General features: G+C 42.7%; 4 protein-coding genes across 4 annotated transcripts; 2 read left to right on the plus strand and 2 right to left on the minus strand.

Annotated features, from left to right (window-relative positions):
- The first annotated feature begins 8583 nt into the window (after positions 1-8583).
- Positions 8584-20766, plus strand: yipf5 (Yip1 domain family, member 5). Its single transcript, XM_080749660.1, has 6 exons — positions 8584-8664; positions 10180-10300; positions 11890-12065; positions 16038-16183; positions 16888-17069; positions 18623-20766. The coding sequence occupies exons 2-6, from the start codon at positions 10188-10190 to the stop codon at positions 18783-18785; spliced, it is 780 nt and encodes a 259-aa protein (XP_080605786.1). The 5' UTR covers positions 8584-8664; positions 10180-10187; the 3' UTR covers positions 18786-20766.
- Positions 20767-33617: 12851 nt separating this feature from the next.
- On the minus strand, positions 33618-33830 carry LOC308304220 (protein transport protein Sec61 subunit gamma-like; the record flags this gene model as incomplete). Its single annotated transcript, XM_080748784.1, has 1 exon — positions 33618-33830. The coding sequence occupies one exon, from the start codon at positions 33828-33830 to the stop codon at positions 33618-33620; it is 213 nt and encodes a 70-aa protein (XP_080604910.1).
- A 247-nt stretch (positions 33831-34077) lies between these two features.
- Positions 34078-34290, minus strand: LOC308304249 (protein transport protein Sec61 subunit gamma-like; the record flags this gene model as incomplete). The annotated part of the gene is made up of 1 exon (XM_080748816.1): positions 34078-34290. One exon carries the CDS (start codon positions 34288-34290, stop codon positions 34078-34080), a length of 213 nt encoding a protein of 70 aa, XP_080604942.1.
- A 1821-nt stretch (positions 34291-36111) lies between these two features.
- Positions 36112-36339, plus strand: LOC308304163 (protein transport protein Sec61 subunit gamma-like; the record flags this gene model as incomplete). The annotated part of the gene is made up of 1 exon (XM_080748722.1): positions 36112-36339. The coding sequence occupies one exon, from the start codon at positions 36112-36114 to the stop codon at positions 36337-36339; it is 228 nt and encodes a 75-aa protein (XP_080604848.1).
- Between the last annotated feature and the right edge of the window lie 35750 nt (positions 36340-72089).

Genomic DNA, 72089 nt, shown 5'->3' on the forward strand with positions numbered 1-72089 from the left:
TTCAGCTTTCAGGAAGTAACCAACAATACACAGGGAAGGCAAATTTGCACATTAAAACCCCAGGCCGTGGTCTGTAATGTTAACTCCATAGACACATACAAAACAGAAAAAGTACAAAACTATGGCACCACCTCTTTAACTAGTTCTCTACTGCTTTTTTCACATTATATAAGTACATCATCCCAAGCCTAGACTAGAGCAGTGGTCTAGTCTAGGTCTTTTCAGGCTGCGACCCCCAAAATAATCATATTTTAACTGCGGACCCCCCCCCCCCCCCCCCCCCATCCCTGACGAGTACTAAGAGTTGTGGCATTACATTTTGTATAACACAGTTCTATTGTGAAAATAGCAGATCTACATGCTTTTTTGTCAGAGGTATTAAAAAGTCCTTAAATTGTCACTTTAGAAATGTGCAGATGCCCTCTATACAATTAAACTTTATGTTGGTTTGTTCACTTTTGAGTGAGAAAGCAAAAAAAATACAAATAATTTGGGGACCCCCCTGGGCGTCCCGACCCACAGGTTGAGAACCACTGGACTAGAGTAAAGTTGGGTTTGGTCCACCACAGAATGTGCTACTAAGAAACATAAGCCCACTTAGCTCAGTCCAGGAGAATAACAGCTCTATGAAATTCAGTCATTAAGCATGTTGTGAAAAGGAGGATTTGTTCGGTGTAGGCATTTAAAAAAAGACAAATATGGCTTGTTGAAGTTGTTCCCTCAGTTAATAAAATGTATTATTCACTGCAGATCTTTTGATGATCCACACTGTGTCCTGTTGTAGTCTGTTTATATTAGCCGATGTAGCGCTTAATCACTCAGGTTTTTATTATTCATTCTTTCTCTCTCGCACCAGCCAGAGGCCATTGACCCATTCAAAATGATCTCGATATAATAAGAGAAAGAATAATTGAAAGCTTGTCAATTATTCATAAGGACAGAGTTGTGTATGTGTATTATGTGATATATCCAATATTGGATTTCATGTAAGATCTGAGTAAAATAATGATAACCCTGAAGCCATGTGGATATAGTACCTAAAAACAAGCCAATATTGATTGGCATACTAAATTGAAGTCCTTGAAATGGCGTGCTCTGTTTAACAGCATTTCCTTTTAATTGGTGAATTAATTTTACTGTGCGACATGAACACAGATTAAATGAAAATATAGTTGACTTTACAATGAACTTCTTCATAATGACTTCCTTAAAGGAGTAGTTCACCCACAAAGTGACTTGTTTTCTATTTGATCAAAATGACACAACAGAGATCAAGCTTTCATTTTTAAAGCAAAACACATCACAGAACTTCACAGGTTCTGGTAGAACCTTAAATCAGGAGAGTTTCCAATTAACTGCCGTAAATCTCTAAGAGTAAGATTTCATCAAAGGTATGAGAGAGCTCATTTGAAATATATGCTAATTGCTAAATCATTTGAACTGGTCAAATTATATGGTAAATGTTGTATTTATATAGCGCCTTTATCCAAGGCGCTTTACAATGATGCATTATAGTCACACACACATTCATACACCGATGGCGGAGGAAACCATGCAAGGCACCAACCTGCTCATCGGGAGACAGAGTAGTTAGGGGTTCAGCGTCTTGTTCAAGGACACTTCGACAGTAACTCTTGGGGTAGTCCCAAGCGTCCGATCTATCCTGTCCTGAGCCACTGTCGCCCCGATATGGGGACTTATAATATCAGCTATAAGCTTGTTGCCCCATCCAGAGTAATCTTCTTCATGTATATAAGTTGGCTCCACTATAGGATATATAAGAATGAGAAAACCAAATGGTCCCTTGTGCATCCTTCACTGGTTTATCGTATATAAGATTGTTGGAAACAAAGGGACAAAGCCGTTTTACATTACAATGAAGATGAATATATATTTAAAAGTGAGAGGTGCCTTTTATGATAATTTCATTAAACGTCACATGAAAACATACATACTGTACATACACACATAGCCAGATGTAGGAGCGGTTAGCACCGCTCAATTATTCAAAATACTTAAATCATTGGGTACAAAGGAAAGCCTGATACTCAGCTTGGCTAGTGATTCCGGGGCTATGGGAAAGACCAAAATCCAAACAAAGCAATTATAGATCTGAATATGAATAGGCCTTTAACCTTTGATAAGGCTCCAGATAGCCTTTAGATGACCTTAATCTCTCAAGACAGAATGGGTTCCCAGATTGCACAGATCAGTTATTGATCCCTCGGGGGGAATTCAGTTCAGTTGCCAAAGGCAGTACAGTTAATAGAAACACTCAAAGACAGGACAGATACAGAAGAAATGTGGAGATATAGATACTATATAAATAATGATAAAGGTACAAAAAAAAGGAGATGCAAAAAAAGGGTCAACATAATCGGACCAGGAAAGGAGTGCCAGACACAAGGTTACTACAGAACAGAAGACACAACATACCGTATCAGGCACGTGCACACATAGACATCAAAGTGACCTTGAGCCCCTGCCCTTTTATCTGTCTGTAAAAAAAGTGCCCTCTCCAGACCATGAATGCTGTTTTCACTATGGAGAAAAATATGCAAATTCCCTCTTTCCATGCCATACGGGAAGGCAGCATTCAAGAAAATTGCCATGTCCAAACTCTCCTGAACTTGAATGCAGCATCTTATGTTGAAAGAATTGCCCTCTCTGTGTATAAATGTCTGTGTATCAGTTTCAGTACAATATCGTCATCAGAATGGATAGGGCAGGCACGAAGGCTCAACATGGACATTAACGTCCTTATTCTGGGCATGTCTTAATAGACGGGTTTCTTGTTTACAAACATTGAGACTAAATGCACACCTGACTGTATCATGTAATCAATTCTGTCCTATCCCCAAACCTGTTGTTTTGGGAGCGCTGGTTTCATTGGCTAATTTCGGTACGGACCCTGCGCACGCATCTAGTTTTATCAGTGTAACGTGGACCAGAAACCCGTCTATGGGGAAACATTTGGCAAAAATAGCTGATCTACAACCTTGTAGGTCAGCTTTTTTACCCCCTCATCGACGATGAGATTTAGTGTAGAGGGGGAAGAAAATGGCCAAATACAGACCCCTAGGGTACTCCGGTCAACAAAGTGGTTAATGCATGTTTTACAGCCATAGCCGATCAGGTCAGTGCAGCCTGTGCAGGGGACATTGCTTGCGGAGGCTCAAGTACAGGTGTTATATAAATCCAAGAGAATCAAGGAGGTCTGTTTTCTTTTAAACAAGTTACACTTCACTACAACCATTAAAATGCTCAGAGACCTATAAATGGGGACAAACCACAGGCCTTGATCAGTGTGTGTGTGTGTGTGTGTGTGTGTGTGTGTGTGTGTGTGTGTGTGTGCGTGTGTGTGTGTGTGTGTGTGCGTGCGTGCGTTCGTGCGTGTGTGTGTGTGCCGTGTTCATATTAATCAAATAAGATCAACCAGTGATCATCATAACAGATGGATCCACTCACAGCATGTGACAGTGGTTGTGTCTTGTGTCACCCAAATCAATAAACACACACACGCACGCACACACACACACACGCAAGCGTGCGTGTGCCACGCACGCCACGCACGCCACTTCTGAAAAATGCACATGCACCCTGCAGGCTCGGTAATCACAGTAAATCTCCTCTCCCCCATACATATACTCTCTCTGCACAGAATGAGTGATTGTTCCGGCCCATTGCCTCCTGATGAAAGAGATAACTTTTGGACTTGCTCGGGAGAACTGAGAAATTCCTGTTGAATCATCTTTTACCGCTGTCTCCATTTGTCACTATTAGGGCCCTGGCTTTCTCAAACCGTGGGCCTGCTCTCCCAGGAGCGGCTTTAGTGGCCTATCTTGATGATAACATACCGTATAAGCTGTAGAGGAATCGTTTTTTTGTGAACTTGAGGCCCCTACAGTAAGAGACCTCATTCGTCATTTAGGCTTAAAAGAAGTTTTAGAACTTTTTGTGTTTAAACTTGCACTGCATGCTACAATTGATTTCTGAATAAAGCGACATTTTTGCGACAGGGAAAAAAGGTCACGTCATGGATTGTTTTGTGCTTGTTTATCAAATATGACAGCGCTATAGGCAAGTGTATTTGTGTAGAAAGTTTCAGCAATTCAGCCATTCAAAATGCTATGCACAAAATGTCAAGGGCTTTAAGACAAAGTGCAAAACAAACTTAAAGTGACATCTGAGTATAATAAACCAGTAAGACTCCCTATTCGGGAGATAAGCGACCGCCAGGTCGCATAGACAAACTTTAGAAGGCAATGGTAGCTAATCAGGAGGGAATATGGGAAATGGGACAGATCCATGTTGATGACATGACTTTAGAGATACTGTGTACCACTTTGCATGATTTTAGGGCAAACTCTGTAGGAGCAGTGTCCAAAAACTTGTTTTGCAAGAATCGGCCTCATGGTGGCACTAGAAGAGGGCCATGTGAGAGATGAGGGGTGGAGGTTGTGGTTTGGCAGCCAAGGAGTGCAAAGTGTGGCATGGATAGGGGCAACGGTGGCGGAGATATGAGATAATGCTACTCATTTTATTTGTTGTAGATGTTGTCCACTTAAACTCTCTATTTTCAGTAAAACTGACGTCAGAGTTACAACCGTACTTGGAGTTGGACCACTACACTGTTTTCTGCACCACATCACATTTCTTCACCAAAAAGTGAGTTTGTACTTGGGTTGCTCACGATACTGTGTTTCGCCTACAACTGAGTCACGTTGACCCGAAGGACCACCGCCTAATTTATATTTATATCGAGCTGCATGGATGTGTGACACAGTGTTTCTCAACCACTGTGCCTGGGGACCTTTGGTGTGCCCCTGAGAAGGGTCAAGTGTGCCCCTTGAAACTGCTTGAAAGCCAGTATTGTATTTATCATTTTAAAAATGATTTAAGCTAGTGAAAACAGCCGATCTACAAGCACGTGCGAGGCGTTGTGTGCTTATAGATCTGCTGTTTTCACTACTGTTGTGCGACAGTCTTATGAAGCAGGGCTTTACTTTGCGAAGAAACGTACAAATTTGAAACTTTTAGATACAAGGTTTCTTCCCAACAGTGGCGATATTTACACCCCCGTATTATGTTGGTGTGCCCATGGATTCTTGGGACATGAAAAGTGTGCCCATGCAGGAAAAAGGTTGAGAAACACTGGACTGTGACAAGTAGAAATGCTTCCTAACACAGGAGGATTCTAACGGTTGGTTTCAATGAAGATTTCCTCACGTCACTAATGGGTTTCAGAGGTCTTGATGCCTCACCGAGCAACATTTCTGGGGGGAACACAGTGATATCACAGAGAGTACTGAAGATCAGATCAGTGTCTGTCTCTCTGGAGTCAGGGAGAGAACAGAGTGAGTTTATAGTGGAGTGCAGAGATCAGGCCTGTACACAGTCAGTCCTGCACAGCAGTATTTCTCAAACTTTTTCATGTCACAGACCCTCAAATTGATACCCAATCCAATCAGTGGTGGAAAAAGTACTCACATGTTAGTAAAAGTATCAATACTGTAATTGTGGGCTCGCCTGAAAGGCGAGAACACTATCGTCGTTGTCGGGTGGAAACCTCGTATCTCCAAGTTTCAATTTGTACGTTCTTTCGCAAAGTAAAGCCCTGCTTCCTCATACAAGGCCGTCGCACAAAAGTAGTGAAAACAGCCAATCTACAAGCACACAACGCCTCGCGCTGCGAGGCGTTGTGTGCTTGTCGATCGGCTGTTTTCACTAGTTTAAATCATTTTTAAAATGATAAAAGCAAAACGAACGGTTTAGGACAAACAAGGTTTTCACCCGACCGACAACGACGCTATGTTATCTTCATCATTTATTTATCTATCAAGTGCCGCCTGACAGTACAAAGGCAGTGCCCTTAGCCAATGAGGTGCAATTGGAAATTGGCGGGAAAACATCTGGGAGTGGTGATAGCTGGAGTATTGGTTGAGCTTCACATGACAGTTTAGCGCGCTGCAGAATATAGTCACTTTGGCAACCACACTTGCAATTGAGGTGCCAATGAGCCAAAGGGGAGATTATTTATTTACGAGCAAGCCCACACTGTTTCGTAGGAACAGTATTTCTAGTGTAGAAATACTCTGTTACAAGTAGAAGTCCTGTATTCAAAATGTACTTGAGTAAAAGTACAGAAGTATTGGTATCAAAATGTAGGCTACTTAAAGTATCAAAAGTAGAAATTTGCAGAATGTCCCATTCCAAGTTTTCAACTAAAAATCGTATGGAAATAGCAGATCTACAAGCTCACAATGTGTCGCATCGCAACACATTGTGAGTGTGTAGATTGTTTATTTTCAAAGGTCAGAAATGTATATAGGCTGAAGTGGTTAATGTATGTATGTATGTTTTGTAATAATAATCAAAATCTACAAAGTAACTAAGTTTTCAAATAAATGTAGAGGAGTAAAAGTACAATATTTGGATCCGAGATGTAGTGGAGTAAAAGTAAAAGTATGGGAAATGGGAAATACTCAGGTAAAGTACAAACATAACAATTTTACTTAACTAAAATAATACTTAAATAAATGTAGGCCTACAATTTATTTATATAGCACATATAAAATAATCATAATATATAAGGCTAAAATACAGAAAAACTACAGCAAAACACGCAGTGAAATAAGAAAACAAAAAACAACAGGAGTAGACTGAAAACTACAGGACGCAGCCGCATCGGCAGTGCAACAGAAAAACTGAACAAAACAAGAACCACAGAAAACTCTGAAATGGAATTGAAAGCCAGGGCGTAAAAGGTGTGTCTTAAGACGAGATTTAAAAACCTTGATGGTGGGGGCCAGTCTGATTTGGGGTGGGGAGCGTGTTCCATAAAATGGGACCTATACGACAGAGAAAGGCTAGGGTGTGGTCCCTGAGTAGGTAGGGTTGATGAAAAGTGGTCTAAGCAGCGTAATATGCCACTGGACCATTTATTTATTTGTTAGGCTCCATTAGTTTCTACCAAGGTAGGACTATAACAGTAGGCTATTATAATAACTTTGAGAGTTTTTTATACAGTCTATGGCAGTGGTTCCCAATCTTTTTACCTCAAGACCCAAAAGAGAAATGATATGTTTGCCCGGGACCCAAACTAATGAAAATAGCAGATCTACAAGCTCACAATGCGTCGCTTTGTGCTGCGTTGTGAGCTTGTAGATTGGCTAATTACACTACTTCTTAAACATTTGTTTTCTAATTCATGGAATTTCTTTGATTTTTATTTTATTTCTTCATGACAATTTTTTTACCGTCTATGGAATACTAAAAAATGTTTTGTTTCAAAATAATTATATTTAAAAACAAAATGCAGCAAACCAAAAAGAAAGGGACCCATAAATATGTGTCCGTGACCCACAAATGGGTCCCCACCTAGTGTTTGGGAAACAGTGGTCTATGGTCGGTCGGTGTACTGTACTACTGCAGTGCACACTCACTTGCCCTAGCCCTAGTGCATTGGTTCTCAAAGTGGATTCCAGGGACTCTGTGGGTTCATTTAGGGTTTAGGCCCTAATGGGTTCCATTTATACACTGCAGAGACAGTGAGACCTTGAAATCAGAAAGTTTGAGAAACACTGGCCTAGTGTAGGGGTGGGCGATATGGAAAAATACAATATCGCGATATGTTTCCAAGTGGTATCACGATACACGATCTTATCACTTTCATGTTGGTTTTTATGGTTATTTTTCAAGTTACCTAACAGTACAACAACGTATAAGGTCATTACAACTAAAAGAAAAAGGAGTAACAGACCATTTAGACCAGTTATCCTTTTTTTGGGAGGTCTAAATTGACCCTTAAAAGTATGTAACTCTTATGCTGCATTCACACTACAGATATATAGTTGAACGTTTTGCTTGCTTGGTCAATGTTATCTCAATGGAAACCAGCTTTAAAGATACAGGACACACACAAGACAAAGCTTTGAAAGCTTTAAAGCTGGTTTCCATTGAGATAACATTGACCAAGCAAGCAAAACGTTCAACTATATATCTGCAGTGTGAATGAGGCATGACGGTATACAAATGAAACCAAATGGACCCTTACGGTTACGGGTCCATTTGGTTTCATTTGTATAGGCCTACTGTCAGAGTTAAGGGGAGACTTTGAAATTGTAATGTTTGAGAACTACAAATTTAGACTAAAATGCAGGTTTAATTTAAACCTGCATTTTAGTCTAAATTTGTAATACAGAGATTCATTGCAGAATTCATTTAAACCGTTTAAATGAATTCTGCAATGAATCTCTGTATTACAATTCAACAGGATTCATTCATAGGGTTAGGCTCCCTCATTGTATCACGATATATACGATATCATATCTCTGAAAAGGCATAGGCTATCGTGGAGACATTGTATCGTCTAAACGATGTAACCATATCGCCCACCCCTAGCCTAGTGTATTCTTTGTTGGAGTATTTGTTTTCAAATTCATTGGCATAACTGTTGTAGTACCGCACCGTAACAGAGGGTGGTGCCAACTGTTGAGGTTTTTATATATTGGAGGAAACCCCTGGTCATTTTTGTCCCTATCTGGCACCCGTCTGCAACGTAGCGTCCAGGAAGCGTAGCATTTTTCTCCTGACACGTAGCAGCGTTGGAGCAGCAGCACTGACTGACTGCAGCCTCTCTGGACACAGCTAAAAACACCACAGGTGAGAGCTGCCATTAAACTGCGCATAAATGTGAGTGAAACAATAATAGCTGTTGAATGTTAACTGTGTTTTTGAGGCGTGCGCGTCGTTATGTAACGTTACACAGCCTCCTCAGCAAGCTTCTTCTATCGCTAGCAACTGTTAGCCTCCCTCTCATCAGCTGTGCATTTATGTAAACAACCCTTGGCCTTTAGCTGTGTTAACGTCTGTACAATCTGGCTTACCATCGTCAAAGAAAGGTTCCTCTTCCTTCTCGCGTAGCATAGAGTCTTCTGCTCTTTGAGAGACTACGTCTATTATAATGGAGAGTTAGCCGTTTAGTACTCTGGCACCGCGGTGTTGTTTATATTGGATCTGAACGCTACTAATTTGAACATTGAGTAGTTGGCGGATGAAGGGGTGATTTTAGGGCTGAGGAAAATGCAATGAATGTTGAATGCATTGTTTATGCATGCATTGTAGATTTGATTGATTGATTGAAGAACGGACAGACAGACAGACAGACAGACAGACAGACAGACAGACAGACGGATAGAACACAGTACGTTTCATAGCATATCATCAATAACAAAAGGGTAAAAAGCATTCAAAAAGAAGGGGGGGAAAAGAAAAGGAAGATATTTACATTTAATGACATTTATTTCACATCGTGCACACTTTGGCATGTTATAGATGAAAGCAATACTAGTAAATTAACTCGTTTAATAATGTGCACCAGCAATGACTATTTAACGTAAAATTCATTTACTGCATTGCATTTACTGTAGGCCTTGAATGATTGATATGCCACACTGTACATTGCATGTATGTATTGTACAGCCACAGAAGCAGAACACATTGATGGAATACTTTATTAACCAGTTTGTAAACAGTACAGGTAGTACATAGTCAAAGATTAAGGATAACACAAACAACAACCCCAATAAGTAATTGCTGCGACTTATGGTCACCTTGTGATGTGTCATGATAGCACAAACTCCCCTTGAAAGTTCTGACAGAAAACAGCCTATATTTAGTTAGTATCTTCTCCATAGACTACATTCTCTTGATTGGATGGCATTTGCACAGCGCCACTAAACAAACAGTAACACATCTTCAATAAGTGCATAAGTACACTTTGCCAGTTGTGTTGCAGTTGATGCATGGACATAAACAAATCTGTCTCTATTTATTCACACATTGATGTGTGTGTTGAGTGCTGTGAAATGTGTGAATGCCATCCCATCATGTACAGAATGTGCAAATAATATCAGGGAAGAGCGGTGATATTTGACTTTATGTTTTCTGACATAATTAACAAAACTTGGAAATGCATTGAGTGTTTTATGGTTTATGGTTGTATATCAAAAATACACAGCCGTTCCACCCTTACCTGAAGCAGACCTACCACGGGCTCAAACATACCCCAAACTGTCCCTGGCTTGAGCAGAGTTTACCATTCATCTCAAAATAAAACAACTGCCATTATCTTGTTTCCTGGGTGCTGATAACTGTCCCGCTACTGTTTGTCTGCAGAGCCAGAGATGTCGGGGTTTGACAACTTCAACACTGATTTCTACCAGTCCAGCTACAGTGTGGATGACCAGGGCCAGGCTGCTTATGGCTACAGCAACACAGGGGAAGACCAATACAAACAGTAAGATAAGATTACACATGCATTTATGTACGTTATATTAAATAAGCACTTTCAATCTGCCATCCTTCATTTGGACATGTCATTACAGGCAAAACATTTCTAAAATGGCAGCTCTACAAGCTCATAACGCATTGCATTGTGACGTGTTGTGAGCTTATAGGTCGTCTATTTTGTTATTTTTGCGCAATCACCAATGCCCATCGTACAGCTTAACCACTTGGTTAAGTCATTGTTGTAAGCTGATTGCCTGGGTCAGGACTGATTGCCTGGGTTGGTGCGCTGTTTCACGATACCTTGCCATTCTTGGTCCACCTCAGTTTTGAATGGACATAATTTGAAAAGGTCTTAAAACATAATTCTTACACCGTAGTGCTACTTGCGGGCTACTGATAGTTGAACAAAAATAAGAGAAAATGATATTGGTACATCACTGACAAGAAATTAACATTTTAAAATTAGATTTCTTAGGTGTGCCATGTGATCCTTGTGAGCCCGGGAGCCCGAATGCGAACACAATTTAAAAAAAATTACTAATTTTAATGTGATTGTTTTATTATGTGACTGAAGCTTCAGAGACCATATACATGAGAATGGGAAAAGGGTGATTTAAAATGGCTCTAGGGCTGGGCAATACAGACAAAATCAAATATCACTATCATCTTTCTTTTTTCAAAAGATTCCAAAAATACTGAAAATAGCTATTAGCAGATCTAAAACTCACAAGATGTGGTTTGAGCTTATACGTGAACTGTTTGCTTTCTCAATCTTGACAAGTTATTCAAACAAGTAAAGTATCCGGTCTTATATATAAATGTCAATATTGTCCAGCCCTAAAAGGCTCCCTTTGTATGGTGTTTCCATGTGACATCATAAATGTGCACAAATGGACAAAGTGAAATAAGAAAAACTGCTCTCCTCTTAACCATTTGAACCCCAGAATGCCTATCCTGAGGAGAACATTTGCTAAAAATAGCAGATCTACAAGCTCAAATAGGGGTGGGTGATATGGAAAAATACAATATCGCGATATTTTTCCAAGTGGTATCACGATACACGATCTTATCACGATTCTTTTTCATGTTGGTTTTTATGGTTATTTTTCCAAGTTACCTAACAGTACAACCACGTATAAGGTCATTAAAACTAAAAGAAAAAGGAGTAACAGACCATTTAGACCAGTTATCCTTTTTTGGGAGGTCTAAATTGACCCTTAAAAGTATGTAACTCTTGACAGTATACAAATGAAACCAAATTTGGTTTCATTTGTATACTGTCAGAGTTAAGGGGAGACTTTGAAATTGTAATGTTTGAGAACTACAAATTTAGACTAAAATGCAGGTTTAAATGAATTCTGCAATGAATCTCTGTATTACAGTTCAAAATTCATAAGGCTCCCTCATTGTATCACGGTATATACGATATCTCTGAAAAGGCATATCGTGGAGACATTGTATCGTCTAAACGATATTTATCACCATATCGCCTACCCCTAAGCTCAAAACTCTATTTTGGTGAGAACCACTGCTGTTTAGACCAGAGTGTTTTGAAGTGTTTAAAACAGTGTTGAACACGATGCCGTGCTCCTCTAGGCCCCACGGTCAGTATGACTACTCCCAGCCCATGGGCTACTCGGGCGCGGGGGGAGTAATGCAGCCCCAGCAGCCCTACACAGGACAGATCTTCCAGCCCCAGCAGGCCTTCACTCCGTCCCCGTCACAGTCCATGTACGGCAGCGGCTTCGACGACGAGCCACCGCTCCTGGAAGGTGAGCCCCCCTTACCCAGATCATTACTGTTTTGTTGTCGTTTTTTCCTTTAGCTCAGGGTTCCCCAATTAGTTTTCCCCAAGGGCCGAATTATGTCTAGGGTACCAAGCCGAGGGCCACAACATTGCAGGGGGCGACGGTGGCGTTCCTGCTACTCCAGCGACAGTGTAGATATCGTCATTGTCGGGTGAAAATGTCCAAAACAGTTCGTTTTGAATTTATAATTTTTTTAATTATTTAAACTAGTGAAAACAGCCAATCTACAAGCACACAACGCCTCGCGGTGCGAGGCGTTGTGTGCTTGTAGATCTGCTGTTTTCACTACTTTTGTGCGACGGCCTTGTATGATTTGCGAAAGAACGTACACATTTGGAGATACGAGATTTCCACCCGACAATGACGATATACTAGTGTTGTTGCTGCTCTTATATCACCATTATTACTGGGGTTGGTGGGGGCCAGACAGTAGCCCCCCCCGCCTATTGGGGAACCCTGCTTTAGCTGATATTTTGTCAAAAAGTTAAACATTCTATTTGAGAACATTTAACTAGAACTAGTCCTGTGCCCGGGGGTGTGCGATGAGGGATTGAATGTAGGAGTCTCATAAGTAATGTTGGAGAACCCAGACCGGTGCAGAATATAAACTTTATTACAGGCTCATGGCCCACAGGGTAGAACACAATACATTACACAAACAAGATAAAAAATAAAAATAAACAAGAAACAGTACAGTACATTTACCCAGCCCCTCCGGAGCTAAAGAGGCACTCATGCCAGTGTCCTCTAATGGTAGAAGTGTACCTGACAGAGCTACATCCAGGGTCTGCCATCAGTCCAATTAATCCATTCAAGGAGCGATCCAGTCTGCACATGAATTTATAAGTCAGGTTTCTCAACAGAGCCATGAAGGTGGTGAGACCCAAAGTAACAAAGAGCTCACTGGCCCTTGTGCTCCTGGGTTTCTTTAGCAGAATGCGAAGGCAGTCATTGTAGGCTACTTGCAGCTTCGGTAAGCTCTCTTTCTTATACTTCACCCACAGAGGGGCTGTATAGAGAGGGGTGCAGTAAGCTCTAAACAGGTTAACCTTAACATCAGTAGTACAGTGGTGAAATTTACGAACCAACATATTAGTTTGTACATAGAGCATTCTCCTCTGTCTAGACATATCCTCATCATCCTCTAAGGTGTCTGTAATAATGTGCCCAAGATATTTGGTACTTTTCGACACACACATTGTTTGACCAGACAAGTAAAAAGCAGGGAACTTGATTTCCAAGTCCTCCTTAGTTCTACAGATCAGGACCATGCTCTTCTTAGCATTATACTTAATATCAAAGTCGATACCATAATTAGTACAGATATTGAGCAGCTGTTGGAACCCACTGCTACTAGGGGAAAGTATAGTCAGGTCTGCCTGTATAGTCAGAAAGTATAGTCAGGTCTGCCTGTATAGTCAGAAAGTATAGTCAGGTCTGCCACTGCTACTAGGGGAAAGTATAGTCAGGTCGTCCATCCATGTCCATCCATGTCCAGTTGTGCAATATCCGTTGTATCCGTCTGGCTGGCTGGCACTCTTTTATGCCCATATATGGTGTTCTGTGTCCAGGCCAGTCTGTGATGTCATGTCCAAATTTGGGCACTGTAGTGATGTCAGTCAGTGATGTCAGTTGGGCTTTGTTTCGGCATGCATGCGGATGTTACCATGGTGGTAACACTGTTTAGTATCAGTGATGTCAGCAGCATGCAGACAGACGGCGGACAGACATTCAGTAAATTAATAGTTAGATGTATTTTATTTAAACACTTAAAGGCCCGATTCCAAGATTGTCAAAAATAGCCAGTCTACAAGCTCATAACGCGACGCATTGTGAGCTTGTAGATCGGCTATTTTTGAACATTTATGAAAAAGTTTAACCAAGACTGGCATGCCCACAATTTAGGGACGGAAAGGTTGAAAGTTGAAAATGGTAAATATTTTTTTTTAATAATAATCAGACCCATCGGCTGCATAACTGCCGATACCGAAAAAATAAATAAGCCAAATAACCAAAACCTCTTAAGCCCTAAACTTAGTATATAGCTATTTTGGGTTAATGTGATTCAATTGAGTGGATAGGAGGAAATGAAATATTTAGGGGGAAAAAAAGAAAGAAAAAAAAACTGATGACGCAGTACCTTGGCAACTGTTTGCTCACCACAAGACAACGTTAACTCATTTATTTGACCATTATTTTGGATGCTGAATTTGTGAAAATGGCCAACTGCTGTTATTATATTGTAATACGTATTGCAAAACATCATTAAATGTAGCCCTAGCGTCCTCAGTGTTTATTTTGCCCCGGAGCTCCCTCAAGGACCACTGGGGTCCCCGGACCATACATTGAGATCCACTGGTGTAGAGAGGAGAATGTTAAAAGTAGCCCTCAATTAGACTTTAGACAGTTTGTCCTCTGGCGGCTTGCAGGGTTTAAAACAATAGAGATGCAATCAAGTAGATCGCTATCATGAACAAGCTTTCAACAGCCTCCAATCCCTTCAAATCCTGCACTAAAGAGACTGTGTAGTGTGTACTTGATTCAACAATTTCAGCAGGACCTATCTAATCAGTCATTCAGTAAGGGTAAGGAAAGGTCTTGAAAATGGCTATGTTGACGGCAACTTCGGCAAGTGAGTGAGGGGACTTTTGAGCGAATAGCTGTTGGTTGTGATTAGCAGTGGCCATTGTTTACATGGAACATTCTCGCTGTGTGCTCCTAAGACAAGACATTGTAAAGCCTGCATTTTGTAACACAGTCTCTAGTGTGTCATACCTGGGGCAATACATTTTCCAATTCCTGCGATGACTTATTTTTCCCTGTTTGAATCAGGTGTGTGTTGCACACACTGGGTCATAGACATAGAAAGGCAGACGCCTCCTTCGGCTCTTGGGCGTATGCATCGAGGAACTAAGGGAATTAGCATCACTTCCGCGTGCAATGCTTCCGCATGCATTGCCTCCGCATGCGTCACACGTACGGAAGTTGGTAAGCCAATCAGAGGCATGTGGTGGGCGGGTCTTTCCGGACGCAGCCTGTAAGAACAGCCGAGCCGCGCAACATCAGGAAAGACGCGCCGTGATTGGCCAGTAGTCGCTTTGACTGGCAGCGATCCCTCAGTTTTTCCAGGAAGTCCGGACTACAGTTGTTACACATCGCTCCAATGAACTGCAGAGGCGGATGAGGTATCTAGTGTTTCATATCTTATGCACTGGGTGATGTTCCTACTGATATAAGTTAACAAACTCTCATGTAGGAGATGGGGCATACCATTGGAAGGGCCAGGCAGCACTTTGGGCTGCTTTCTTGTGTGCAGAGGCATTGATAAGGCTCTCTTTCAACGGTCACGGAAGTTGAGACAAAACAAAAAGGAGTGCATTGTTCTGTTCGTAATGTGAGCCATGCCGAAAGTATAATACCATGTGCGTGTACTGTGTAGAGCAGGGGTCTTAAACGTTTTCAGGCCAAGGACCCCTTTGTTGAGAAAGAGATGAAGTAGGGACCCCCGCCCTACTACCTTTTCATAGATTCCAGTTCCACATAGTTTCATCGTTTGACAGCACTATCGTCGGTGTATTTTGGATTCATGTCAATTTGTGTTTTCAGATATTTAACCACTTGAACCGTCAATACTTAATAAACTTGACCTACATCTACAAGCCCATCTGTAAGACCTACATCTGCAAGCTTGTATATCTGCTATTTTTGGCTAAAGTTCTCAGAATATGGACACTAGGGTGCAAGTGGTTCATGCAAAAAAAGGTGAAAAAAAAGGTTTCAACCACCCAAAGATTTGGAGGACCCCCTGTTGAAGACCCCTGGTGTAGAGGTACAGCGCGAATATGTTTGCATCCCTTTCATGGTCTCTGTTCTTTCCGTCCCTGACAAACACCAGGTAAATTGCTCCACCCTGTTTTGTGTGTTTTTTTGCAACAGAACTGGGGATCAACTTTGACCATATCTGGCAGAAGACCCTGACGGTGCTGCATCCCATGAAAGTAGCCGACGGCAACATCATGAACGAGACAGACCTGGCTGGACCCATGGTGTTCTGTCTGGCCTTCGGAGCCACGTTACTCCTGGTAAAACAACACAAACACATAACATACACATCTTGAGTTATTTGTCCCTCCCTGTGCATAATGTGTACTGACTGTGGAGCCCGACTTATGCCAGATTTTGGGTCCTCCTAAAAATTATATTGAATAAAGTTTCTGTTCGCAAACATTTAACTTGTTAAAAATGCTTGTAGATCAGCTGTTGTATTTATGAACATCGGGACACTTTGGATGCATAATTGCAGATTCCGATGTCTTCACAAGAGTCAAACAATGGCTTATGTATCAGCCAATCCGATATAAATCGGTGTGGCTGTAACGATGTCTTTATGCCTCTATCTCATCATTTAAAACTGCCCTGAAAAACCACTTACAGGCGGCAACCGTTCGAAAACCTAAACCTAGCCTAACCTCCCCCTCCCCTGACCCTTCTTTTGTAAATACTTTTTTTGTTCTTTTGTTTAAAAGTGTTTCCTTTTTTTGCTGAAGACATCTACTGCATAGTACTGTGTTATATATCTGTATGTCATTCAATGTTATACGAGTTAAAGAGAAGGATCTCAACGGAAATAATCTTTACCTGAGTTTCCTTTTAGTTGACCTTGTATCAGTGAACTGTACTGTCATGAAACCGTACCCTTTCCTATGCAAAACTTCTAATAATTACCTCAATCAATCAATCAAAAAAAATCAGGCTCATGGTATGTGTTTTGTGTCCCACTCCCCAGACGGGTAAGATCCAGTTTGGTTACGTGTACGGTATCAGTGCCATCGGCTGCCTGGCCATGTACCTCCTCCTCAACCTGATGAGTATGACGGGCGTGTCGTTTGGCTGCGTGGCCAGCGTCCTGGGATACTGCCTCCTGCCCATGATCGTCCTGTCCACCTGCGGAGTCCTCCTCTCTTTACAGTGAGTTATCCTTTGGTGCAGTGGTTCTCAAAGTGGGTTCCTTTAGGGGGTCTAAATTGACCCATACAAGTCTGTAACTCTGACAGTGTACACAATGGAACCAAATGAACCTGTTGGGGTCCATTTTTACACTGTCAGAGATTCAAGATTCAATAACTTTATTGCCATGTCAACAAGTTGATAGGAATTTGTCTTGGTTCACTCTCAACATAAAACAAAAAACAAGGACAGTGCACATACTGTATACATTACAGACACCCATAAACACACAAGAGTAAACAACAGGAAACAATCCCCAGCAGCAGTTTAAAGTGCTATATACATACAGTATATTACCACATAAGTGCATAACGAGTCAGTGCCAGTTCAGGTGTCTAATAGCTAAGGGGTAGGTGCTGTCTCTGAAGCGAGATGTTTTGCTTATAATGCTTCTGTATCTCCTGCCTGATGGGAGGAGATTGAAGAGGTAGTGAGCGGGATGAGAGTTGTCTGCTATGATTTTATTAGCCTTCCTAATTATTCTTGTGGAGAAGAGTGATGAGAGTGAGGGGAGGCTACGTCCTATGATCTTTGATGCTCGGCGTACTACCCTCTCTAGCTGAGTTAAAGGGATATTACACTTTCAAAAAACTTTTGGTCATTGTATGGTCTAATCAGGCTTGTATGAACACCCTGAACAGTTTTTAATTTGCTTCATTCAGTATTTAGATATTTGATGTAAATGTTACCAGCTCCAACACGCCCAGGCCCTCTCCACATACACACTCATTGTAACTTCAAACTCCATTTTAACCATGATAGATTCATTAAAAACACACATTATTTTTTCTGGTGACTCACAATACCCTCCTAATACGTGAGCAGCCCATGTTTTTTCAATAACTTTTTTCATTTATTTTCAATAAAATATTATTGTATTTAATGTTTTCCATTTTCCCAAAGAATTATTAAAAATAAAAGAAAAAGGTTATTGAAAAAACACGGTCTGCTCACGTATTAGGAGGGTATTATGAGTCACCAGAAAAAATAATGGGTGTTTTTAATGAATCTATCATGGTTAAAATGGAGTTTGAAGTTACAATGGGTGTGTATGTGGAGAGGGCCTGGGCGTGTTGGAGCTGGTAACATTTACATCAAATATCTAAATACTGAATGAAGCAAATTAAAAACTGTTCAGGGTGTTCATACAAGCCTGATTAGACCATACAATGACCAAAAGTTTTTTGAAAGTGTAATATCCCTTTAAGGGGATACTTGAAATGTGAAAGTTTGACTGCTTTCGTGGATTGGGAATGCTTGCACAGTGTAGCATAAACGTTTCAAAAGTCAAAATAGTGTGTGTGTCAGCATTTGGATTCTTCTCATTCTGTTAGAATGTATATCGTCTTCTGTTCAAACTTGTGTTAACTGTTCCTCCGATAACTCCCCTATCCTTATCATCCTTAGCACTTTGTAACTCCTGTTTTTTAAGTGCTATTCAAATTAAGTAGTTGTTGTTATAACACAGTATTATTATAACACATTTTCCTTTTCTCCCCCTCTCCTTCCAACAGAGGCCTGTTTGGAATAATATTGGCCTCCGCGATCATCAGTTGGTGCAGCTTCTCGGCCTCGAAGATCTTCATCTCGGCGCTGGCCATGGAGGGACAGCAGCTGCTGGTGGCCTACCCCTGCGCTCTCCTCTACGGCGTCTTCGCTCTCATCTCTGTCTTTTAGACCATCCCCCCTCTCCAGCGGAACCGTCGTTACCACCACCATCTCCTCGCATTTTCTGTAACGTCAGTCCGCTTTAGGGCCTGGTCTTGATTAGTGTAATTATTGTTTTGTTTACGACAGTGATGGCAGAATACGAACTGGTAACCAGGCTTTATCGTTATCATTATTATTGTTATTATTAGGATTTTTTTTTTTTAAAGTTTCTGTTTCCATTCCGAGTCGTCAACACGCACCGTGGCGTGCTTCGCTCCCTCCGCCTTGCTCGCTTCACGGTCTTAAAGGAGAGGACTACCACACACACACACAAAAAAAGGAAACATGGTTAAAACTGACTCCCGAGGCATGTTGATTGTGTAGTCCTATGACGTTAAGGCCATGAAAGGGAATGGAAACGAAGGAGCCAGGAGACGGTTTGTTATCGGATGAAGACCGTGGGACCCCAACAGGACCAGGAAAGCCCCCCCACCCCCAAGTAAAAAACAACAGTTCCACTAACGTGGGTCTCAAAACCTTTTATTTTCAAGGACACCCATAACTGTTGAGAGCATACAAATGCCTTTAACGGGTCCATTTGGTTCCATTTGTACGCTCTCAGGGTTACAGATGCAAGGAGCTAAATCGGCGGAGGTTTTGGACAAGGTTGATGCCTCCCTAAGCCCGTATCAGAGTGTACGGTGGAGAGCTATCCACCGGTGGAGAGCTTTCCACCTCAAGTCAGAAAATAAGTGTAGGACATCATAGTCACGGGGCCCACGGTGAAGTCCTTTACCGTCTAGACCGGTTCAGGTTGACCAATCAGTGAACGGGGTGTAGAGCCTGTCTGTCTGATAGTAAAAACAGAGAGATGTGTTGGGACTTGCGGTGTAAAGCTCTCCACCGCGAGGAATGACGTAACGTTGTAGTTTCATGACTCAAAAAGACTCGAAAAGACTACACCGCGGTGTAAAGCCTTCCACCGCCCAGGCGACTATGATGTCGGCTCTAGGCTTGCGATGCAATAGGGAGAGGGAGAGTGGGAGACCTCTTGTGTCAAGCGCGTCTCTGCAGAAAGCACAGTGGTACGTAGCGGGTGACGTGAAAATAAAAAGAATAAACACTTTGGTATTTTACCCCTTTTTTCCTGCATAGTACCGGTAGGCGTTTTATTGGTCTGTCATTCTATGTTAAGGTTACTATTACCATTGGTTTAAGGGATTTAAATTACGCCACTTTGGCAGAATAACATTTATTTTCAGATAAATGATACAATCGCTCAGAGGTATTGTAAGAGTTTTGTCACTCACACAAGTACAGGTTCCCTGCCATGAAGGGGGGGCCAAAAGCTCCCAATCCCCGAGGGGGCCTCAACCTTGTCCAAAACCTCAACCGATTTAACTCCTTGCGTTACAGATCTGTAAAGCCTCTATCAGAGTCCAGGGTGAAGAGCTATTCACTTCACTGCGGTGTAGTTTCTAGCTATCACCTAAAAATACATAACAAAGCCTAGGTGATAGCTAGGAATCTACAACGAGGTGAAGTGAATAGCTCTTCACCCTGGACTCTGTTAGAGCCTTAAGGGTCCATTTTAGAACCCCACCCTCAAGGAACATTGAGGGGTCCCTGGACCACACTCTTTGAGAACCACTATACACAAACTGATCCAGTAAGAGAACAATGCCGACAAAGAGCACAAACGTTTTTTTGAAGGAAAAGCAGAAACCACCTCTTCAAGACTGAAGAAAACTTTTTTTTTTTCTTTCTTTTTTTTTTTTTCTTTTTTTTTTTTTTTTCATTCCACCCCACAATGCCAATTGCAAATTTTAAAATGTCTTTCACGAAAGACTGGATACACCGTCTACCAGTTGGTAGACATGTTCCCGTCAATATTTGCTCTACATACATCCTGAACTGTGTATTTAGAATTACTTTACATAGGTTCCTCTCTTTGCTCATAATATTTGTTTTTATGTGAAGACATGCACATTAAAAGTTCTCAATCGTTCCCGAGGTGCTCTGCCTTGTGAGTATGAAGAGGTTCCCTGTGTTTGCCTCTACAAGGCCAAGAAGGCGCTCGAGCAAAGCCATTCTGGTAGGACTGGATGTTAACTCATACCCTGCCAAACCCGAGGAACCCGAGAATTTCGCGATGTCCCTCCCTGCCACGCCCGAGGAACCCGAGAATTTCCGCCATTTTGGGAAAAAAAAAAAAAAAAAATTCCAAAAAATGTTTTGGGACCCCAAAAACGTTAGTAGGCATGATAGCGATCGCGAAATTGCTTGTTTAACCCCCATACAACCCCCATACAACTCAGGTAGCAGACCTCCAAGCTCACAACAGTGTAAAACATAATGGCTGCTATCTCATGAATGCCTGAACGGATTTCCATTCGGATTTTTTTGTTTGAAAGCTGTGAGCAATGTGGACACACGTGGTGCATTATCTAGGCATGGGTGTGCATGATCCGTGCACTATGAATTACATGGAAGTCTATGGAGACGAATGGCAGTTAAAGAGTACGAAGGTATTGTTAAATGGCAGCATATGAGTTAAGGTCGGGTCTATAATGTATCACAATTGCATTATAATTTGCTTAAAGCCAAGGTATCATAAGACGTGTTCAAAACCATGCATAACAACCTATAACGAGCTTTATGAAGAATTTTAAGTGCTGTTCTTAATGTATTTTAAGCTCTGGACCAGCACAATATAGTCATTAGGGATGGGACGATAAGCGATATTATCGTTTATCGTGATAAAACACTTTAATTCATCGTGAAATCGTCCTCCGTCATGCACTGGGATCGATTCACCTTTTATTTGCAGAGCTACATATCCAGTACCCCTGAGACCCTCAATAATTTGTAAAAGGTACTTATAATATACGTACTTGATACAGTCTTTTTTTTCACTCTTATCAAATGTCTTTGCCAAAAAATAGCCGATCTATAAGCTCACGTGTCAATCTGCTATTTTTTTTGGAAAATGTTCCGCCCCAGGATAATGGATTTTTCTTTGGTCACAATAATCGTGATATGAAATTTTCCCTAATACCTGTAGTTACAAGGTAATACTTTACTTGAAGGTTGTGTCTATAACATAGGGTAGACTAGCATGTGTCCAGGAGTTATAATGTACTGTTTTTGTTTGCGTTTCACCTCACTAAAAAGTCTCCATGGTGTTCAGCACAGTGCAGTGCGCTTGAGGTGACTCATTCAATATGCCAGAACAGACTATATGGATCTTTTAGCATAATCACAGTGCATATGCCTCATTTTAAAGCCAAAAGTTAGAGTTTAAAGACAGGGTGAAATCAAAAACATGTTTTACACACTTTTAGAGCATATCTGTAGTGATAATATGGCCATACCTAACACTAGATGCCAAAAAAATAGAAAATAAACAATTTTTGTGTATATTTATATCAAAGGTCCCTAAATAGGCCATTCGTAATTACTTCCTTTGAACAGAAATTCAAAAAGTGATGACATAGACAGGTCCGCTTGCATATAAATGAACCTTTGATTACATTCACCTGTTTGTTTCCCATTGCTGGCTCCCATTACTCCCATTACTCAGATTTTAAATCCCATCGCCTGAAGGGCTGGTCCCCTCGGATTGGTTCAGAAACACACAGGCTTCCTTTTCAAACTGAAACTTCAAAATAAAATACCCAAAATAGTCATTTCATTGGGTCTTTAATATAATAATAATAAAAAGCTTGCCGTCGGGTCCATCCATTTCAAATGGACTGACGAGACCTGTGGCAGTTGGAGCAGATCCTACCCATGCCCGAGGGACAAGTCGATATTTTGGACCAGACCCGTCGGTGTCGGGCAGACCTGTGCTACCTCTATGATGCATTAAAATCACATTTATAATGCACTTATTAGGCTTCATAACAGTCATCCTAAATGTTAACAATTATGCGTAAGAACTTATAGCAAAGACGCTATAAACTGACTAAGTTATGGTAGCTATAATGTGCTTTTCCGCTGAGCTTAGAATACATAATAACCGGCTTTTATACTTCATTTTATACGTTATGCATTAGTAAAAACACTCATAACGAGTGTTATAATGCCTTAGAAGCACAATTTTATGTATTATAAATGTGGTTATGATGCATTATAAGCATTTTAGGGAAAGGAAGGAAACAGCTTTTATTACCCACTTAAAGGAGTAGTTCACCCCCAACATGAGTTGTTTTGTCGCATTCCTAATACAATCATTTCATTACTATGAATTCACCCCCATTGATTCCGGATGGGGACCCAAATGCTCCATGGCAGGAGTAATCAATAGAAAAAAAGTCATTTTGGGGGTGAACTACTCCTTTAAACTTGGCGTCCCTATTCTGGGCATGTCAGAATAGGCATGTCATTATAATAGGTTAATGTTGGAGAAAAATACAGGTGTACGATTGGTGGAAAATGCGCAGTGAGATTGTATATTGGCTATTTCCGGGCGAAGAGATTTAATTTACAGCACAGTGAACAAAAGAGAGGGCCGAGGATGGAACCCTGGGGGACCCAATTCAATGCAGTATTTAAGGTCTAAGTGCTAACATGTTTTCTAATGCACACGTGAAAGTCTTGAGCAAACTGCTGCAACATACCATGTGGGCAGTTCTGAGAGAGAAGATTCCCCATGTTGCAGTTTCAACCTGATGCTGATTCTGAACACGCGGTCTAAATCCTGAGTTTTCTGAAGAAAGGAAAATCTAATATTTATTCAGAAATTACAAAAAAATGTTTGTTGCTATAATGCACAACAACAGCCCCAAAAGGGGTTCCTGCTTTGAAAGGTATTGTTACATAAAGGGGTTCACGGTTTTAAATGATTACTTCTAAGCGTTCAGCTGAGACTTTAGCCATGGCATTGAGCTCTTTTTATTTTTATGAATTATATTTAATTTAGCTCTTTGTTTTCTTTGAAGACCAGTCCTACAAGTGGGGAAAACTGTACAGATACCCCACAAAAAACATTGTAAAGAGAAAAGATTGAAGTAATAAGTTAACAATCCACATCTCGGCCTCAAAGACCTTCAACTCTCACTCAGTCGGTCCTACAGGGAATTGGACTAATATGCCACATCACCAACGTCTACCCTTGTCTTTATTATTGTTATTAAAGAGGTTTGAGATCCCAGTGCAACCTGCCAAAACATGGCAAGACCTGGCCACACTGCGCTGCAAGCAGCATGACCCCAGCCAGCACGACCAGCAGTGGACACGCCACACACGGGTGTCGAGAGGCGATTGCACCCAGGCAGTGGTGGAAAAAGTATTCACATTTCTTAAGTAAAAGTATCAATACTGCAATGTAGAAATACTCTGTTAGGGTGCCCACACACCAAAATACCTAGAGTGGAATCCGCCAATGCATTTCAATGAGAATGGAGCGTTTTTTGCCAGTAGAGGATTTCTGCAGAAAACGCTCAATTCTCATTGAAATGCATTGGCGGATTCCACTCTAGGTATTTTGGTGTGAGGGCACCCTTACAAGTAAAACGTCGGGAACTAAAAATGGACCTGAGTAAAAGTACATAAGTATTCGTATTAACTCTTTTAGTGCCACCCGTTCACCACTAGAGGGTGCCCCAGGTGCCAGAGAAAATCCCATAGAGATATGCTGGTATATGCAGAAGCCCTGCAGCCATGACTTGCCTGGACACTTTCCTTTGTGCATGTACAGGAAGAGGATGAAGTTAGCTTGAAGTTAGCTATTGGCTACCAAGCATTTTAGAAGCCTTATTTTCGTCAACTTAGCCATGATTAACCCTTGCACACCTCATGCATGGGAAAAAAAACAGAGAAGAATGAGCTCTAAAAAATCCAACGCAATCCTGGATTGCATTGGGGTGGATTTGTGCAGTTTGTTCACAGCTTTCAAACAAAAAAAAACGATTGGAAATCCGTTCAGGCATTCTTGAGATAATAGCCATTATGTTTTACACTGTTGTGAGCTTGGAGGTCTGCTACCTGAGTTGTATGGGGGTGGAACATGCAAAATCGCGATTGAAATCATGTTCACTAGATTTGATGGGGTCCAAAAAAAAAAATTTTTTTTAAAAATTTCAATTTTTTTTTTTTTTTTTTTTTTAAACCGAATTTATTCGGTTTTGGCATTCCTTAATACGTTTTAAAAAACCGAACTTTTTCGGTTTTGGCACTTAATGAGGAGCTATAGTCAACTTTTTCTTTAAAAAAACGGATGCTAAAATAAAGATAATGTTTCGAAAATATTTTATGAAAAAATAAGCTTCATATGTGTTTCTATTCAAAAATTACCAAAAAAAGCGTAAAATCATCTTGGCCATTGTCAGGCTGACACTTTGTTTACATCCTAGTCTAATAGACTAGGATGCGGCCCACGGGCCGTAGGTTGAATAGCACTGATTTAGCATCTTGTAAGATATATGTATGCTATTAAATATGCTTCAACCTTTCCCAGCTCAGTCGACCATTTCTGCCCAGAGGGCAGGATCAAATCAGCATATCCCTTACAGGCATTTAGATCTTTTGAATGTCCTTTTGGGATAATAAGCTTTGCAATGAAACTTTAGATCAAACACTAATTTATGTGTGGACATTTTCTCTGTCGAATAAGAGAGTTGAGATAAGTCCACCCCAGATTTCAAAGCAACCATTTTTGTTGCGCTTGGTGAATTCCAACACAGTCAACCTATACTAGCAACTTCCCCAGCACATAGTCGGGGGATATCTTAAAAGGTCTTGGAATAAATTCCTTACCAAAAAATATCTTCACCAATGTGTTTGTAAAGGCGTCTAGTAACACATCCCACAAAGACTGAAATTCAGTTTCCCTAGGAGAATCCTTGACAGCTGCTGAAAGCTGGGGTCCTATTAAATTAACTATACAGGATAAAACACACCAAAATAAACATGCTTTAAGTAGCATGTGAGGGGTCAAACTAGGGGTTTTTCATGATTCTGAATCCATTGCAAGTAGGGATGGACATCGGTATCAGCCAATATCAAAAATCGGCAGGTATTATAAATTATTATAAATACCGGTTTTATGCAGATTGTGTCTATGGCACTGCACAGCATGATGCTCTGGTCCTGTGACTAAAGTAAACATTTGCTTTCCTCCTGCCTAGTCCAGACAGTCATATTAGACTGGATATTGTCTGTGATTTTGGATATTGTACTATTGTGATTGATTTGGCATTAGTGTTCTTCTAGCTTATTGGTACTCAAATTGAAGTATGTCTTGTAGGCCTACTTGGCCTGAAAAAAGGGTATTGGAGCAACCCTATTTTCTAGTTCTTAGCTAAAGAAATTGGTATCGGAAAAATCGGTTTTGGCAGGTCAGACCTTCATAAAACCGGTGGATTGGTATCGGCCAAGAATTTTGCAATCGGTCCATCTCTAATTGCAAGCATTTGTTTTGCACGAAAAACATTCCTTGGGCTAAAAACGCCCTCACAAAAATATGGTTTAGTGATTCGATCACTTTTCACAGTTTTGGGGGAGCCACCTTCACCCCAAGGAATGTTTTTCGTGCAAAACAAATTAACTGGAGGATTGATTTTGGGGTTTGTATTGCAAATCACACCGTGTTTATTTCCACACAACTCCTTAAAGTATATTAATGACATAGTTCAATATTGAAAATGGGTGGTTTTCCCCTTTAAGTTGTTAATCGATTCATTGACCTTTTCTTTTTTATAAATATATATATTTTTAAATGCACTTCTTTATCGATTATTAGATTGCCGTAATGAAAAAGTAATTGACATTTAAAAAAAATATCGATAATTCTGTCCATAGTCTTTGTACATACAGTTACCTAACAGTTTGACACTAAAGGCTGGATGTGATATCTGTGATTTCTTTGCATTGTCAAGAGGTAGTGTTGAACATTTCCATCTGGCTTATATTTCATTGTATTTATACAACTCTTGGATTAGGCATTCAAAATGTGCTTCTCATAAAGTTGTCACCATGCAAGCATCATGTTCTGGTGTTGACGGCAAAACCCTCTATCTTCTTTCTGTGTTTACCAGCCCTACCAACAAACAAAAACACAGAAAGGGGTATTTTAAATGGTGGTAACCCACTTACTGTATAGCGACCGATGAATAATGCAGAAATGAAAGTGCTTTTTCCATTCCAACATGCCACAAGGCAGCTGGGCAAGGAGGCGCTTTGCATTTCAAGCGGGAATAACTGGAGTGCTCTCATACGCACAAGCATTTACATATGCACATATATACAGTATGCTTTATTTGTACTTCATCATTGTGGAAAAAAGCTGTATGGCCTGCTGTCGTATTGTCAGGTGGATTGTTTTGACTATTGGCCTACAGGCCTGCACGTTTTTTGTTTTTTATAGGGGTAAATTCACCAGTGAATAAAACGTATACTTTGCTTATATGTACCTCTTATTTCCATCTCTTTTCAAGCACACACTGCATGCCTGCTGTGCATGTTCAGTGAAGAGGCATTCAGAGGATCTGTTCCTACTGGGGGAGAAGTAGCAGCCGACTTCTACACTTTTCCATAAAATACCACAATGTCCAAACACTCTGTTACAGGTAACCAGTGGTGTAAAAAGTACTATCATTCTTTACTTGAGAGTAAAAGTTTCAATACTGCAATGTAGATGTACTCTGTTACAAGTAGAAGTCTGGTATTCAACATTTACTTGAGTAAAAGTACAAAAGTATAGGTATCAAAATCTACTAAAAGTACCAAAAGTAAAAGTACTCATTGTGCAGAATGTCCCATTTCAAGTTATCAAATGTATAAACATTTTGAAAATAGCATATCTACAAGCTCACAATGTGTCAGATCGCGACGCATTGTGAGCTTGTAGATCGGCTATTTTTATGGCCAAAATGTATACGGCTGAAGTGGTTAATGTATGTTTTGTAAGTAACTAGTAACTAAAGTTTTGAAATAAATGTAGTGGTACAAAAAGTACAATATTTGGATCCGAGATGGAGTGGAGTAGCAGTAAAAGTATTGGAAATTGGAATTACTCAAGTAAAGTACAAATACCTCAAAAGTGTACTTAAGTACAGTACTTAAGTAAATGTACTTAGTTACTACTTTACACCAGTGCAGGTAACTGAGGGTCCTTAAAATATATAAAACTAGAACTGCACTCTGTCGAGGTGCCAACTTGCGCCTCGTGCACAAGTAGGCCAAGTATGGCCTACTTGTGCGCCAGCAGAGCATGCCATGAGGTGCGCTCAGCACTGGCATCACCAGGAATGCAGACAGAAAACACTGACATACATACGCAGCCGAACGCAGTACTTCCGCGCTCTGCTGGCTCAAGTAAAGAAACAGTGCGTAGACGTGTAGGACAACAAAACCTATAATGTTGATATTCACATGCCTGCTGTGTGGTTGTTTGAGCAAGCTAGATGTAATATCTTTAAGGATATTCCATCTGGATACTGTTCAGGGCAATACTCCTGGAATTCCAGCTCAGTGCTGCTCACATAGTGGTATTTTCTCCAAAATGTTGTTCCCCTCCATGGGCTGGACATACCCGTATTGAACTATTGTAGGGCAATATATCATAGTATTGTATAGTAGGTTATGTTTTAATGTACACTCCTACTATATGTGCAAAATCTCTGTCTGTGTGTCTGTAGTTCACGTAAACAACCAATTTTAAAGTCAGCGCGCACTTCAAGGTAGTTCTTTCTCGCTGTTTAACAAATCATAGATTAGGACTTGGCTGAACAAACATTTCCATTTGTGAGATTTCGTTTTGTCTTAAAACCCTGAATATACCAATGTCATTTGCTACATAACAATAGACTATTTCACTTCCACCAGCGTGACCAGGCAGCAGGCAATCACATATGCAGTACTTAATGCAATAACCAGCACTGCCTTCTGAGCTACATATCCATGCATACAGTTACACGATAGCAATTCAATGGTCCAACAAAAACTTAAAAGCCAAATCAAAGGTCAGATAAAAATGGTTATTATCAGTGAATATGCATGAAGGATACTATCAACAGAGAATAGAGCCGGTAGTGTGAACATGACTCATCAAAGGAAGTTATTTTTCAATAATGCCATTATTCAGGGCTCTATTTATCCACTTATTATTGATAATGGTATTCACAACAACAACAAAGTCTGATCTGTACACTCTAAGGGAATAACACCCATAATTTCTATAGTCTAGGGATTGTTGAATTATTTCCAGCTTAATTAATGGTTTAATTAATGGTTTTGGTCAGCCTTCCTTGAGGGGGACCCTTAGTAAGGGTCCCTTACAAGTCCATTTCTACACTCCCAGAGTTATGGGGATCCTTGAAATAGGTTTAGATGTAGCAATTCAGGAGCATTATTCCAGCTTTGGGTTGCCGCCTATAACAAACTTACCACTAGATGTCAGTATTGAACTGTATATTGGTCAGAGTTTAACATTCTACTGTTGGGGTTTTCCTCTTGAGCAGTGGTGGAAGAAGTACTCAGATTTATTTTACTTAAGTAAAAGTAACAATACCACTATGTAAGAAGTCCTGTATTCCACATTTCTACTTGAGTAAAAGTAAAAGTACTCAAGTGTAAAAAAGAAAAAAATAGTTTTCGAAAATAGCAGATCTGCAAACTTACAACGAATTGTCTATATTCGAATGGCAAAGTATAAAATAGGCCTTAAGTGGTTAATGCATGTAATAATAATAATAATACATAATAAATATAGCTGTAAGCAGCAATAAAGTGGCCAAGAAGGAAAAACAAAAGAAATCAGCAAGGGGGATAAAAAGCAGGAAAAGTGGGAAAAGAAATCAAAGAAAAACTAGAAGCAGTGCTCTTCGGAGCACAGGTCTCTGCCAGGTCAGTCAGGTCAGTCAGGTAGGTTATTGTGGCCTCCTGGTGGCGCTATAATAGGCCATTGTGAAAAGGGTGGCATTTGTTCCTTGACCTAGTGGGAATGTGCACACACATCACAGGCTGCTTTCATGATTTGAGGCATTTTGTTCAAAAAGGAGCAATCCCGCAAACTTTGGAATCCAATGTTAGCCAATTAGGATAGAATATGACATATCGGACAAATCCGTCGTGATCACATCACTACACAGATATTGTGTACTGATTTGCGAGATTTTTCATGTTATCTTTAAATATTTCAAATTGACATGCATTCACTGTCATGTTTTGTAAAATGCATTTTAGATGCATGTGGTAAGGCTTGGGCCTTTCCAGGCCCTGTGTAGAGAGAAATGATTCCACAAAGAGTTTATTTTATTTAACGAAGCCAGCCTTTTATAATATTTATTGGCTCATGGACGCTCATGGACGCTTCATTTATTCACGCACATCGTGCAAAAATCCCAGGAGGAGATAGATTTGAACTGTTTTTTTCATATAATTAAGAATGGTGGGAGATCTAAAGGTCAGAGGTCAAAGTGGCAAAGTGGTTCGGCATGAGAAGACACATGTCTATAAAGATTATGTGAATACAGGTTTCATGGCTGTGTGTCAAACAGGGCATGAGCTATGCTTACCATAGACTCGAATTATATTCAATAAAATGATTTCATGTTTGACATGTTTTATTTTTCACTTTTTAACTCAGTCAGGGCCGGTCGACTTTTAGATCGACTATCTCATTATGGAGTTCCCTGCCAAGCGACTTTTATCGACTTTTATATAAAAGCATTGTTTAAGCTTTTAATTTGGGTTAATAGACGGAGCGGAACGGTTAGCTTACCTTCGGCTAGTATACAGACGTAAACCGTGAAAAAAAAGGATACGATTATGACGTCACCTTTAAGCCATAGCTTCCTGTTTACGTAGGCCTCTGCTAGCCGCTAGGCTCAATGCAAACCATCCGACCCTCACGCAGCTTCACTAGGTCGGATTTTGATTCGGAAACTTTCTGTGTGGCATCTGTATACGTTCCGGTGCCCATACCGATGGTGGTTTTAGACGATCAAGCACGAATTGAACAGTATTGAGCTCCGATGGCGGCCCGCGGGTCTCCCATTCATGTCAATGGGGATCGACGTCATCGTCCCATCCTTGAATGTTGTGAACCTTGGTTTTAACATGGGTTAACATGGGGGCTTCCACAGTCTATGGTCTATGGCTCGCTCTAGTGGTCATTTTGTGGTATGGTATTTCAACGTGGCTTGGTAAATTGATGTGATTATGATGATTAAAGTTGTACTATGTAACTTTTTTTATAAAACAAATCTTAAAATTCTCCTAACTATTAAATCACAAAAGTTTTAGAAGATCCGCGCCTTGAATTTCAGCCTGTAAAGCCTTCTCTATATGTAAACTGAGATCCTTGCCGTGGACCGGATCTCGCGCCAAAATTGCGTCATCACACTACCGGCCAATCACAGCGAGGGTTATACAACTGCCGGCCAATCACAGCGCATCTTGAAGTGGGGTCGCTATGGCAGCCATATTTGTTGTCGCCCGTCTGTACCATCCCTTCTCTAGGTAATTTCGCCTACCAGGCAGGGTGAAGAAGTCCGTATCTCTGGAATTACTGAACGCACAGGAACAAGGGACCCCTTAAAAGATAGATCTCAGCGAGGTGGAGGCAGACGCGGGGGTCTGAAGGTACGAAAAACGGACGAAAGACGCGGACGCGACCGCGGTTTGCTATAGGGCTAATGACCACTAGTTGGGTATCTTACACAGTATAGCTTTAAATATAGCTATTTCCTGGCGTTATAAGTGCACATTAAAGCAATAAGCCACAAGAGGCGAGTGGTTACCGGGGGAGTATACACCGGCTGAGAGGCGTTGGGAAACACGAGGCGTCAGCCGAGTGTTTCCGACCCTCTCAGCCGGTGTATACTCCCCCGGTAACCACAAGCCTCGCGTGGCTTATTGCTTTTCTAAAACGGTCACAATATTGCAAAATGAATATCATAGCATTGCATTATTTAAAGAAAAAAGTACACTTCTCCGCCACCAGGAAGAGACATTTCCTTGCGTTTACCAGCAGGAACGGGACTTACGGAAGCCAGTGTGTGTTTACAAAGTCACGTCATTCTTTTTGCCAAAAAAATAGGGAAACAACACTTGTGTTAGATCAGTCTCATGTTAAGAAGTTAAGAACCATATTCGATCCATACACATTTTTATTTTCATCCAGATTTAGCTGCTATATCACATCAAAAACGCTAGCATAGCAACCTAAGATAAACAGCCGAGTGGTGCCTGGAGAATAGAGGGCGCTTGTTGCCTTTACAAGCCCCGCCCGGAGCCATTCAGTCACTGTCCTATGCATGCGGGCGGTGCTTAGAAGCACCCGCACGGCAGGATTTGAGAGGAAATCAAACGCTCGCTTCTCTAGTTCAGCCTCACGGCACAGTGGAAAGAAATAACGCACCTGGCTTTGATATAAACTGATTCAAGGCATGGGTTACAGTCACGAAGTGAACGTGTCAACGGTCAGAGAACAACTAAAGACTTGTAGAGATCTGTGTCCCTTTTATACCCAAATATGGAGTGCACTGACATCAGCGTGATGTCATACTGCTGACATCAGTCTGACGGTTCACTGCGTTCTTCAGGGAACTCCATATATGGAGACCCATTGCTGCGCAGTGTCTCTGGACAACTGCTGATCTGACTGACCTCAAATCGGGCACGCACACTACCTATCTCGAGAACTGTCCAACCGATTTATGCCCATATATGGAGATCTGGTTGTCTAGAACCGCCGATCCAACCAATATGCCCATGTATGGAGATATCTGTGTCTGTGTCCCTTTTATGCCCATATATGGAGATCTGGTTGTCTAGAACCGCGATCCCACCAATATGGCCAAATATGGAGATCTCTGTGTCTGTGTCCCTTTTATGCCCATATGGAGATCTGGTTGTCTAGAACCGCCGATCCAACCAATATGCCCATATATGGAGATCTATGTGTCTGTGTCCCTTTTATGCTCATATATGGAGATCTGGTTGTCTAGAACCGCCGATCCAACCAATATGCCCATATATGGAGATCTCTGTGTCTCTGTCCCTTTTATGCCCATATATGGAGATCTGGTTGTCTAGAACCGCCGATCCAAACAATATGCCCATATTTGGAGATCATTCTTATCAATCCATATAATCCATATATGGAGATCTGGTTGTCTAGAACCACCGATCCAACCAATATGGCCATATATGGAGATCTATGTGTCTGTGTCCCTTTTATGCTCATATATGGAGATCTGGTTGTCTAGAACCGCCGATCCAACCAATATGCCCATATATGGAGATCTCTGTGTCTCTGTCCCTTTTATGCCCATATATGGAGATCTGGTTGTCTAGAACCGCCGATCCAAACAATATGCCCATATTTGGAGATCATTCTTATCAATCCATATAATCCATATATGGAGATCTGGTTGTCTAGAACCACCGATCCAACCAATATGGCCATATATGGAGATCTTTGTCTGTTCCCTTTTATGCCCATATTTGGAGATCTGGTTGTCCAGAATCTCCGATCGAACCAATATGCCCATATACTGTATGGAGATCTCTGTGTCTGTGTCCCCTTTATGCCCATATATGGAGATCTGGTTGTCTAGATGTGTTATCAAGGAATGACAGATATAGAGATCTCCATATATGTGTATATCGGTCAGCTTGGTGGTAGGACATAGGTGTGAGGGCCGCATAGCTGGCCAATGTATGTGACCCTGGGCGCACAAACTTTGAGCGCTTTGTGCCAAGATGTAGGCCAGATGTCGTCCACGCTTCAGAGCCCGGACAAAGCCAGATGTTGGAGCTTAGCTCCTTCCAGGACCACGGCTCAAAAATTATATCAGTCTCAACACCAATCCTGCGTCTGGGTATTGTAGTTTGTGACCAGTAAAAAGGTCATCCGCCCACAATGAAGTTGTTGATGGGGATGTGGATGAGCTTCACAAAGAATCCAATGAAACCCATGATGGCAAACCCAGTCGCTGTGGCCACACCGATCTTCATAAGTTCTTTAACGTCTGGTTTGGTGCATCTCCTCACCAGCCTGATGGAGTCTCTGATGAACTGCCGACTGGGTTCCACAAGCTGCAACTGCACAACCTGGTTCATGATGATGCTGTAGAGGTCTGTTTGTATGTTGGTGTCCAGTAGAAGTGAACGTGTCAACGGTCAGAGAACAACTAAAGACTTGTAGAGATCCGTGTCCCTTTATAGCCATATATGGAGTGCACTGACATCAGCGTGATGTCATACTGCTGACATCAGTCTGACGGTTCACTGAGTTCTTCAGGGAACTCCATATATGGAGATCCATTGCTGCGCAGTGTCTCTGGACAACTGCTGATCTGACAAAAGGTCAGCCTCCCACAATGAAGTTGTTGATGGGGATGTGGATGAGCTTCACAAAGAATCCAATGAAACCCATGATGGCAAACCCAGTCGCTGTGGCCACACCGATCTTCATAAGTTCTTTAACGTCTGGTTTGGTGCATCTCCTCACCAGCCTAATGGAGTCTCTGATGAACTGCCGGCTGGGTTCCACAAGCTGCAACTGCACAACCTGGTTCATGATGATGCTGTAGAGGTCTGCCTGTATGTTGGTGTCCGGTAGAAGTGAACGTGTCAACGGTCAGAGAACAACTAAAGACTTGTAGAGATTTGTGTCCCTTTTATACCCAAATATGGAGTGCACTGACATCAGCGTGATGTCATACTGCTGACATCAGTCTGACGGTTCACTGCGTTGTTCAGGGAACTCCATATATGGAGATCCATTGCTGCGCAGTGTCTCTGGACAACTGCTGATCTGACTGACCTCAAATCTGGCACGCACACTACCTATCTCGAGAACTGTCCAGCCGGTCGACTTTAAACTTGGAGTGAAGTTGGTCGGATCTGCGGATGTCCAGAACCAACTGATATGGCTATAGTGTGTATTGGCATAATGGAGATCTGGTTGTCCAGAACCTGATCTGACCGACTTCACATCGGGCACCACAACTCGAGGTAGGTCAGACGTATCTCGAGAAACGCCTCCAATCCAACCAATATGCCCATATATGGAGATCTCTGTGTCTTTGTCCCTTTTATGCCCATATTATGGAGATCTGGTTTGATATGCCCATATATGGAGATATCTGTGTCTGTGTCCCTTTTATGCCCATATATGGAGATCTGGTTGTCTAGAACCGCAGATCCAACCGATATGCCCATATATGGAGATATCTGTGTCTGTGTCCCTTTTATGCCCATATATTGAGATCTGGTTGTCTAGAACCGCCGATCCAACCGATATGCCCATATATGGAGATCTCTGTGTCTTTTTCCCTTTTATGCCCATATATGGAGATCTGGTTGCCTAGAACCGCCGATCCAACCGATATGCCCATATATGGAGATATCTGTGTCTGTGTCCCTTTTATGCCCATATATGGAGATCTGGTTGTCTAGAACCGCCGATCCAACCGATATGCCCATATATGGAGATCTGTGTCTGTGTCCCTTTTATGCCCATATATGGAGATCTGTTTGTCTAGAACCGCCGATCCAACCCATATGGCCATATATGCAGATCTGTGTCTGTGTCCCTTTTATGCCCATATATGGAGATCTGGTTGTCCAGAACCTCCGATCCAACCAATATGCCCATATACTGTATGGAAATCTCTGTGTCTGTGTCCCTTTTATGCCCATTTATGGAGATCTGGTTGTCCAGAACCTCCGATCCGACCATCCATCCGTCCATCCATTGACAACCATCATCCGGCCAACTTGATACCGAGTTTGATGTTGGTCTTGATTTATTTACACATTTCTTAACAGTACATGTAGTAAAGTCAAACGTAGTGCTAAAAGAATAACACAAAAAGCCCCAGGGAGCTTGTTTCCATTGTGGTCCATTTTACGCAGTAATACATATAATACATGCAATAGGCCTACATATTGGTAGTAAACTCAGTAGTATCAAAGGGTATATTTACAGATAAAGGAGCTGTTTCTGCAGGGGGGCCAATATCAATGGGTTCAAGGAGTTTGATTATGCTCAATTGTATTTCAATTCCAACCATTCTTTTATTTATTAAGGTTAGTTTGAGTTTGGTAGGGAGTCGAGATCTTTCATGGGTTTTGGTAGAGCGTCCAACGTTTTTGTGGCAGCAGATGGGTCAGCTGTCCGATCAGCGGTGGTCCAGGTATGCTGTGATGCATATATGGAGATCCCTGAAGAACTCAGTGAACCACCAGATGGATGTCAGTATGACGTCTTACTGACGACATCAGTGCTTTCCATATATGAGTATAAAAGGGACACAGAGCTCTACATCAGTTAAGTAGTTCTCTGACAAGTTCACTTCTTCTGGATACAAGCAAGCAAACAGAAGTCCTCAGCATCATGGATCAGGTTGTGCAGTATAAGGACCAGGTTGTGCAGTTTGTGGAGCCCAGTCGGCAGTTTGCCAGAGACTCCGTCAGGCTGGTAAAGAGATGCACCAAACCTGACTTTAAAGAATTTAAGAAGATCGGTGTGGCCACAGCAACCGGGCTGGCCATCATGGGTTTCATTGCATTCTTTGTCAAGCTCATCCACATCCCCATCAACAAGATCATTGTGGGCGGCTGAATTCTTACTGGTCAAAAAACCACAAGACCCAGAGGCAGGACTGGAGTTGAGACCGAGGATAAAGGAGATCTCATTTTTACATTCTATATGTATTATTTGACTGGTTAATACAACCGGACGAAGAAAAGGAATTTCATGGCAAACATATGGACACCGTGACTTGTATTTTATGTTCAAATATAAAGTTGCATTTGCTTAACCGATATTTACAAATACTTGGTTGGCCAGCCTGGAGCGTGTGGAACTCCATATATGGCAATATGACTGATGTCATATTTGATGACGCAACATTCAAAGACTGATGTCATATTTGATGACGCAACATTCAAAGGCGTGTGACTAAACTCTGAACACTGCTGTGAGGCAGTGTCCTCCACTGAAGAAGACAAGCACAAACCTAGTATCAGAACTCGAGTCACACAATGACTATTCTTAATCATAAATTCAGGCCTCACTGGTTGACGTCTTACCGGACATCCCGGCAGCGGGCCAGGTCACAGTTATCGGGTTTCAGGATGTATTTACGTGATCCTTCAAGGTGGATTCCGGGCGTGCCTCAGCGCAAGATGTCAACCCCCAAGGAAAGAAAATCAAAGACAAAGACAAGCTACGTCACTAGCGCAGGCACCAGTGGAAGATCATCAAGAGCAACAGCAGGATGCGCCTCAGACAATGAGCAGCACATCTCTCCTCAGGGCCAGCGCTCACTTGGTCAGCAGTTCCTCAGCTTCGTCAGGATGCTGCGCGGCGACGCAGAGGAACTGCGACAGCAGATCGGCGACCTGAGGAGGAAGGTTCGCCATCCACCAGAAGATGGACATCTAGTCCAGCCCCCGGTAAACCACGACAAACCAGAGCTCCTAGGCTCTAATGAGTCTAGCCTTCTACGGGAGAGACATTCACCGGTGTCTAAGTGTCCACCAGAGAGACAACGTGGCTTCTCCCTGGTATGCCATGGCTCTCCAGAGCTCCTGCACTCTAATGAGCCTAGCCGTACACCCAAGAGAGATGGGGTCCGCCCCTTGGAACGCCATGACCCACCAGAACTGCTACACTCGGGCCAGTCTAGCTGTACATCGAAGAGACCTCAAGATCCCCCCTCTGTGCGACACAACTCACCAGAGCAACTACACTCAAACCATATGCGTATATATGAGTATAACCATACGCCATCCCCCTCTGTGCGACACAACTCACCAGAGCGACTACACTCAAACCATATGCGTATATATGAGTATAACCATACGCCATACAGACGGCGTGTACATGCCCCAGCATGCCATGACTACAAGCGTAGCCGTATGCCAGAGAGTCGCCGTGTTCATGCCCCAAGACACCATGACTCGGCAGAGAAACGACACTACAACTATAGCCGTACGCCGAAGAGACGTAGAGTCGATGTGCCCATACGCAGTGACTCACTGGAGCTGCTATGCTCCGACGGGTCTAGCCATATATCGAAGAGATGCAGAATCCAATCCCCAGAGTGGCGACAAGACCGTGCCCGAGCACACCTCGACTCACCGAAGCAACGGCACAATCGCTTCTACAGATACAGGGGCAAACGTAACACCACCTCTCCATCAGCCAGGACTCCAGGACTCGATGTCTCCCAACTAGAGGTCTTCGGGTAGGTCCCGAGATCCGAAATTACCCGGATTCCGAGCCGGGTAACGGGGCCATTCATGCGCAGTGAGGTCGGGGCCGGGTCGGAGCCGCCGCCGTATGTCCCGGGTCCTGGGTATCTGATAGTGAAATCGCCGGTTCCTGATACCCGAGGGGAACCGAGTCAGCCGAAATTGAAAAAAAAAAGATGTGCACAGGTGCAGTACAACGATTTCACCACAAGATGGCCCTAAATGATACAGCTTGTAATCTTAAGCCTTGATGGTGAAATACAGTTGTTTAGAACTCAAGTGGAGGACACTGTCTGCCGTGTCTGGGGCAGTTATATTATTATTATCAAAGATTTGATAACGTAACATGTTGGTTAGTGGTTCACAATGGAGTTGTCATCGCGTTTTGTCATGCTCTGCAAAGCATAGTGGAAACTTCAAAGCAGACTATAGCCTAATCAACAACACAGATTCGGCCGCGATTTGCAGTCGGAAATGGAAAGTGTCTTCTGCCGTCGGCAGGTTGTCGGCAGCGGATCGTGACTTTTATCGACGCGTCAATGGGAAACTGGACTTGCTCAGTTTTAATCAGTCGTCCTTGCCCCACCTGGAGTGAAGGGGGGTTTTGTTTTGGTGAGAGAAAAGGACGGGGGAGGAAACTCCGGTTGCCAGATTCTGTGAGTGAAACAAGCGACCACGTCTATGAAAACAAGCCTAAATAATCTTGAAAGCAAGGCCAAATTAGCAAAACAAGCCCAAACAAAAGCAGCCCGCAACTACAAATGTTTACAAGCAACTTTACAGGAAAACAAGACCAAAGTCGCTTATAATAAGAGTTGCCGGGTACCGAGGTGTCATTCTGAATGCAATGTTCCGTCGCACGACTTTTAAATGCCAAGTTTACCAACTACGGCCAGCAGACTACAACAGTTTGCAGCCGTTGGAAGTAGTCTGTTTGGTGAAAAGAATGACTGTCTATGCTGTGACCATAGGAAGCAGTGTAGGCAAGCAACCACTGCTCCAAGTTCAAGCAACTGAAGCAGAGCTTGATTCAGGCATAATAGCCAGTGTTGGCACTGTGGGAAGAGCCCACTGAACAAGTGGAGTGCAATCTGAAGATGGTCTATGCAAGGAAGCAACAACAACAGGCATTTGCCCATCCTCCACATTGTTCACAACATCAACAGCAGGTCTCAGGAGAAAACTAAAAACTAAAAAGAAAAGGAGAAAGACAAAGCACCTCAGACGGACACCTGTAACCTGAACACAGTAGACCAAACCGCCTGGAGACCGGAAAAACACATATTTTTAAGCATCCCTTTTCTACGAAAATAGCTGAAAGCTTTTAGTTCTATAGCTATAGCATGAGCTTGCAGATTTTCCTTTGCCTGAGATCTGATTTTGAGGGTGAAAAAAAGGAGAGGAACTGAACTGGGAGACTCCAGTCAATGTTGTACAGTATAGAGCACTGTTTCCCAAACAGTGGGTCAGGAGGGAACCATGCGGGACCAATTCTTATGGGTTGAGTAAATTATTCTTTTTTGTTTTTGAAGCGGTGAAAGCCGCTTCCAAGGAGTGGCTTTGTGTGTCCCAAGTCCATATATGGTCATTTCAGTCCAGAATGAACAGGTTTTATCAAAAACAACATGTGTGTCCAGTGTCCCATGTCCATATATGGTCATTTCAGTCCAGAATTAACAGGTTTTATCAAAAACAAAATGTCTGTCACCTCATGTCCATATATGGACATTTCAGTCCAGAATGAACAGGTTTTATCTGTCCCGTACGTCCAGAATATGTGTGTAGTGTCCGTCCCGGTCTGATGATTGGATACTTTGAGGATTGGTCAAGCTTCACATGACAATTCGGCCCTCCAGATAAAATCATTCATTCATTCAGAATATAAAGAATGTATAGATCACAGAGTTCATAACTCTAGAACACATAGAATAAAAGTTCACCGCTTCACTTCGAACCGAGGTTTGATTTTTAATTATTATTATTAATTTTATATTTCAAAAGAAGAACAATTACCAGAAAAATCTAATTTTTTCACAAGTCAAAACTAATTCAAACTTGTTTTACATTTAAAATTCCATTCCATTCCATAATTCCATTTAAAAAAAAGTACTTTTAAGAAGCACCTGTGCTTTGCATGGTATCAACCACACACATGCATATCTCCTTGTATGGGCCGTTCTGTCCGTGACATTACCGTAATTGCCGGACTATAAGCCGCGGCTTTTTTCCCATGTTTTGAACCCTGCGGCTTATACAACGGTGCGGCTTATATCGAGATTTTTACAGCTAACGGCCAGTTAGTTCGTTTTACAATGGTCTTTAACAATAATTTATATATAGATGTTTACAGCTAACGGCCACCAGGGGCGCTCTAGCAGGAAGCAGGAAGGACACCTGCGGCTTATAGGCAGGTGTGGCTTATATATGTAAACATTCGTTTTTTGTTCTAAATTTAGCTGGTGCGGCTTATATTCAGGTGCGGCTTATAGTCCAGCAATTACGGGTAGTTATCTCCATACATGGAGTTCTGTGCTCATAGAGACATATAGGGACAAAATAGGCACACAAAGCCAAGACGTAGAAGAAAAGTTTTGTCTTTTTAACAAGGAAAAAAAGAAAAATAAATGATTTACTTAATACCCAAAATGGGTCAGGGCCCCTGTGTTCGTTCGCCGAATCGCTGTTCTAGGTGACAGATGTTTTGTTGTGCTGCTTGCTGCGTTCCAAAAAAGCGTTGCGGAACAGAAATTAGGGTGATTACGGCGTTGTCTCTGCTCGGGGGGAGCGGACGAGCAGGCCGGTGGAAATGCGACGATTGGTATTCAGCGAAGCAGAGGCCTCCGTTGTACATGCATCCGTGTGAAGCAGGCCAAGCACATGAATATTCAGAGAGCCACTGTTTAGCACAGCACTGAGTGTGATTTCCTGCTGCTCTCTCACTTCATTAGGCTAATTGTCTCCCTCATTTGCGCCGTGCACTCGTCGAACAGTCGATTCGGAACGCAATGAACTATAAGCAAAGCGAGCGCCACACCGCCAAGGATCAACAAGCTGATCGTGAGCGGGCCTTATAGCACGTGCGTGTGTGTGTGTGTGTGTGTGTGTGTGTGTGTGTGTGTGTGTGTGTGTGTGTGTGTGTGTGTGTGTGTGTGTGTGTGTGTGTGTGTGTGTGTGTGTGTGTGTGTGTGTGTGTGTGTGTGTGTGTGTGTGTGTGTGTGTGTGTGTGAGAGAGAGAGAGAGAAAACATAATGACAGGAGATAATCACTTGTCACTCAGGCAGAAGTCGAGGCTTTAGTGGATCATTTGATGCATCAGATGTGCATTGCATCATGTGCGTTTGTGCAAGCATAATGTTGTGTTTCTCATGCACGCACGCACACACACACACACTCAAAGCCACGCAATGCACCCTCATAAAACACGTTATGAAAGAGTCAAGCAGAGCAGCGGTACAGAATAAATGGTACGTACATATTCTGCATAAAATCACCCACACTGCTCCTCCAAGCCTTCCAGTGCTTTTTCACCGAAAGCCTTCTGTTGGAGATACGTGCGCAATGTGTGCATATGCGGCATTGGCTCAGGAGCTGGAGCGGCAGCTTTGGAAACGGAAGGTTCCCAGGTCGAACCCGGGCTCTCCCATAGTTGGTGTGGAGGTGTCCTTGAGCAAGACACTGAACCTCTATTGCTCCCGATGAGCAGATTGGTGCCTTGCATGGTTTCCTCCACGGTCGGTGTGTGAATGGGTGAATGTGAAGAGGTACGTTTAAAGCACTTCGGAGAAAAGCGCTTTACAATGTAGGCTACATTGTAAAGTGCTATACAATGTACATTGAAAAGCGCTTCGGAACACTATACAGAAAAATACACTATATAAATGCAGTCCATTTACCAAACACACGCACAATGTCCAATTTTGATTGGACATTGCCTCAAAGCATCGAGGTGCCAACTTGCGACATGTGCACAAGTAGGCCATGTATGGCCAACTTGTGTGCCAGCAGAGCGTGCCATGAGGTGCGCTCACCACTGGAGATGCCAGTGACATCACCACTGGCATCACCAGGAAGCTGGTCCCTCATTGGCTGTTAATGATGACGTTGCCAGAAATGCTGGTCCCTGATTGGGCTACGGGCTTAAACATGGGCCGACACCGACATACCTACATACATACGCAGCCGAACGCATTACTTGCTGGCGCAAGTAACTAGAAGACTGTTCCGGGTGTTCCCAAAAGCCTGATTAGACGATAAAACGCTTTTTTGAAAGTGAAATATCCCTTTAATATGAAATATTGAAAAGATAACAAGAGCATCAGCTTCCTCAGTCTTCAGACAAAAAAACAGCAGTTAAAACGGTGTCAGAGATTCTTTAAAAAGACGTTTTGTTTTCTCACTGGAAAAAAACAGTGTATAGAGAATATAGGTTGCTGCCTTCAGGAAGGAGATACGGTGTTCCAGCATACAATAAGGTCAGACTAAAAATGTCCTTTGTCCATCAGTCGACTTTAAGGCTTAAGGCCCTTAACCACTGGGCGCGATAACGATACAAAATATCGTTTTTAAATTGTAAAGTAAAGTACAAATACCTCAAAATGTTACATATAAGTACAGTACTTAAGTAAATGCACTTAGTTACTTTACACAACTGAACTATACATGTAAATGTAACAGGTAGACAAACTGAAAAGTTAGACAGACAGACAGACATACATACAAATACCTGCCCACCACTGTGGAGAAGTGGGGCGTTACATCATAAAAAAAAACACCTCATAAAAAAGTGAAAATAGCCAATCTAATAAGCTCACAACGCGTCATGATATCACATGTTGTGAGCTTGTAGATCGGCTATTATTTAAAAAGTATAACTTGCAGGTCTGCAAGCTCAAAGCGTGCCGCATCGAGCTTGCAGATCTGCTACTTTTGATGCTTTTAAGTGACGCTGTAATGTGACCAAGTAGGCCATTAATTTAGGCAACAACAAAAAAGAAGTTAAACTAGAAATATTGTTCCTACGAAACAGTGTGGGATCGCTCGTGACTAAATTCTGCAGCGTGCTAACTTTCACGTGAAGCTCAACCAATACTCCAGCTAACACCACTCCCAGATTTTCCACACCTCAATTGCACCTCTTTGGCTAAGGGCCCTGCCTTTGTACTGTCTGCGACGGAACTCACTAAATAATGAAGATAACAGTGTTCTCGCCTTTCAGGCGAGCCCAAAATTATGGACGCAAGGCAGGGTTCTTCAACGTTTTCAGGCCAAGGACCCCTTGAGAGAGAGAGATGAAGCAGGGACCACCACAACCTGTTCATAGATTCCCTATATTTTCATATTGTTTGACAGCACAATCATCAGTGTATTTTGGATTCATGTCAATTTGTATTTTCTGATATTTAACCACTTGAAAATTAACTTGACCTTTCACTCTGTACTCTGCCCTTTTTCCACTCTAGACCAAACGTCTTTGCCGAAAATCTCTCGCCTCGCTGCGAGGCGCTTGTAGATCGGCTATGTTTGTCTAAAGATCTTGGAATATGGACGATACGGTTCAAGTGGTTCATATAAAAAAATGGGGAAAAAAAGATTTGGGGGGGGGGGGGGCCCTGTAGTAACTCTGAGGACCCCCTAGGGGTCCCGGACCCCCAGTTGAAGACCCTTGACATAAGAGTTTTCTGCCTGACAGCGCCGCAACCCAGGAGCCGTGAAAATACACGACACGGTTTGCTTGGCAGAAAAGCACAATACGATGCACCCACAGATCTCTCCCTCTCTCTCAGCTCACGGTCCAGGGTGCTCAGCGGGCTAGAGATAACATCATGATTATTTCAGGAGGGCGACAGACAGCTCAGCAGTTAAATGTAGCATACTGTACGTGATGGAGGAAGCTGGTCGGGAACCCCTCCCTTCGCTGGCCCAGGAACCTGGAAGTAATGGACAATATGCTGCGAGTCAGTGAGGGAGGGACGGACGCATGGGCGCTTTACTGCCTGCCGCGCAACAGAGGAACTCACCCATGCAGAAAAGGCCTTCAGACAGGCCCCAGATAACCTCATGCACTCTGAATTATTCAGAGGACGGGCACAGTGACAGACAAGCACACATGGTTAGGTTACCCTTACCCAGGCCAGGGCCGTCCATAGGATTCTTGGGTGGAGGGCCGTGTGAAGTCATTTACAGCAGCAGGTGCTGGTCCAAGGACCCTTCCTGTGTTTTTTTAATACATTTTATAATCGGTTTAATTTGGGTTTTGATTAATATAAATAGGCCTAATTGCGTCATTTGTCATGCAAATACCTCCAAATACCCCCAAAGAAGCATAGATGTTGGCATATTAGCTATGCCAAGGCGATGATCTGAAACATAATATAGACATAGGCCTACAACGACTGTGGCACACTGGCAAAGCAGCGGTGGGCAGCTGTGGCCCGTCAGAACACAAGAATACAGTAGAAATAATATTAGGTCCTATCCACGAATTTCCTACGCCCCATAGTGCATTGCGCAGACGTTTGCACCGATCTTCCGCCGCCGATTTACAAGCTCACAACGGGTTGCATCTGCGACGCGACGTGAGCTTGTATGTCTGCTGTTAAACCCGGAAGTTTGGTCCTGATAGTCTCCAGTAAACCCCCGGGGAAAATTGTGGATACATAAAACCACAGGTGGTGCTGCAGCACCTGCAGCACCTATACTTCCCACGGCTATGAGGAGAAGATAGAAAATAACGGGGTCCCCCTGATAACAGGGCCCCCTCCTCGCGAGCGCGTTGAGTTTTTCATGATATGATATGATATAATACTTGTTGTCAGTTCACACTGAAATGTGTCTTGCGACACAGCAGCCAAGTATGCGAAACATATCGTCGTTGTCGGGTGGAAACCCTGTATGTCCAAAACCGTTTGTTTTGTATTTATCATTTTAAAAACGATTTTAACTAGTGAAAACAGCCCATCTACAAGCACACAACGCCTCGCACCACGAGGCGTTGTGTGCTTGTAGATCGGCTGTTTTCACTAGTCTTGTGTGACAGTCTTGTATGATGAAGCAGGGCTTTACTTTATGAAAAAACATAAATATTTGAAAGTTGGAGATACAAGGTTTCTGCCCGACAATGACGATATATAGGCTACAAACATTTGACTCAAAGGAACAAAAATAGGATTACATACATAAGGATACATAAGGATAATACAGACAAGAGCAATATTGTCCACTGCCCAGCCTACCTCTGGTCAAGGAAGGTTAGGCAGGAACAGACAACACCCGGAAGTTGGCACACCATGGGACGCCGCCATGACATTTGGGTGGCGGAAGTGACGAAGTGCTCATAGACACTAATGTTATTTTGGGTGGCACTTCCGCCACCCAAAGTGTCATGGCGGATGGCCATGCAGCCTAAAATGACGTTGGTGACTGTTCTTGCTGAGACCTTCTTTGCCTCTGGTCAAACTCCTGATTAAAGGCTCTTTCCTACTGGTGATGATAACGATAACGATATGTCGGTGACGGCGTTCACACCAATCATGGCGGCTTTATCGTTGTGGTGTGGACACTACCATCCACTTCAATTTAAAAACTTTAGTTACTAGTTACTAGTTACTAGTTACTTTAAAGCCATACTGTGTAAGTTGCCCAACTAGTGGTCATTAGCCCTATAGCAAACCGCGGTCGCGTCCGCGTCTTTCGTCCGTTTTTCGTACCTTCAGACCCCCGCGTCTGCCTCCACCTCGCTGAGATCTATCTTTTAAGGGGTCCCTTGTTCCTGTGCGTTCAGTAATTCCAGAGATACGGACTCCTTCACCCTGCCTGGTAGGCGAAATTACCTAGAGAAGGGATGGTACAAACGGGCGACAACAAATATGGCTGCCATAGCGACCCCACTTCAAGATGCGCTGTGATTGGCCGGCAGTTGTATAACCCTCGCTGTGATTGGCCGGTAGTGTGATGACGCAATTTTGGCGCGAGATCCGGTCCACGGCAAGGATCTCAGTTTACATATAGAGAAGGCTTTACAGGCTGAAATTCACGGCGCGGATCTTCTAAAACTTTTGTGATTTAATAGTTAGGAGAATTTTAAGATTTGTTTTATAAAAAAAGTTACATAGTACAACTTTAACCACTTAAGTCCTATTTTATACCATGGCTGTTTGAAAATAGCCAATCTACAAGCTTACAATGCACGCACCGTGAGCTTGTAGATCTGCTATTTTCAAACATTTTGTACTTTTACTTTTGGTTCTTTAAGTACATGTTGATGCCAATACTTTCGTACTTTAACTCAAGTACATTTTGAATTCTGGACTTTTACTTGTAACAGAGTATTTCTATATTGCAGTATTGATACTTTTACCACCACTGCTATAGTTCAACAGACCCACTGTGGGGCCCAGGTCAGATTTGAACAATATTTGTGAATGGCATTCAATGTCAGTCCAGCGTACAGTTGGCTGATTGTGAGCTGAATATATAATGGCTTTCATCAAAAGAGGAGATTGCAGAGATGGTTGATTAAATCATGTTTATATTTAATTACTTCATGCTCAAGGACATAAATAGGGAGCATTTGAAAAATGCATGAACAATGTGAAGATTTATAGCTTGGGAAGACATCAAATGGTTGAGCAGTACTGGATTTTTTTGTATTAAGTTTATTAATCCTATATTATGTGGTCCTGACACAACTCTAGATTAGGATCTTTGACTTTCTTTTGAACAAAACCTAATCATCTCATTGGCTCATCCTACTGATCATTCTCATCAGGCAGGGACGTGTAGAGAATGTTAGGGCCTTTTGGTGGAAATGTCGAAAATAGAAGACCTCCAAGCTCACAACGCGTTGCGCGAGCTTGGAGGTCAGCTATTTTCGGTTTCCACACTGAACTGAGATGTGGCGTAATGGCATGGATTTCTACACAGAGAGGGCAATTCTTTCAACATAAGATGCTGCATGCATTCAAGTTCAGGAGAGTTTGGACAAGGCAATTCTCCTGGATGCTATACTGCCCTACAAAGGCAGAGTGCAGTAACTACGTTTTGGGACACACCGACTTATTTGTGTCGCCCAAAGGTCAAATTAGCCTTCATGATATTGGGGGATGAACAATTACCTCAAGAACAGATGTACAATCAGTGTAATATCAATTTTATATCTTTATCTCATTTGGCTGATAAGCTGTAACACTTTTAAACCAATTTTTTGGTGAAATTCGAAAACGTAGTTACTGCACTCTGCCTTTGTAGGGCAGTATACCTTTGGTTATGGCATGGAAAGGAAAGGATGCATTTGCATTTCTTTCACCATAGTAAAAACTGCATCCATGGTCTGGAGAGGGCACTTTTTACAGATGGATAAAAGGGCAGGGGCTCAAGCCCCCTCTGATGTCTATGTGTGCATGTGCCACACACACACACACACACACACACACACACACACACACACACACACACACACACACACACCATACGTGTAGTAGTAGTAGTTGCGACCGTCAGGTCGCATTTACATTTTTGGACACTACTCCTACACATTTTGGCCTAAAATCACGCTGCGACCTGACAGTTGCTTATCTCCCGATTAGGGAGTCTTACTGGTAGTAGTAGCAGTAGTAGTAGACTACTATAGGCAGGCAGGCAACAAGTCTTTATTGTACTGTAAAAAGCAGACCTGGGTATTGTGCGGCCCAGGGGCCGTATGCGGCCCTTTGGTTCACTCTGACCGGCCCTTGTAGGGTTAATGGAAAATTACAAAATAAACACATTTTATAACTTTACCTCATGCATGGACTAAAGCTCATTTCTTTTATTTTTAAGTTTCTTATTCACTTACATATGGAAGCAAAGCGTACATCAGCACGTGTGCGTGATCATTGGATGTTGTCTCAGTAACAAGCAGGTGGTCAGACTGGTCACAAGTCAAGACGAACCTGCCTTACCTTACCCATGGCTAAAGTGGCAAAAAATGCAGGGTTCGATGCCGAATGCAGGGTTTTTAACAAAAAATGGACTACTGAAGTAGGAGGTAAAGCTATATGTTTAGTAAAGTTTGCGGGGAGCACTGCCTTTTGGCCCGGCCCTCCACAATATTTTCTGTTGTTCAGGTGGCCCAATGGAAAAAATCACACGGTGGTCGTGTGATTTTTTGAAGTGAGCGGTGGTCGTGCTTGCATAACGTCTTCAGACTAGGATATAGGTCTAGGATGTAATTGGTGATGTAATAAAGGCTACACACACACACATTGCTATGGCAAAACGCTGAGGAAAAAGTGCAACAGAATAGGATGTAATTGGTGATGTAATACAGGCTACACACACACACACATTGCTATGGCAAAACGCTGAGAGAAACACATTGCTATGGCAAAACGCTGAGGAAAAGGTGGCTACAGACACACGCACAGCCACTCTATGGAACGGTTTACCACCGCTCAAAAATAAATGACTAGGCTTATGATATACACTATATACTATATAGTGTATATCATAAGCCTAGTCATGCAAGTCTCAGGCATTACCCAGCCTGCACTTGGTACAGCTTGCTGTGACACAACATTTAATGACAAGCAGTGTGTATCTTACTATCTTCAAACACCTTGCAATCAGCTTTGCTCAGAAGACTGATGATGAAACAATATGTACAGCAAACTAGGTGGCTTAAATATGACCTCTGGCGCCAGTATTTCAGAAAGCAATGGTCCTCATGCTTTATGGATAGAGAGGGGGGACAACCTTAATAAATACCCTGGGCAGTCCCTTTAAAACTACAATCCTTCACTTTCTGTGTACGTTCTATCCTCCGGATTGAGAGAAGTGATTGCATATGTTGGTTGTTTAATAATTAGAATAAAATCTTTAAACCCAGTGTTGATTCAATAGATCTTTCTTTAGAAACATACAGTATATTATTATGATCATTATTAATGTATTTTATTTTATTTTTACGTCTTGTCGTGAAAAAAAAAATCTTATAGTTTTGACTGTTGTTTGAATAAAATGTGTATCTTAGATTTATATAGTCCTTTTCTAGGTACTCAAATAGGCTTTAGATGGTGGGGGGAGAAAACAAAACAGGAAGAAAATCAACTTAATAAACACAATAATAATGTCTTGTGTTGTCTCTTCTAAAGGATCACAAGTGACTCAAATAAGTCACAGACTGTATCTTTAACATTGGTAATGTCCAGGGACATGCTGGGCCCCTGATTCAGCCCGGGAAAAAGAGTTGGAGAGGCCCTCTTTGCGCGCTATAGAGAGAGATCTCTCTCTATAGCGCTGCTGCTACTCAAAGATTTGCCATTTCAGTGACAAGCCAGTGGGCCAATTACATGAGTTATATTTCGTCATTGTCGGGTGGAAACCTTGTATGTCCAAAACCGTTTGTTTTGTATTTATCATTTTAAAAATGATTTGAACTAGTGAAAACAGCCGATCTACAAGCACACAACGCCTCGCACCGCGAGGCGTTGTGTGCTTGTAGATCGGCTGTTTTCACTACTTTTGTGCAACGGCCTTGTATGATGAAGGCTTTACTTTGCGAAAAAATTTATAAATTTGAAACTTGGAGATATAAGGTTTCTGCCCGACAGTGACTATTTACTTTGTTGGCCGCCCAGCCCCCAAAATGAAATGAAGGCAGACATTTTATTTTAATTTTTTTCTTAATGGCCGGCCTGGACCGGCCGGGAATGAACCGGCCGTTCGGCAGTTGTTCCGCTTTTCCCAATGGCCAGCACGCCCCTGGTAATGTCTGCCACCAACATGACACCGTCAGGGAGCAGTTTACTATGAAAACCTCCACCGGCCGTCCGTCCGTCCGTCCGTCCGTCCGTCGGTCACACGTCACACGTCACACCTTTGCCCTGCTCATATCTCTGCATCAGTATGACATCACACCACATGTGTACACAAACCTTTGTGTACGTTGCTGTGGCAACAGTCTGTTGTTGCTGGTTTGTTAGTGTACGTTAGCAACCATGGTTTTACCCTAGCAACCAACTGTTTACCCTAGCAACCAACTGTTTACCATAGCAACCATGTTTTTTTACCCTAGCAACCAACTGTTTACCATAGCAACCAGATACGCAGAGCAGGGATCTCCATATATGGGCATAAACAGGTGACATCACACTGATGTCAGATACTCAGAGCAGGGATTTCTCCATAATATATGGGCATAAAAGGGATTCTGTTAGGGATCTCCATATATGGGCATAAAAGGGATTCTGTTAGGGATCTCCATATATGGGCATGAAAGGGATTCTGTTAGGTGATCTCCATATATGGGCATAAAAGGGATTCTGTTAGGGATCTCCATATATGGGCATAAAAGGGATTCTGTTAGGGATCTCCATATATGGGCATAAAAGGGATTCTGTTAGGGATCTCCATATATGGGCATAAAAGGGATTATGTTAGGGATCTCCATATATGGGCATAAAAGGGATTCTGTTAGCTGTTAGTGATCTCCATATATGGGCATAAAAGGGATGCTGTTAGGGATCTCCATATATGGGCATAAAAGGGATTCTGTTAGGGATCTCCATATATGGGCATGAAAGGGATTCTGTTAGGGATCTCCATATATGGGCATAAAAGGGATTGTATCCCAGATGATGCCCTGTTAGGAGATCCACACTAACAGAATCCATATATGGTCCTACCGACAGCTGCTATAAGCCAACCCTGGTGATAAGGTCTGAGTCGAAGAAATGCTTCTTTCCTGGCAAGAATTGCCCCTTTATACTGTAGGGCTTGTTTGTGTATTGTATGACATCACGCCACATCATCGGCTGAGGACTGTGTGATGTCATCATATCTCCATATATGGAGACATAAGTTGCTCATGCCCAAATATGGGCTGGTGAGGTCAGACTTAGTGTGATGCGTAGGTTATCTCCATATATGGAGATTCAACTTCAATGAGTAACCATGGCAAACTGTCAACTGCCCGTATGTCTTGATAATTGGTAAAACAAACTTTTGGCCTATTTGTGGAGATCCGATTAGGGAGTCTTACTGGTATTGGTTTTCCATCCACAGCCTCTCTAACCAGCTGCTATTATCGAGCGGTACGTGTGACGTTGTGCAGCTACTTGTCTGCAGTGGAGGAAGAATACTCACATTTTGGACTCGAGTAAAAGTACCAATACCACAGTGATTGCTAGAAGTAAAAGTCTCACATTACATTTTTCGTTTTTTTGCGACCGTTAGGGAGCAGTTTACTACCAAAACCTCCACCGGACGTCCGTCCGTCGGTCACACGTCACACGTCACACCTTTGTTTGTGTACGGTGTGATGTCATATATCTTCAGTATGACATCACACCACATGTGTACACAAACCTTTGTGTACGTTGCTGTGGCAACAGTCTGTTGTTGCTGGTCTGTTAGTGTACGTTAGCAACCACCTTAGCAACCATGGTTTTACCCTAGCAACCAACTGTTTACCCTAGCAACCAACTGTTTACCATAGCAACCATGTTTTTTTACCCTAGTAACCAACTGGGCATAAAAGGGATTATGTTAGGGATCTCCATATATGGGCATAAAAGGGATTCTGTTATGGATCTCCATATATGGGCATAAAAGGGATTCTGTTAGGGATCTCCATATATGGGCATAAAAGGGATTCTGTTAGGGATCTCCATATATGGGCATAAAAGGGATTCTGTTAGCTGTTAGTGATCTCCATATATGGGCATAAAAGGGATGCTGTTAGGGATCTCCATATATGGGCATAAAAGGGATTCTGTTAGGGATCTCCATATATGGGCATGAAAGGGATTATGTTAGGGATCTCCATATATGGGCATAAAAGGGATTGTATCCCAGATGATGCCCTGTTAGGAGATCCACACTAACAGAATCCATATATGGTCCTACCGACAGCTGCTATAAGCCAACCCTGGCGATAAGGTCTGAGTCGAAGAAATGCTTCTTTCCTGGTACATAGATAATTATTGTTTGTTGTTTAGAGTAATTGACGTTAGGTAGGTTTGTGTATTTTTTATGGTATGTATATGTCATAGGCGACCGCATTGCATTGTGGGATTATGCCTGGAAGTGTCTATTTACAGAAATGAATGCATTTAACGTAGCCTACTAATACTGAGGAGCTACTATAAGTTTCCTCTGAATACTTAAAAGTATAAAGTCTTAATTTGTCATTCTAATAAAAAAGTTGTCTTATTTTTATGATGGAATTGCAGACGCTGTGGTGTCACACATCCAGGAGCCACCGTCGCGTGTTCTAAGGCTTCCTACAGACAGTAAAGTCATATATCCTCTCCGTGTCGTTTGAGAATGAGTGGGGGAGGGTGGGTCCAATTCATTCTCTATGGAAGTCACATGGTTTCATGTCTCTTCCAAGCCTCTTGGTCAAGAGACAAGAAGATTCAAGCCAAGAGGCTTGGAAGAGACATGAAACCATGTGACTTCCATATAGAGAATGAATTGGATGACACCCTCCTGCCATCATTCTCAAACGACACGGAGACGATATATCACTCTTTAGTGTGAATGCGGCCTAACAACGGTTGCTAGGTTTTGCGTGTCACCACACCATATATGGTCATTATCAACAAATCATAGAACGTGTCACAAATTGTGACGTGGCGGTGACGTTGCAGAATTTGGCTCTATATAAAGGCAGATCACAGCCACACATGTATCACTAATCAGTGTGTTTGTTGATCAGTGTGTCATCATTGTGCATTCATATGAACACATCAGTCAACATGTCCCAACTTGGAGATAATAGACCTTCATGCAGCGACCCAGGACATGATTCCAACTGTACAGCAGATGAACATGACACCATGGGTTCCACTGGAGACAGCGGCAAGAGGAGGATGAGAGTGGGGCTGAAGCGTGAGGCAGGGCAGAAGAAGAAGAAGGAGGCGGCCATGACACTGCAAAAACCCAAGAAGAAGTCACGTGGTCGCGTGAAGATAGACATTGAATTCATTGGGAACGCGTTACAGCGGCGAAAAACCTTCTACAAGCGCAAGAACGGCGTGATAAACAAGGTCAAAGAGCTGGCCGCGCTGACAGGAGGCCAGGTTCTCCTGCTGGTGGCCAGTCGAACGGGACGCGTCTATGAGTTTGCCTCCGACAAGCTCCAGCCCATGTTCACCAGTGAGGTGGTCAAAGAATTGATTCAGTCGTGCCTCAACTCACCACTGGGCACCCGTCCACGAGATGATGGTGCACCCATGGATTTGAGCACCCGTCCACAATATGACGATGATGTTTCGCCCACGGATGTGAGCGCCTGTCCACAAGATGATGTCGTGACCACGGATGTGAGCGCCTGTCCACGAGATGACGATGATGTTTCGCCCACGGATGTGAGCGCCTGTCCACAAGATGATGTCGCGACCACGGATGTGAGCGCCACTGCTGCCGCGGCCTTCGAAGAGAAGATTGACCTCACCTTCCGAGCTTCTGAGTCGCAGGGCATGAGCAACACTAATGATGAATTGAAACCATCTTTGGACAACGTGGTCAGTCTACCAGGCACCACCACCAGCACCAGCAGCAGTGCTCAGTCCATGGCACCCACGACCTCCATGCAACATTCCCAGCCACCCACACCCACACTCGCCCATGTGCCGGAGGAGGAGACTGCCGTCCAGCGCCGCCGCCGCCTGGGCAGGGAAAGCCAGCGGCGCTACCGCCAGAGACACACGGAGGAATCCGCCGCCCACGAGCGCCGCGTGCACAACGAGTGCCAGCGCCGCCGCCGCCAGGGTCTCTCGGAGGAAGCCGCCGCCCACCAGCGCCGCCTGAAAACAGAGCAGCAGCGCCACCGCCGCCAGAGGCTCTCGAAGGAGGCCGCCGCCCGCGAGCTCCGCCTGAACAGAGAGCGGTACCAGCGCCGCCGCCAGGCTCTCGCGGAGGAAGCCGCCCGCCTGAACAGAGAGCAGCAGCAGCACATGAATGGCCATAATACGGAGCGTGACATCAGGCGTGACTGACTGACTCACTCTCTGACATGAGGCGGAGTTTTTGATACTAACTTCTCCGTACGGTGACTTGAATGGGGATATAATTCTAATGAGAAGACAGAATGAATTTGCAAGTGTTACTTGTGTCATGGCAATCACACTTGAAAATTAATTCTGTCCTTGTCCCTTTGATGCCCATATGGAGATCCCTGATGTCATCAATATTAAGCCCATGTCTGGGAATGCCCATATATGGACATATATGTCAGCCTCATGATAATAACCAGTGCTGTTGCCGTGATGCAAATCACACTTAATTCCATCCTTTTATGCCCATATATGGAGATGTTATGCCCATATATGGAGATCACAACCTCGTCCTTAGGTCGCTTCTCGCCCTTAGGACGTCTTACTAGTTGCGACCGTCAGGGAGCAGTTTACTATGAAAACCTCCACCGGCCGTCCGTCCGTCCGTCGGTCACACGTCACACGTCACACCTTTGCCCTGCTCATATCTCCGCATCAGTATGACATCACACCACATGTGTACACAAACCTTTGTGTACGTTGCTGTGGCAACAGTCTGTTGTTGCTGGTCTGTTAGTGTACGTTAGCAACCACCTTAGCAACCATGGTTTTACCCTAGCAACCAACTGTTTACCCTAGCAACCAACTGTTTACCATAGCAACCATGTTTTTTTACCCTAGCAACCAACTGTTTACCATAGCAACCAGATACGCAGAGCAGGGATCTCCATATATGGGCATAAACAGGTGACATCACACTGATGATACTCAGATACTCAGAGCAGGGATTTCTCCATAATATATGGGCATAAAAGGGATTCTGTTAGGGATCTCCATATATGGGCATAAAAGGGATTCTGTTAGGGATCTCCATATATGGGCATACAAGGGATTCTGTTAGGGATCTCCATATATGGGCATAAAAGGGATTCTGTTAGGGATCTCCATATATGGGCATAAAAGGGATTCTGTTAGGGATCTCCATATATGGGCATAAAAGGGATTCTGTTAGGGATCTCCATATATGGGCATACAAGGGATTCTGTTAGGGATCTCCATATATGGGCATAAAAGGATTCTGTTAGCTGTTAGTGATCTCCATATATGGGCATAAAAGGGATGCTGTTAGGGATCTCCATATATGGGCATGAAAGGGATTCTGTTAGGGATCTCCATATATGGGCATAAAAGGGATTGTATCCCAGATGATGCCCTGTTAGGAGATCCACACTAACAGAATCCATATATGGTCCTACCGACAGCTGCTATAAGCCAACCCTGGCGATAAGGTCTGAGTCGAAGAAATGCTTCTTTCCTGGCAAGAATTGCCCCTTTATACTGTAGGGCTCGTTTGTGTATTGTATGACATCACGCCACATCATCGGCTGAGGACTGTGTGATGTCATCATATCTCCATATATGGTGACATAAGTTGCTCATGCCCAAATATGGGCTGGTGAAGTCAGACTTAGTGTGATGCGTAGGTTATCTCCATATATGGAGATTCAACTTCAATGAGTAACCATGGCAAACTGTCAACTGCCCGTATGTCTTGATAATTGGTAAAACAAACCTTTGGCCTATTTGTGGAGATAAGCGACCAACGGTCGCTTATCTCCCGATTAGGGAGTCTTACTGGTAATATTAGCATCAAAACTTACTTAAAGGAGGACTTTGCCACTTTTCAACCCATCTTCATATAATAGGTCCTCACTAATGTTCATAATAAAATAGCTATTTTTTAGTGAGGACCAATTATACGAAGATAGGTTGAAAAGTGGTGAAGTCCTCCTTTAAAGTAGCCTAACAAAATAGAACAACCATTTCAGAAAATCATGTCATATTGATCACTAACCACTTAAGCTATTGCTGCTATCGAAAATATTAGATCTACAATCGTGACAGCGTTTTTAGCTTGCAGATCTGCTTTTTTTGAGACTTTTGATTACAAATTTGATTAATTATTAAAATATTTTCAAATAATTCCAGAGGAGTACCTCAAAATGATCCAGTACTTGAGTAAATTTACATCACTGGTTTTGCCATCTATTTGGGGGGCCCACTTTCACTTGCAATACCCACCAGTGGGGCCCCGGGCCACAGGTTGAGAACCGCCGCCCTCTGAACAGGTATGGGACGATACGCGATATTAACGTTTATATTGATAAAAAACACTCACGATAATCGTATCGTGGAGATTTAATTTATCGTGAAATCGCCCTCAGTCATGCACTGGGATCAATTCACCTTTTATTTGCCGAGCTGCATATCCAGTACCATTTAAACCCTTTTGGTAAAAGGTACTTATAATATACATACTTGATACAGTCTTTTTTTCACTCTCTATCAAATGTCTTTGCCAAAAAATAGCCGATCTACACGTTGTGACGCGTTGTGATGCGTTGTGAGCTTGTAGACCTGCTATTTTTTGTTAAATGTTCCGCCCCAGGATAATGGATTTTGATTATCGCGATAATATCGTAAATCGTGGAGCTGCTGTGTTCCGAGGACTGGCGGAGGGAAGCGCAGAGAGCAGGAGCGCTGGCTGCTCGTCACACAGCTGTGTTCAAGATGGAGTGAGTACGCATGGGAACATTCTCCCAGGCTGCATCCTAATGGCCCATTAAGACGCCAGTGGTCTAATCAATGCTAACTGGCACGTCTAATTACTCCAGAAAGATAAACAAGTCCTCCAATTAAGTGGGTCCAATTAGCCAGGTAATGAAACCCTTGTTTTTGGATGACTCCTCTGTGTCACTATAGTTGATACACGGGAGGGAGGGAGGGAGGGGACAGATCTGGTTGTGATGCAGGGAAACGGGGACAACTCCGGACCAACGTACGGGGCACCAGCTGGAGAAAAGAGATGGAGGCAAAGGTTGTGTGTGTGTGTGTGTCTGTGGGTGGGTGGGGGGCTTTTATTTATTAAGGAAAAACAATCCACCGGGGAGCCAGCTTTCAAAGTAAAAGTTTCACAACACCTTCAACCTGGTGTCCCTATTGTGGATCATGGCATTATGATTATAACCAGTAAGACTCCCTAATCGGGAGATAAGCGACCGTAGGTCACTTATCTCCACAAATAGGGCAAAAATTAGTTTTTCCCAAATCTTCCTGATCCATGTTGATGACATGAGTGTAGACATACTGTGTAGTGATTTTCGTGATTTTAGGGCAAAATCTGTAGGAGCAGTGTCCAAAAATATCTTTTTAAAAATCGGCCTGGAGGTGGCGCTATATGGGACAGATTCATGTTGATGGGATCAGTGTAGACATACTGTGTACCGATTTGCGTGATTTTAGGGCAAACATTTTAGGAGCAGTGTCCAAAAATGTGTTTTGCAAGAATCGGCCTCATGGTGGCGCTACAAGAGGGCCATGTGAGAAATGAGGGGTGGGGTCTCCGCGCCGCCAAGGCGGACGAATAGGTACCGGCCCCGGCTGTCCCGGTCGCTCCTAGCCGGAGTTACGGCATTTTATGTGAGCTGCAGTGTAGGGGGTCCTCCACTGGGGGCGCCACCACTTTTGCATCCGTTCTGGAGCACCAGGAGTCGGTGGTCCCCGGGAATTCCCCGTGAGCAGCCCCGTTGGGGTGGTCATTTGGTCAGTTTAGCACATTTGGTCATTTTTTACATCTGGGGGTCCCCCAGGGACCTGGGGGTCCCTGGAGCTCCGGGGGTCCTTGGAGGTTGTAGTTTGGCAGGTAAGGAGTGTGTGTGCAAAATTTGGCATGGATCGGGGCAACGGTTGCGGAGATATGAGCAGGGCAAGAGTGTGACGTGTGACGTGTGACTGACGGACTGACTGACTGACTGACTCACTCACGGACAGCCTGTGGAGGTTTGGATAGTATAAGTAACTGCGACCTACGGTCGCAATTACTTGCTTCTCCTTCATTCACGTTTGGTGAAAGTAGGGTTGGCCAGGAAGAGTTGATGTCTTCAGGCGGTACCCATTGATCATCAAGTGTTTCGACCCTTGAACCGCTAGGCTACACCCTCCTGATGGCCGGGTCGGCAGTGGTGGCCAAATCACTGCCCATCTCCTCCTCCTAGCCAAGGCTAAACCCCTCTCTCCTGCTCTCTCTATTTTTTATTTTTTTTTAAGCGGTGAAAGCCGCTTCCAAGGAGTGGCTTTGTCTGTCCCGTACCTGTTTTTTTGAGGATTCCCATAGATTCTCAAGGAGTGAGAATGTCTGTCCCGTACATGTCCCGTACATGTCCCGTGCATGCAGAATTGAGGATTGGTCAAGCTTCACATGACAATTTGGCCCTCCAGACAAAATCATTCATTCATTCAGAATTCATAAAAGTATAGAACTAAAGCACATAGATCTAGAACACAGAATGTATAGATCTAGAACACCGATTTCAAAGCTCTAGAACACATTGAACAAAAATTCACCGCTTCACTTCGAACCGAGGTTTGATTTTTGTTAAAACAAGAGGCTCCTCTGGGGAGGTATTGGGTGGGTCCTTCCCGAGGTCTTCTTGAGGCGACACAGGTGCGTAGAGTTCTCCAGTACTATAGCTATCCTTCGTCTCAGCAACTCACCAACCAAGTTGTGTGCTGCACCTGTGACCCCTCTTCTCCTCACTTGGTCCTGGCTTGAGGTATTTTTGCCTTTTGTTTTCCTGCAGATATTCTCGCAGTGACACTTTACTTCCAATTTCTCCCCAGCTAATGTTGTTTAGGTGAGCCGTCTCGTTAGCTGTGATTAATTACCGTTATGTTTGTATTGTTGAGTCTCACATACTCCCCCTCTTGCGAGTGCTGTGCATGAGGTTGCTAACCTCATACACCCACGCCAGGCTTTTCCTGGTGGTCATCTGTCTCTCCAGTGTCACCGACCTTCCTTGGTTTCCATCCAGACTTTCCTGGAAGTCACTGGTTGCCCAGAGTTCTATGATTATAATTACATCTAACGATAATTCTCCTCCATTCACGTTTGGTGAATGTACAGTAGCCTTGGCCAGGAAAATTTGATGTCTTCAGGCGGTACCCATCGATCATCAGGTGTTTTGACCCTTAAACCGCTACACCCTCATGAATCCGAGAATCCTTTTGTTGATGCCCAAGAGCTTGGTCTCAGTAAAATGTTGGCATTGAGTGTTGAGGCCCAGGAGGAGTCATGCTCGATCAAGGCGTTAGCTGGGCTGTTATACATGGTCAAAAACCTAGTATATTGCGGCTGGCTATGAGATGCTGGGGAGCTTTTAATTAGAATCAACAGATACAGGAAGCATAGTCAAATAAAACTAATGAAAAACAAGGAATCCAATGGGAACTGAATTCCGTGTTACCATGTACACAGTATTGGGTTGTCATGTGAAGCATGACAGCAGTGTGTGAAGCACGACCAAAAGCTTGTGCAAAGGTTTATAAAAAGCAGGTTCACTTTGCTGGCAAAGAATTCTCAGATCGAGAACAATAGTGCGTTGCCTATAGCAATGGTTCCCAAACTTTTTAGCTCAAGGCCAAAAAGAGACACAAGACGTTTTCCTGGTGAAAATAGCTGATCTACAAGCTCATAACGTGCCACGTCACACCGCGTTGTGAGCTTGTAGATCGGTTATTCAATTACAGTAATTATTTATGGAATTTCTTAGATGTGTTTGTTTGTTTGTTTGTTTGAAAATGTATACAATTCTGCTAATTTGTTTTTGTCGTAAAAGAAAATGGTCTTTTTACAGTACTTACTTTTTACTTACTTGAGTGACTCGAGTCGTGAGTCGTGACCCATACAAATTGGTGGCCTATTAGCAACCACACTGATTGATTGAGTATTGAGTCGATAACGCGACGCGCTGCTGCGCAGCCGCCCGCGTCCAGTGTGTGCTCCCCTTTAAGCACCCTGCCTAAAAGGAACATCGCAAATAAGTCTTTTTACGATCTTTTTTGCGTTGCAAGTCCTAGACAAACAAAGAAACAAAAAAAGATCAGGAATTGACAGGAAAGGAGATATGTCGGAATGGAGACATGTAACCGGAATTCTGATATGCCCATATAAGGAGTGTTCCTGGAGCGCAATCTATTTCGTTTTTAATTACACATGGTTAGTTTCCATAGAGAGATGTCAACGTGTGTGGGTGTGTGAGTACTTCTAGTGTAGTAGAATTAGAGAAACAGACATGTGAGAGCCATGGTCCTGCGTGCGTGCGTGTGTACAGGCACGTGCGTGTGTGTGTGTGTGTGTGTGTGTGTGCAGGCACGTGCACACATAGACATCAAAGGGGGCTTGAGCCTAACCCTGCCCTTTTATCCATCTGTAAAAAGTGCCCTCTCCAGAACTCTTTTCACTATGGTGAAAGAAATGCAAATGCCCCCTTTCCATGCCATACCTGAAGGCAGCATTCAAGAGAATTGCCTTGTCCAAACTCTCAGGAGGGCCAGTGCCAAAGTGCGGACGGCTTTGGCCGCGACTGCCGGCTGCGCTGCTTTGAGGCAGCCACAACGCGTGGCTGAGCTTGGAGGTCGACGCGTCGTGAGCTTGGAGGTCGGCTATTTTTCACCAAAAGGCCCTTTTTAGAAATGTCAGCCCCTGCCTCTCATTCTCTGCACGTCCCTGCGTGTGTGTGTGTGTGTGTGTGTGTGTGTGTGTGTGTGTGTGTGTGTGTCCAAACACACACACACACACACACACACACACACACACACACACACACACACACACACACCACCACCATTTCCCCAGAGCTCAGTGAATATCAGCTTGTTTAACATGTGATAGGTTGACCCTGAAACTGAAAGGTCACGACACAGCAGCGCATCGCCATGGCGACGGCTTTGCCGATAGAGCACTGAGTTTGTTCATCTGAAATTACACGCACGCACACACACACACACACGCACACACACACACACACACACACGCACACGCGCACAAACACGCACGCAAACGTACATGCACACATCACACACACACACACACAGGGGAGGCCTTAGCTATGTTTCACCAGTTTCAATTGAAACAGGCCTCAGCCACCAGGGGGCCTCCAAGAGCTAGCCGGCAAGCCTTGTTCAACTTACAACACACTTAATATAACACTTTTTAATAATCATATATCCTTGCTAATATAACACCATTTAGGTCAATGCTATAACATTATGTAGTGATATAATAATAATATATAAATAGCAGCCAGTCATTGACTATAGGTCAACTTCTGTGTGCGGCTACTGTGGCCTCGGTGCGCTGGCGGCGGCGTGGGGGGGCCTCATCAATAGCTCTTGAAACGGGCCTCCAGATTACTAAGGCCGCCCCTGCACACACACGCGCGCACACAAACACGCATGCAAACGTACACACACACACGCACACACCTCCGTGCTCATTGTACAGCCTGTCCAATCTTTGTCCTTGTCACGTGATTTAGAACAGTGATTCTCAAAGTGGGCTCCTTTAGTATATAGGCCGGGATTCCCCATGGGTCCATAAAAATGACTGATAGTTAGGAACCAAATGGACCCTTACTGGTCTGTAACTCTGAGAGTTTACACAAGGAACCAAATGGACCCTTACACAAGGAACCAAATGGACCCTTACAGGTCTGTAACTCTGAGAGTTTACACAAGGAACCAAATGGACCCTTACTGGTCTGTAACTCTGAGAGTTTACACAAGGAACCAAATGGACCCTTACACAAGGAACCAAATGGACCCTTACAGGTCTGTAACGAATCAAATGGACCCTTACAGGTCTGTGACGAACCAAATGGACCCTTACTGGTCTGTAACTCTGAGAGTGTACACAAGTAACCTTATGTACACTCTCAGAATTATGTGGGTCCTTGAAATTAGAGAGGGGAGCAGAGTAGAGGGGAGTATCCGGGATACTCTTTCACACCAAACTACACATTGATCTATTAGGTCGGCTCAGATGCACATGTTCTTTTATAGGAAAATGTATCATTCAAACGTTAACTCGGTTGTTTTTGTACAAATTAACATCCCTTGTAATCGTTCCTAATGGTGTTTAGTGTTCTGCTAACTGAAATTAATGTGATCTGTTGTAATTATTGTTGGTGGGATAATTATAGGGGGTGTTTTTTATGTTTATGAGAGTGGTTCTTGATTTGTCAAAGTGTGCGTGCGTGCGGGTGTGTGTGTGTGTGTGTGTGTGTGTGTGTGTGTGTGTGTGTGTGTGTGTGTGTGTGTGTGTGTGTGTGTGTGTGTGTGTGTGTGTGTGTGTGTGTGTGTGTGTGTGTGTGTGTGTGTGTGTGTGTGTGCGATCTCTCCATGGAAACAAGTTTCTGCCATGACAGTCTTGTCAAAGACTACGATTGATTGATTGATTGATTGATTGATTGATTGAATACTTTATTTATTTATTTTAGATATTTTTGGGGCTTTTCTGCAAACAACGACTCACATCGGTGCAACCACACTCTTTCTAGGCTCATTTGTTGTTGATTATGGATTGATTATGGATTGTACTGTGTTTCTCATTTCTATGGATTGATTATGCTATATGATATCTCTGTTTTTCTTTATTTTTATTTTTTTTAATATATTTTTATCCCACAATTTTGCAACCCATTTTTCACCCAGTGCCAGGCAATTATCTAATGTAATCATGGGCGCTACACTCCCTCTGCCAACCCGGGGAGACAACGGACTGACCTCATGCTTCCTTCTATGCATGAGTAGCCCAAGCCGTTTCTTTTCACCTGACAGGGGAGAGCTTCCCCGGTTGGACATGGCCAGTAGCAGGAACACCTTATTCCAACCAGTTCCTTTCCCCTCCATCAGCCTCCCTGGCTGGCCAGGGGGAGGCAGTATAGAGACCAGTATTACTGCATGTTTTTGTGAGGGTACCTATAGGACAGGGTTTCCCAAACGTCTTTGTCTCAGGGCATCCCATAAATATCTTTTTAATCCGAGGCACCCCTACATTAAAATTTTCACTCCCAGCACCTTATATTTATAGCATATCGTCGTTGTCTGGTGGAAACCTTGTATGTCTAAAACCGTTCGTTTTGTATTTATCATCTATAAAATGTACTAAACTAGTGAAAATAGCAGATCTACAAGCACACAACGCCTCGCATCGCGAGGCGTTGTGTGCTTGTAGATCGGCTGTTTTCACTAGTTTTGTGCGACAGTCTTGTATGATGAAGCAGGGCTTTGCTTTACCAAAAGACGTACACATTTGAAACTTGGAGATACAAGGTTTCTGCCCGACAGTGACGATATTTTAGTGATTATGTTGCAAGGAAAGGGTTGAGATAATTGCCATTTTGGTTAGAACTGACTGAAAATAACGTATTTCAAGTTTAAAATGATACTAAATATTTTTTCAAGTGTCCAAATAAATTCCTAATGCTATCAAATGATCTCGCGGCACCCCTGGACTGCCGTCGCGGCACCCCAGGGTGCCCCGTCACCCACTTTGAAAACCCCCGCCCTAGGAGACACATTTTGGGCCTCCTTTACATGAAAAAAGGTTCGCGAACCACTGAACCACAACACAATTTATTTATTTATTTTTGAAGCGGTGAAAGCCGCTTCCAAGGAGTGGCTTTGTGTGTCCCACGTCCATATATGGTAATTTCAGTCCAGAATGAACAGGTTTCATAAAAAGCAAAATGTGTGTCCCATGTCCATATATGGTCATTTCAGTCCAGAATGAACAGGTTTTTATCAAAAACAAAATGTGTGTCCCATGTCCATATATGGTCATTTCAGTCCAGAATGAACAGGTTTTATCAAAAACAAAATGTCTGTCACCTCATGTCCATATATGGTCATTTCAGTCCAGAATGAACAGGTTTTATCAAAAACAAAATGTGTGTCCCATGTCCATATATGGTCATTTCAGTCCAGAATGAACAGGTTTCATAAAAAACAAAATGTGTGTCTGTCCCATGTCCATGGTCATTTCAGTCCAGAATGAACAGGTTTTATCAAAAACAAAATGTGTGTCCCATGTCCATATATGGTCATTTCAGTCCAGAATGAACAGGTTTTATCAAAAACAAAATGTCTGTCTCCTCATGTCCATATATGGTCATTTCAGTCCAGAATGATGTGTGTAGTGTCCGTCCCGGTCTGATGATTGGATACTTTGAGGATTGGTCAAGCTTCACATGACAATTCGGCCCTCCAGATAAAATGAAAAATTGAACATTGGTCAAGCTTCACATGACAGATTCACCGCTTCACTTCGAACCGAGGTTGGATTTTTTAGAAAACTGTTGGCATTCAGAAGGCATTTGTAGGATCAAGCTCAGGTCTTAGAGGGTTAAGTGAACAGGGAGGGCTGTGCGTTCAGTGAGATTTGCAGCGGTGAAATGAAATGCATAATCCCTGCACTGCTAAATGAGGATTTGTTACCTGATCCGCCGTGGCTCCCTGTCTCTTACATAAAAGTGTGTGTGTGTGTGTGTGTGCGTGCGCGCGTGCGCGCGTGCGTGCGTGCGTGCGTGCGTGTGTGTGTGCGCGCGCGCGCGCTTGAATACATGCGTCTGCAAGTCTGTGTTATGTGTGTACAGTGGTGGAAAAAGTACTCACATTTTGCAAGTAAAAGTCCAGAATTCAAAATGTACTTGAGTAAAAGTATGAAAGTATTGGGCATCAAAATGTACTTAAAGTACCAAAAGTAAAAGTACTAAATTTTTGAAAATAGCAGATCTACAAGCTCACAACGTGTCGCATCGCGACACGTTGTGAGCTTGTAGATCGGCTAATAGCCACGGTATAAAATGGGGCTAAAGTGGTCCATGCATGTTTTATAATATTCTAATTTATATCTGCAAAGTAATTAGTAACTAAAGTTTTCAAAAATTGTAGTGGAGTAAAAGTACAATATTTGGAACCGAGATGTAGTGGAGTAGAAGTAAAAGTATTGAAAATTGGAAATACTCATTTAAGTACAAATAGCTCAAAAGTGTACTTAAGTACAGTACTTAAGTAAATGTACGTAGTTACTTTACACCACTGTGTGTATGCGTGAGTGTGTGCATGTGACTGCTAAACCATGATGTTTATGTGTGTGAGGGTAAGAATATGATTATCTTGCGCGTGTGCGTGCACGTGCGTGTGTGTTAGCCTCAGGTGAAAGAGACATGCTTCTAAACAACATTTGTGTGTTATATATCAGCTGTCAGGTCAACAGCTGGCCAAAGCAAAGAAAGCAGAGAATCTAGAGACAAACACTGACCTTTATCACACGGCGCAGGGTTTTCTTTCTGCCATGCCAGAAAGATATCACAATCCCAGTGTCCCACATAGTCCTGTATCTAAAGTGTTCTATGATCATCATATATAATCATGTCCCATACATGCTGAAAGGCTTAAAAAAGAACCAGTAAAGCAACAAAATAGCGATATAAATAAAAGCACAACGGCCTAGCGGATTAACCGCAGCGGCTTGAAGCGGCGTGGGCCGCGCTGGAAGTGTATAGTTAGTTTGACAGACAAAAAGACCTGTAGTTTGACAAAGAAAAGGTTTGGGATAGGGTAAGGCAAGTTTATTTGTAGGCTATACTATAGCACATGTCATGAATTTAGGCATTTAGCAGACGCTCTTAATCCAGAGCAAGGTAATACATCAATACAATAAGCAAGGTTACATCAATACATCATTATATTATATTCATTGCGACCATAGGTCGCAGTTTAGTATGAGAAATGGAACATCTTGTCTCTGTCTGTGTCAGGTTTTTTACGGTCTATGGGTTTGACACTCTGACATCACGCGCTGACATCACTGTATTGTCAGGGGAACCACACTAACAGATTCCCTTTTATGCCGATTAATGGAGATCCCTGATGTCATCAATATTAAGCCCATATCTAACAGGACTTCATATGGGAATATGCCCATATATGGAGGCCACATCCGCCACATACCACACTAACAGAATCCATATATACTGTATGGTCAAGACAGATGGCCAAGACAGCCCATATCTGTGTTCTACAGACATGGATCTCCATAATGGGCATAAAAGGGATTGTATGTATTATGTCAGATGTCATAGACATCATTACATAACGAATAACTGAGTAAGCATGTTTGGGGTCTCACAGCATATCTCCATATACAGTACATGGATCTCCATATACAGTATGGGTACCAGGGGTCTCCATATATGGGTAACTGGTCCGATATACATCACTGGCCAGACACTGCTCATACAGATTTTGCCCTAAAATCACGAAACGCGGTACACAGTAATGTCTAGAGTCATGTCATCAACAATGATCTGTCCCACTAGCGCCACCATGAGGCTGATTGTTTCCAAAACACATTTTTGGACACTGCTCCGACAGATGTTGCCCTAAAATCACGCAAAGCGGTACACAGTATGTCTATAGAGTCATGTCATCAACATGGATCTGTCCCATTTCCCATGTTCACTCCCAATTGGCTACGATTGCCTTCTAAAGTTTGTGTATGCGACGTGACGGCCGCTTATCTCCCGATTAGGGAGTCTCACTGGTACTGTAACACCCATTAAATCACAGGGGTAGGCAATGTTAGGCACGGGTGCCAACATTGGCACAGGGGAGGGTGATCACTGGCACACTGGCAGAAGTCTGAGAGATGATTTTTATTTTTAAATCTAATATTGTTTCACACATGGTCAATTCAATTTAATCACCTAATTTGCAGCAAATTGCATCCTGCACATAATTCTCCATTCATTAAAATTCTGAACTTTGACTGGGGAGGGAGTCGGGGAGATAGATGGTTATTGCTGAGTCTAATGAGCGTTTATAACAATCGAAATACGTCTGAATTTTGAAGGGTGTCATATGTTGACATGGCACACGTCACCGACTATCAAGAAAATAAAAACATGGCTCTTCATTTCAAAAAGGTTGCTGACCTCTGCATTAAATTGATCCCTGGGTTGGGTAGCCAACATCTTAACCACTAGCCTAAAGGGGAACTCCCCCTGCTGCTACATGTGTACAGTCCATGTCAGTGCCAACCTCTACTGTTTCATCTTGGACAGCCAGGGTATAGAGAACCAACCTCTACTGTTACATCTTGGACAGGGTATAGAGAAACATGTCTCCACTGATACTGTATACGTGTAACACTCTCTCTCTCTGCACTTGGCAGAGTGAGACGTTTCACCATGGAGTTAAACGTGTGCAGAGGACCACTGGTGTAAGGTAACTAAGCACATTTACTAGCCTACACTTAAAGGAGTAGTTCACTCCCAAAATGACTTTTTTTCTATTGATTACTCATGCTATGGAGACTTGAGTTCAGTAATATTTTTGAGTTTTGTTGCATTCCTAAGACAATACTTTGATAACAATACATTTGGGTCCCCATCCGGAATCAATGGGGGTAAATTGACTAAAATCAAATTTTTGTCTTAGCAATGTGACAAATACTAAAACATATCATTGAACTCTAGTCTACATGGCGAGAGTAATCAATAGAAAAAAAGTCATTTTGGGGGTGAACTACTCCTTTGAGTACAATTTCTTTCTTTCTTTTTTTTTCTTTCTTTTTTTTTTTACTTTACTGGAGTATTTGCAAAACCTTTACTAATACTCCACTACGTCTCAAAGGCAAATATTATACGTTTTACTCCACTGCAATTATTTGAAAAATGTAGTTACTTTTATTTTAAATTATTAAATAATTAAATTATTAAATTATTAAATAATGAAACATACACTAACCACTTTAGCCCTTTTTTTGTATACCTAATTGAAAATATCAGAGTTTGTAGAGCTGCTACTTTCAAACATTCTAGGACTTAGTTTATTTTGATGCCAATACCTTTGTACTTTTACTCAAGTGACATTTTGAACACAGGCCTTTTAACTTGTAACAGAGTCTCCCAGACACCCAGTAGATTTCCAGTAGATTTCCCCTTTTTTATCGCACCATAAAACACAACAGATCAGTCCCAGTGTGGCCTTTGAACTCAACTTATCACGTCAGGAGGAATGTTTACTGTAGTGATTATTGGAACAAGCATCTACAGTATACAGCATAACCAGTAAGACTCCCTAATCGGGAGATGTGTGATTTTAGGCCAAAATGTGTAGGAGCAGTGTCCAAAAATGTGTTTGTAAAAATCGGCCTGATGGTGGCGCTATATGGGACAGATCCATTTTGATGACATGAGTGTAGACATACTGTGTAGCGATTTGCGTGATTTTAGGGCAAAATCTGTAGGAGTAGTGTCCAATTATTATTTTTTAATCGGCCTGAAGGTGGCGCTAAGTGGGAGAGATCCATGTTGATGACATCAGTGGAGAGCAAGTGTGTACCGATTTGCGTGATTTTAGGGCAACATTTGTAGGAGCAGTGTCCAAAAATGTGTTTGAAGAAATCGGCCTGATGGTGGCGCTATATGGGACAGATCCATGTTGATGACATGAGTGTAGACATACTGTGTAGCAATGTGCATGATTTTAGGGCCAAAAAGGTGAAGTTTGTGTGCGTGCTATTATTTGGAATCGCACATCAGTTCTAGGAAAACCCCACCCGCGGAATCTTGTGATTGGCTGAACCAGAGCTAGGGAGCGCTCCTTTGTGTTCTCTTGGACCGCGCGGGTTTACAACTTCTAACGGCGCTGAGTTGGCTCATCGCTCATGCGACCTTCGCAACGCTCGATACGGCGACTCGCTCGCTACCGCTCGCTCGGCGGTGTGTGTCTCGCGTGGCTCAAGGTGGCCTGAGACGGCACACTTCCGTCATGGTCAATAAAACGAGCAGGTTTTCCTACAACTGATGTGCGACTCCAAATCAAGCGCTGTAGCTACATGTGTTGTGTAGCTATGTGTGTTGTGTAGCTACGTGTGTTGTATACGGGGAGGGTCCTGAAAGTGAGAGTGACAGGTGCGTCACTGGTTATTGGGACAGAATGCGCTGCAAGCTACTCCATTTCTTTAGAATGTGCAAAAGACAGTCGGCCGCAAACAACCTGAGTTTATCAGCTGGCGGGAGCCGCTCTCCATTCAGACATGCTGCCATTCCGACATTGACTTCTTATTGTCGGAGTGGCAGCACTTCCATAGAGGTTAGACCTCAGCTGGTAGCCTAGTGATTCACGTCAGTGCGACGTCTTTTTACTCCGACTACGTTGTTACGGTTACGGGTTAGAGATAGTCGGAGGAACGCAACGTCAGAGTAATGCGTGTCGGAAAAAAGCTACGCGCCCATGGCAGCCATAGTCTGGTGTGACCGCATGCCATTGCAAGTAAAAGTCCGGAAATCAAAATTTACTTGAGAGTATTGTAGCCTACTTATACCAAAGGTTTATGGAGTTACATTTGGGTCTTTATTAACTAAGTAAAAAAGAATTGTACTTCAGAACAGTATACTTGTGTAAATGTACTTAGTTACTTTACACCAACTGTTTTTCAACAGTAAGATTGTCATTGCATTGACTTTTGCTGATGACCTGCAGGGAATAATGAGTTTAGGGACAATAGCTGTGTCCTACAGGGAAGCCCCTTAAAGGAGTCATCCAGACCAAAACACATATAGGGTTAAATCTGTCTTTTATCACACCCCTTTATACCTGCTTTAGTCGATTTTTTTCATAGCTGCCCCTGTTGCTAGATTTCGGCTGCCCCTGTTGCTAGATTTTGCGGGCCTTCTCATAACTAACAGAGTGTATAGCCTTTATACTAGTGCGGTTATTTCTTCAGCTTCAAAGTTAGTATTTTTTTATTGGATTGTGTTTACACAACGTCCTGAGACCAACCAAACCGCTGTTTTGACCTCACAGGCACCCTTACTTGTCAAACGGCTTCTGCTCTGCACCAGAGCAGGGAGAGGAGAGGCTAGAAAGGGAGGGGAGGGAGGGGTCGGTTTGACAAGTAAGGGTGCCTGTGAGGTCAAAACAGCGGTTTGGTTGGTCTCAGGACGTTGTGTAAACACAATCCAATAAAGAAATACTAACTTTGAAGCTGAAGAAATAACCGCACTAGTATAAAGGCTATACACTCTGTTAGTTATGAGAGGGCCTGCGAAATCTAGCAACAGGGGCAGCTGAAATCTAGCAACAGGGGCAGCTATGAAAAAAATGGAATAAAGCAGGTATAAAGGGGTGTGATAAAAGACAGATTTAACCCTATATGTGTTTTGGTCTGGATGACTCCTTTAATAAACGAGGCAGTTGTTTCAGTGTGGCATGTATGCAACCTTGTGTTGTCCTCTCCCTGTCTCCAGGTAGCAGGGTAAGGCCAGGGTTTTATCTGCTACGTGTTTACCTGCCACCCATGTTTCCTCTCTCCTCAGTTACTCTCCACCCCTAACCTTTAGCTGATAAACAAAGGCCTTTTCTTTTTTTCCAGGGAAGTAGAATGCATGTGAGGAGATAACATCCAGTCCTCGTGCACAAGGCGGTGTGTGTGGGTGCGTGTGACAAAAGTAATGCTGTTTAACGGCGAGTCACTCCCAAGGTAAATTATTGCTGCATGTTTATAGTTTTCTTATCAAAACACATTATTTCCAAATAAGTTCTCTCTCTGTGGGTTGCCAGATGACAGTGAAGTGGCAATTTAAAGGTTAAATTTTAAACTCAATTACTCAAAAAACTTGCCCACAAAGTAATTGTCCATTATAAAATGATATGTAAAATGTTATTTACCGTTCAGTTTAGTTTGTCAACGCCAGCCAGTGAAGACACGGGAGAAGATATGCAAAATTTAGGGAGCACGTTTCCTTCTCTCTGTGTCTCTTTGTGGCTGTAATGATTTGAATATCTGATTGGTCGTATTCAGTGCCATGGTCTCTGCATCAGATAGAATGTAAACAGTCCTCAATACAGTACAGTATTCTTTATTCTTTATTCTTTATTCAGATCCCCATTAGCTTCCGCTGACGCGGAACATACAATATTCAAACAAACAACAACTGACACTTGTCAGTCAAAATCTAAATTACATTAAAATACCAATAATAAAATACAGAAACAAAGGTTAAACATGTACAGATTATTCAAATTGTGTGGTCTCTCTAATTAATAATTGTTAATTAATAATTGTTTAACAGATCTTTTAAATAAGTACTTGCTTTTGATTAGTTTCATATTTCTAGGTAATGAGTTCCATTGTTGCGTGGCTCTATAAGTATTTCTGAATTTCGTTTAGGAGGTTCCAAATACCCTGAGCTTACCCGTCTAGTTTGATAACCATGTTTTAGACCAGCATTAAGTAATTGATCTCTGAAGAAATCTGGCTTCCCTTCAATAATTGCATTTCTTGAAAATGTTATAATGCTAGATGTTAACTTCCCCTCAACAGTTAACCAAACCAAACGGTGGTGCATCCTTGCCACATTAGTTTTAAAAGAGCAATTAAGTGCTAATCTAGCAGCTCTATTTTGTGCTAGTTGGAGTTTTTTTATATCCATTTTAGCAGTAGAGGACCGCAAAACCATACAATACTCCAAATGAGAAAGAACAGTAGCTGTTCTAAACCTCATTCACTCAGTCAATGAGACTAAAGACGTGGAGACGTGTGCTGAGCTCTGTGTGAAAGAAAGAAGAAAAGGGTTTAGTGATTGATTTGTGTTTCAACCTTGGTTTTAAAAAATGTGTTATATAAGAAAAGAAACGTTTGAACTGCAGAATTAACTGGAGGCCTCATAGAGGAGATGAACACTGGGTGCAAAACATTTAATTGAACCAATAGATATAACCAAACTTTTTATTTTATTTTATTTTATTAGAAGTATGCATTGAGGCAAACAAAGCATCAATGCATAGTGAGCTTGTACATCGTATATATTTTTTTTATAAAGTCTTTGCGCGATAGTAGTATAAGTATGAAGGCTTAAGCGGTTAATTCGATGAATTGATTTAGTTTTGATTTAGCATTCTCGATTATTCGATTAATCTGAAATGTAATAATCACTAAGAAAATCACTCATCATCATCAATCGTTGATAGTTGCAGCCGGCAGGGTTTCAATGTTGTGGTTTTAAAATGCACCCTGGCTTGAAAGCACATTTCCATCAGCAAATGACCCTCAAAACATTTTAATGTTTAATCTAATGTTTAATGTAAGGTGTGGTGATTATTAGGACATCACCACACCTTAAATTAAACATTAGATGGCATGACCAGACTAATATGACGGCAAATTATTTTTTGCAATGGCAGATTCATCTGGTATCCAGGCTAGTGATGTCCTACGCTGTTGTTG

Source organism: Nannobrachium achirus, assembly GCF_963921795.1.
Source record: "Nannobrachium achirus genome assembly, chromosome: 19".
Classification (NCBI taxonomy): domain Eukaryota; kingdom Metazoa; phylum Chordata; class Actinopteri; order Myctophiformes; family Myctophidae; genus Nannobrachium; species Nannobrachium achirus.

Excerpts from the sequence above, each read along its gene's own strand:
- yipf5 (XM_080749660.1), top strand. The coding sequence starts at position 10,188 with ATGTCGGGGTTTGACAACTTCAACACTGATTTCTACCAGTCCAGCTAC. Across the intron at positions 10,301-11,889 it reads GGGGAAGACCAATACAAACA|GCCCCACGGTCAGTATGACT; the intron begins GTAAGATAAGAT and ends GTGCTCCTCTAG. Across the intron at positions 12,066-16,037 it reads CGAGCCACCGCTCCTGGAAG|AACTGGGGATCAACTTTGAC; the intron begins GTGAGCCCCCCT and ends TTTTTGCAACAG.